This window comes from Entamoeba invadens (assembly GCF_000330505.1).
Source record: "Entamoeba invadens IP1 unplaced genomic scaffold scaff_1105074725223, whole genome shotgun sequence".
In the NCBI taxonomy this organism is placed as follows: domain Eukaryota; phylum Evosea; order Mastigamoebida; family Endamoebidae; genus Entamoeba; species Entamoeba invadens.
In genome coordinates this window covers 40,576-91,393 of record NW_004440453.1, presented here as the reverse complement: position 1 = coordinate 91,393, position 50,818 = coordinate 40,576, and the positions used below count along the sequence as shown (strand labels likewise).

The window sequence follows — 50,818 nt, the reverse complement described above, 5'->3', positions numbered from 1 at the left end:
CTTCTCTACGAGCTGTTTTTTTTGCTGTATATACCAGTTCAGTTTGTGTTGAAAGTTATTTCCATTGTGCCCAAAATGCCAGTTGTGGTGTATTACAAACAGGTCCATTATTTCAGAAACTTTTTGAAACTATTTGTTATCACTTAAAAAATACAAATTAAATTATTTTTAAAAAAATTTATTTGTTATTAGTTTAATATATTAAATTTAATGTTTATATAATAACAAAAATTTAAAAACAATTAATTTATTAATTTATAACAACAAAATAATTTTTATACATTTTATTATAAAATTTATAATTTTCCATAATTCTAAAATTTAAGAGTAATTAAATTGAATAGATAAAAAATTAGTCTTTGTAATTGAATTATTCTAAAGGTGTGTTTGGTTAAAATAATTTTTCAAAACATTAATAAATTATAAAAATATTAATTAGAAATTTAAATGTGAATATTTTAAAATGTTAAAAAAGATTAATTAATTATAATTGTATATTAATAATAATACTCAAAACAATTAAAAAATAAAAATCTCAAAAAATGTATTAATTAGAAATAATAAAATAATATAATATTTTTAATTCTCCCGTTTTTAGCTTCTATCAGAAGTATTTTTAATCCGTTTTTCAATGAATCCATTTTTATAAACTTCATTTTTTACCACAAAAATAAATTCTATTTTTACATTTTTTAAATTTTCATAAAACATTTCGATTTTTTCGTACAAAGTTTTAATTTTTTCAAACTTTTGTATAAATGTTTCAATTTTTGAGAGATCAATTTTTTACCACTTTTTTAATAACCCAAGACCAAAAAATGTTCTGCCATTGTATAATTCAACCACTTTAAATATTCTCGTTTGTTTTTTTTTATTTTTTAATATAATTATGATAAAAATTATAATATCAAATAAACTATAATACTAACATATTTACATTTAAAGTTTTGGGAATTCAAAATTATAATAAATAAATGAAATTATTATTTGATATAAAACAACAATAAAACATTTCAAAAAAGCAAGAGTTTTCTAAAAACAATAATAAATTATAAACAAATAAAACGAATGTATAGAAAAATATTAATAATCAATTCTTGAGAATACAGTAATAAAAACCTTTCCAAAAATCATTCATGGTTGTTTTTTGGGATGTATCAATTGATATTGTTGCGTTTGAAAGATATGATATGATTTACAAGTCAAAAAATAATCAAAAAATAATAAAAATATAAATAAATCCTTAAGTTAATATTTTTAGAATTTATATTTTTTAAAATTTATCAATTTTTTATTTATTTTTAAATTAATTAAATACAAATTCAAAAACACAATATCAATAAAACTATATTATGAGTTATAATATTATTATGAATTTACTATTATAAAATATAATTAATTCCAAAAATAAATAAAAGAGTAGACAAATTTTAAACAACAAGTAATTTCGTTATAAATTAATGGTTTTAATAAAAAATTCAAATTTAATTAGTTTTTCAAAGAAAACTGAATGGTAAAATGAAAAAAATGATAAATTTTTATAAACCAATAATATATAATAAAATTACTTGTTAAATAGTTTTTGTCTTTGAATTAATTTATTTTTGGAAATAATTATATTATTAAAAATAAACTGTTTTTCAAAAGTCGGTACTGTCATATTTATAGAACTTCCTAAAGTCCCGTTTTTTATTTTTGTTTTTTCCTAAAAAAACAAAAAACAAAAAATAGAAAGTACTGACTTCATTTTGAAAAAAATACCAATACCGTTCAATTATTTTCGTACAAATTCGGGAAAATATTGGAATATTAGCCATCTTTTTCCAAAAAACCCGATCCCGTTATTTGATTTGACCACAACTCGATACTTCGCAACATATACACAGCATTGTTGGCCTAAAAGCACAACAATTAACGTTTAAGTGAATTGGGATGGTGTTGTTCGTGTCGAGTTTTAACTGAATATTACTATTGTTAAAAAATATTTTCAATTAAAAACAAACATGTGGTTATCTTCTCTGAATAAAAAATAATGAAATAAAGAGTTCCAAAAACACCAAAAATTACAGCAAATGTTTAATAATTTTGACAGGCATAAGTCAAAATTGTCAAAGGGCAACACAAGAAAAATAATACAAAATAACAATAATGTTTTGTTATTGGATATTTTAAAAAAGATGTTCTCACTGAAATGCTCAAAAAGAATGTCGACTTTTTAAAAAACAACGAAGATAAATTATCAAATCATTTTGTTATTTTTATTGTTTTTGTGACAACACTACTAAGCATACTAATCTTCGAACTAAGCTTTTGTTTTGTGAATATTTCATTAATTAATAAAATGTTTGATAATGAAAAAGATTGACATTAAGTTTATTTGCTTTTGTACTAAAATGCACTTTTGGGATAATTCGTGTGTTTTTCTGAAACAAAAATCCCGTTATTTCAAATTTTATATGGATTTTTTAATGCTTAAAAATTTTTCAAGTAAAAAAATATTTTTTGAAGACCGTTTTTCTCTTTTTTATTTGGAAAAAAATAAGCGAATTTATTACAAAAAACGATTCCCAAAAATAATAAACAAAATAAATCCAAAAAATCGGGACACCCCAGTACCGACTTTTGAAAAACAGTTTATATTTATAATAAAAATATACTTCGTTATATAGTTTCGATAATGAATAAAAAATGCCGAAGACACGAAAATAATAGAAAGGACACAATATACACAGGAGGACGTCCTTTATAGCGGGAGGACGTCCCTAAACCACAAAGGACATCCTTCGGCCTATATTCCCTTCCTTCGTCCCCATGTCCGTCCTTTCTCTCAATTGATACAAAAAGATATTTATTAGAAAAAATTTAATAAATATTTATTTTTTAATGTTTTTTAATTATAATTTATTTATTAATAAATATTAATAATAATTTATAAATAATAACAAATTAAGAAAATAAAGAAATAATATAATAATATATATAAAATCAATTGGTTATTATTGTTTCAATAGATGTAGTAGTTTGAGTAGTGTTACAATACCATCAAGTGTGACATCAATTGGTTATTGATTTTTTAATACAAATATTATATTTCAAATTTTTATTTGTTATTATTTATTAAAAAAAAGGTGAAAAAATTAAATTAAATTATTTAGAGAAATTGATAAAATCAATTACGTTAATAGCGTTAAAAGTATATATGGAGGCTCCTAAAGTCGGCCCCCCTCCCTCACCCACCTCCAGAAAACAGAGATTACTTAAGTGTAAGATTGTGTAAAATGGTGAGTATATACCACGTCATTAAAAAATAATAATATAAGTTAATATAATAGAATTAAATGATATTAAAGAAACAAGTTAGAATTACTAAAAATGATCTTGATAATAAAGTCAAAAATTTAGAGGGCAAAAAGCAAGAACAATTAGTATTATTACTTAATAAAATAGAAGAATTTGAAAGCAATCAAATTAATATGAGAGATGGAATTATTATTAATATTTATAAATAGAAACTTTTATTTTCATAACAATTATTGGTTCTGGTATATCGATATCATAATCTGAGTTTACAGCTTTAATTATTTCATTATGATTTAATATTCTTGTTTTTAGAACCCTAATCATTTTGTTCAAAGCATATTTATCTGTTAAAGGATATGTTTTATTCCAACCTTCATTAGTTTGGTAATTACATTTTCATTACTTTGTATAGTTTTAAGATAATCATTCAAAATTTCTTTAAATCTTTCCATTCTTTTAGTTGAAATTTTATATCCACATCTAAGATCAACAAATAAGGATTTGTTATCTAAATCATATTTAACATAATCAAGTTTATTAATTTGTTCCGTCATTTTAAGGAAGATAAAAAATCATATTAATATAAATTTTCTTTAAAATTTCATTAAATTAAATTTACAGTATTACTAAGCGAGTTTGATAAAACGAAGAACCGTAAAGGAATGTGAAATTCTAGAGACATCACCGATGTCGATATTTTGGGAAAATTCAGATCTACGCGTTGGGGCTTCGCCCCTTCAGGTTTTAAGGTTTCAAAGAAACCTCAGAAACGAAAAGTTTTGTAGAAAACCCTAGAGTTTAGTTAAATTATTTTAAAATATAGATAAAATGGGCGCCCCCCAAATCCACATAATTTATAAACTACTACGAACAAATTGATAATAAATAAGTTCCTTTTTTTAACAAGATTATATCCGATGTTTATTGCTTTATTAAAATATTTACCAAAATGATGAAATGTATTATCAATCAATAATTTGACATATGGTTTAGGTGCTTTTATTATAAACTGGAAACAAAAAATGAACTAGTCATTTTTACTATCTGATATAATTATAAATATAGTTTGAAGTTTTTATTGTTAAAAAACAAATAAAAACCCGCAGTTTTTTTTTCAAGAAGTAGTTTGAATCAGGTCGGTTTCAAATAACTTATCTCTTTCGTTTATTTTATAAGATTAGTGAATTAGAATTCTTTGATTATAAAAATAACCTTAAAGTAGGGGGAGTGAGGGGCTTGAAGAAACTGAGGAGTTTGACCTATTGTTTTATTATATTTTTTACTATACAGTATTTTCCCGGTTCTATTTATAAAATAACAAAAACTATAAATTATTTATAAAAAATGTTAAAAAAATATTTTTACCTTATCTGAAATAAAATAAAACGTTTTTTTTTTGAAAAGAAAAAGTAAACAACCTTAGTGTTATTAAGAAAATTGAATGGCTTATTTTCATTGTTTGAAATAACCAAGATTTAATTCACAAAGCTTCAATTATTTTGTTTCTATAACAGCACAAATACAACTTCTTTCTACAAAGTATTTCCTTTAGCCATAATAGACAAGTTGTTCCTCATACAAGCCAACTCGTCTCACAATTTGTTGTGTATTCGGAGTTGTTAAAATACTAGCTTAAATGAATACTCTGATGATTGAAATCAATTGAAGCCAATTTCGCAGTAACCGAAGACTTGAATTGATTTTTGGGTGAGACAACATAGCGATAGCGATAGCAGATCATTACAAGTTCTAAGAGAACAAAGAGAGCTGAGAGAGCATATTTGTGTTTCCATTGATCGTCATACCAAAAAGGTGTTGGGAGCATTTGAGAGCAAAGCAACAAAAATATCATTTTTGCATCATATAAGCGTTCTGGTGTTGTTGGGGTTAATATTGGCAAAATCAAAAGAATGTTCGTTTCTATAAAAGAGGCTTCCAGATTGTTACAAAAAGCCAATGGTGTTTATAGCAGAGAACACTTGGAATTGTTTGTTCTTCTGTTTAGACCAACATATTTGGTCAAATCCGAAAAGGAAAGTTTGCCTTCCAATATTTAAGAGCTGAACTAACAACGAGAGCCATATCAAACAAGAAGACTGACGCCTACCAATGACTTTATTGAAACAACCCACAAACAAACACCCAAGTCGTTTTTAATACAATTTCAAATTCTGACTTTATGCTAAGGATGAACTAATACTTTTATAATTTATAAACTATAATATATAATTTAAGATTGTGTTTTCAAATAGAACATTAAAAACAGTTTTTATCTAAATGTAGTAAAAAACCATTTAAAGTTTTGGTCAAGCCTTTCACTCCCCCTAATTTATTAATAAAGTCAAAAATATTAATAAAAATACTCAGTAGCCTCTGCATTTACTATTATAAAAAGCCTTCCTATCACTTGGGCATTTGTTTGAGCCAGACACTTATCTTTGTTATATAGGCTTTACTCCTTTGCATTGTAATCAAGTGAAAACACATAATAGTTGTCTGGTCAGATGTCTGTATATATATTTTTGATGTTTTTTGGTTTAATGCATACTTAAGTATTTTATACTTTTTACTGGAATAAGTCAAATAATTTTTTAATTAGACTTAATTTTTTTTATAAAAATGTTTTTATTTTAAACATTTTTATAAAGATCAAATTTATAAACTAAACAATTGTGTTATAAATAGGTATTATTTTAAATTATTAATTTCTATTAATAATATTTATACATTTTGTTTGTTTGCATTAACACTTTAAATAACATTAAACACAATTCAAGTGGTCTAAAAATCGGGAAATATCGAGTTTATTAAATAAATTTCCGTTTTTTTAGAGATTAGATTATGTGCATAAACAATACACAAGCCAAAAAAGAAAAATCATCAAAAATTGGATTAATATCCCTGGAAAAATAGGCCAAAACAAAAATAAGTGTGTTATTTTTAGGGTTAATGAATTTTAATTAAATAAACGAAATTGTATTTGTTTTTGGTGTTTTTACTTATAGTTAATTTACTATACATAGTCATATAAAAGCATGTTTTTATCGTGTTAAAAATCATATTATTTCAAAATATATACTGAATTCATCAAACTTCTAAATTATAATAAATTTAAATAACAATAAATTACAGTCAAAGTCGCTTATTTGTAGGTTTTCGTATTTGTGGGTTTTGCTTATTTGTGGATTAATTGACCAATCAAAATCAAAACATACAAATAGGTTGTAACTTCTCGAAATTGAATAATTAATTGAAATCAAATAAAAATAACTATATTTTTGGAGTTTATAAGAAACAAAATCTAAAATGGAATAAGACTTCTTTTGTATTTTTTAACTTATTTAATCTAATTATTATAAGTTTCTGTTTAAATGGTTTCAATATTTAATAATTGTTTTTATATTTTATTAAAAAAATACTATAATTAAAAAAATTTTTTGATTGATAATACAAATGTGGTACTTAGGTTTCGACTAATAATTGATAATTTTTATACCATTGAATAAATTATTAATAAGAGTTATATTTGGACGTTTTTTTGAAAATAATTAGAAACCTTGTTTATTATTATTTAAATAGTATTCAAATAATAAAACGAAACCTTACTATTCGTCGAAACTTTAGTCTCATACCTGTAATTATATTATCAGTCTTAAAACTATAATAGCAAATTTTTGGACTATTAATACTGGAATATTACGGGAAATTGTTGTAAAATCTATAAACACTATTATTTAATTTTATTTGGTTTCCCAACTTTAAATTAATTTCTATTTTTAAGGCTTATTTTGTGTATTTATTTTGCCAAACAAACAACTATTTACAAACAGACTTTAGTAAAAGACTAAAAACTAAAATTATGGTTATTTTTATTATTTTTTGATAATTAAAATAAATCAAAGAATATTCTTCCAAATTCTAAGCAAAACCTACAAATAGACAGCTTTTTATGCAAGAAAACCCACAAATAAGCGACTTTGACTGTATTTATTTAATGGTGTCAAACTAATAGAATTAATTTAATTTTTGTTGTTTATGTGTAGCAGTATATTCCATTGGATAAATATCATGAGTTGCGTAATCTTCTGTCCAATCATTAAATTCATTCGAACACGCTGCAGCATAGCACCACACCAAATTAAAACCATCTAAATAATCTACTTTTTGATACTTTTTGTCGGGGTCAGTAGAACCAGTTAAGTAACATTTGCCAATTTTGTAAACAACATAATATGTGTTGTTTACAAAATATTCGATTGCAAACATATCTATTTTATCTGTAAGATCCAACGAACCAAGCTTTTCGATCAAAGCTTTTAGTTCATCAGATATTTTGCTAATTTCAACTTCTTTGTGAGAAACATCTTCTTCTGATGCATCAACAATCGCATATTTTTCTTCTTCTGGTTCTATTACTTCTTCTATAATAGTCAATTCTTGTATCAAGTTCATTCTTTTTAATTTAGATATATCTTTGTTCAAATGAGTTTCAATGGTTTCTTCATCGGTTGTGTTGTTTAATGAAACATCATTTGGAACCGAACTTGCAACAAAGCATGGTGATTTGTCATAATTCGGATTGTACAATCTACTTTTTAACCAACACTTTAAAACACTTTCCTTTGTTGTCAAATCCCATGCTGCAAAAATGAGAAGAAATGCTTCAACTATACCGATTGAAACAATCTTTTTGACGTTTACTGAGAGATGTTTATCAACCATGTTTTGGTACTGTTCAATAATTTTACCAATAAACAATTTTTTGTTGTACCTTTTAAACGTGTATATTATTCCCATATCCAGGAGGTAAGAAGATAACGAATATGTGTTTTAAATACAAATCTTTGACGATGGTGCCAGATTTAATTAATAAAGTGTGACTGCTACAGTTATCTATAATCAGAAGAATTTGTTTTTCGGTGTTGATTATTTCAATTTAGTTATCCCAATCTAACAAGTATTTTTTGAATATTACTGTATTCATCCGAGCTTTTTACTCGAAGTGTATTGTATGTTATATTTAGTTTGAAGAGTTTGTTTGTAATTCTTTGGTTTTTCATATTTGCCGATAATAAGTGGTAATTTTTATCAGAACCAGTAATATTTGTCGTAAATAATATCGAAAGGCTCTTTTTATCGTTGATTATTCCAATATTGGAATTCGAAGAAAGCGTCCTTTTCCCCCATATTTCTGATCAACAGAGATGTTTCGTCACAATTATAAACCGACTCAATTCCATACACATTAACAAAGTAATCAACTATAGTTTGAATTGTTTCAATGCTAATCTCACATTTTTCAAATCAACTAAATGTGCACTTTCAAACATGATCTTTGTAAAAAGATTGTGACCTTTTTAAATCCACTTAACCACCCATTTGACAATTTAAAGTTTTCTAACAAATCAAGAGTATCAGCCTGCTTTTCATTTAAAACGTAGCTTTCCTACAATTTGTTTATTGATTCGTTTATAATTTTTTGAAATGTAGTTTTAATTGAAACATCTGTTATAGGCAAGTTGTCTTCAAGCAAGTCGTTAATTCTATTGATTGCCTTTTCTTCTTCTTTTGGAAAAAATGGATTTTTGGTTTTTCTTTTGTCTTCTCGTGGTTTTAGTTTATAAAAATAATCAGTACTTGGTTGTTTTAATTAATTGAAAGTGTTTTTGTCCAGATTTTTAATTCTTCATTTGGAATTTCATCTTTTTTGTTGATAATTTTCCGTTTTTCATCAATTGTCAATTCTTGAATTCCTTTTCCTTGTTTTGGATCAAGCTTTTTTTTCATTCAGTTTGTATTTTAAAAGTCCATATTTTTTTTTCCAAGTAAAAAAAATAATGACAAATCAATTAAGAATTCAATAATATTGGAATTCTTTTATAACTCAATTCAAAATTTATTTTTCATTCTTACTGATTTTTATTTCTGTGATAACAAATATAAATTTTGTCGTTTGTTTTTTTTTTGTTTTTTCTTTTTATTATTTTTTGAGTAAAAAAATTATCAAACAAATTTTATATTTTCTGAAACTAATAACAAAACCATTTTTACTATTATATAATTTTTATATAATTATAAACAATCCAGTTTATAAAATATCCAACATTTAATATCCAGGTTTTACTGTAATAATCTTTTTGAACGAGATTTATAAAAAAGTAAATATAAAAACAAATAAACTCTATTAACATACAATGGAAAACGAGTTAACAGCACTCTCAACACTCTGCACTAACGCAGCAAAGGCGGTGTCAGACCTCCACAAAAATAAAAAGGAATACAACTTTGTTGACGATAAGTCACTTGACATTGATCAACGCATCGAAAATGCAGAGGGACACTTCGACAGACTTGATGAGGTATTTGAGAGAAAAAAGAACATCACAACTTCACTCAACACCATCGTCACTGATTTGGATAACACATCCAACAAAATCAAAAGTGAAATAAGTCTGTATTCAACTGAGAGTGACAACAACAAGTTGTATGAGATATTCAATATCAGAATTGCACTTCTTGAAAAGAAGTGCAAAATTGACACAAAACCACTTGAAGATGAAATTGACAGAATCAAACAAACAAAAAACAATAAAATTGATCAAATTATGAAATCAGAAAAATTCATCAACTCAAAGAAACAACACGATGATGAAAAAGAAATAAGAAGCCGAGAGAATAAAACGTGAACATATCACACTTGAAGAAGAAGCCGGTCTTGAGAAATTGACTGGAATGAAGATTGGGAGTGTTGTGTTTGACTCATACAAAAACGACTGGTCACAAAACAATTCCTCATTTAATACAAAAGTCATCAACAAAATCAATTTATGTTTTTTGATAGAAGACACAAATCACAACAAATTTGGTGGCGTGTTCACTAGTAATATAAATGCAGTTGATAAATGTCTCAACAGTGGCAGTTCTTACATCTTTTCACTTATGAGAAATGGCACTTTGAATCCAAAAAAGTTTGGAAAGAGTGGCAAATATAATAATTTTGAATTTTATATCGATTCTCAAAATATTTCATTTCTTTTTTCATTTGGTTATGGTGATATATTTGTGTACAAGAAAGGTGAAAATGGTAATCATTGCAATCCATACACTTACACCGCCAAAGAAAACGAGTTGACTGACAATTGCAAATTCACACCTAAGAGTGTTGTTGTCTTCCAACTTAACTGACTTTTTGTCATTTTTTTAATCAAATATTTGCAACACATTGACTCCATAAGTGCCATATTTGTAATTTGCCACGTCACCACAACATGAATTAATGTACACAAGTTTCAACAAAATCTGTCCTTTTTGAAGGGCCGGACAGACGGAAAGAAAACAGGTTTTACCCTTCAAACCTAACACTGGAACGAACACTCGATTAGGACATCTTTAATGTTTCTTTTTCAGGCATCTCCTCTTTGTGTCCCGTTGTATCTTTCTGAAGTATGTTAATTGGAAAGTAGTTTGGTATTTTATTTATTATGGGTTTTCTCAAACTACAAACTATAGTAAAATTATTAAAAACATATTAAAGTTGATATTTTTCATCTAAAAACAAATAGCACAAATGTTGATATAATTAATTATAATTTAATAGTTTGGTAACACAATTTATTTTTTGAAACAAAAAACTAAGAAAAGATCAATAGACTTTATCACATAATAAGAATATTACAAATGACAGTATATAGTAAATTGACTATTTTAAATAAATAAAAACATCAGTGATGTTGTTAAGATGAATCGCTACTTTTAAATGTATTTTTGGGTTCTATAGATAAAGTAAATATGACTTTATCAATTTGTATCAATTTGTTATAAAAACTATGGTTCCTTATTAAAAAAAACATCACAATTTTTTTTGTCATCGGAAATATCCATCACTCAATGAAAATTATTTGAAAAGGCATTTTTGGAATTATTAAAGTCTACCCATAGATTCTAAGTTAGACTTTTAATTAGAGTTCATATTTCAAAGGCTCGAGGCATCTAGTCGAAATTAAACTATAAAAAATAATAAAAATATTGTATTTATTAATAACTTGACTCTTGTATTTTAACTGGATTTTAATTAAAAAAACTATAAAACAATGTAATAATAATTTATCCTTGTCTTTTTGTGTTTTACTTGAATCAAATTGTTCGTAGTCTTCAAAAGTAATTGCAATCACCTGATCAATTTCAAGTTGTTTGTTGTTCAGATCTTCACCAGCCTTTCTGACCTGTCTTCCAACTCAACAATTCTCAATTCGCCATCTCTGACTGATTGTTGTGTCTTCTTCAAATCGGCTTGTGTCTTACCAATTTGAGTGTTGAAAGTAGATTCTTTCTGTTCGAATTCTGCAAGCTTTCTCTCAGCCTCTTCAACCTTTCTAGCATACTGTTTAGCTTGTTTCTTAGCTTTAGCAGCTGCGTTTTGTGCTTCTTCCTTTTCTGTTTCGATTCCTTCCAATTCTGTTTCATATTTCGCTTTCAATTTAGCAATAGAAGCTCCAGTAGCACCAGAGTCCGCCAATTTAGCTTCAGCGTCGGTGACTTTAGCTCTGAGTCTTTGAGTTTCTTTGTCAGCCTCTTGTTTCATTGCTCTCTCCTTCTCAAGTTCCTTCTGTTATTCAGCCTTTTGAGCAGTCAACGAGTTAATAAATTCATCAACATGTTACTTATATTCACCAAATTCGTTTTCACTTCTCTGAGTTTGTCTGCATATTTCTTTTTCTGTTCTTTAGTCTGTTGAGCAGTAGTTCTTTCAAAATTAAGTTGCTCATTCAATTCACTCAATTCCTTCTCATAAGTGTTTTTCAACTGTTTATAAGTCTTCGCAGCTTGTTCAAGGGCTTCCAATTCAGTCTTCATCTCAGACATATCGTCTTCAAGTTTGTCGCATTCGTCTTGTTTCTCGTCGAGTTCTGTCTTTGTTTTCATCATTTTTTTAAAAGCTATTTATAATTTTTCATAGTCTTGACTTTGTTCAGCCATCTGGACTTTCTTCTCAAATGTTTTAGCTCTGACTATGATTTCAGCGATATCCTTCTCGTATTTGCCTTTAATCAATTGGGTCTTAGTGTGATCTTTCTTTTCTTGATCAAGTTCAGTTCTAACACTCATCAATTCGTCTTGATATTTCTGTTTCATCGCTTCATTGCCATCTTTGTCATCATTTGCAGTGTCAAGTTGTTTCTGTGCCTTGTCGACTTCAGCATTCAAGTCGTTGATCATTTTGTCCTTTTCCTCCAAATCCTTTCATTCTTATTCTCATCAGTGAGTTGATCAACTTGGACAGTCAAGTCATTCGCCTTTTTAGTCAACTTCTCTTTAGTGTTATTTGCTTCATCTAAGTTGAACTGGACTTCCTGTAATTTGCTCTCAGCAGCCTTTCGAGCAGCATCTGCACTGTCAAGTTTCTGTCTTTCTTCATCTGGTTGGGCTTGAATTCCAGCAATTCTTGCATTCAACATGTTCTTCTCTTCTTCTTGAGCAACTGAAGCTGGTGCACTGACTTGGACTTTAAGTGACGAAACTTGTGCTTTTAGTGCTTTGACTTGGTCTTCCATCTTCTATCAGATTGGTCCGCGGCAGTCTTCTCAGCCTCCGCTTTGTTGTCCAAAGCCATCTTCTTTTGTGCTTCAAGTGCCTTTATATGTGATTCATTATTCTCAATATTCAAAGCGTCTTCGACAGATTGCTTCTTCATATCCTTCTTAGCAGCATCAAGTTGAGTGTTCTGGTCTTTCAACGCAGCAACTGCCTTCTCCAAATCAGCAATTTGGTTGTCTCTCTTGATGACCTCAGTTTGATCAATATTTGAAGTCCCAACTGGTCTATATTCAAGGTCTTGTACTTGTTGTTCCAAATCTGCTATTTTCTTCTTGTCTTTAACTGTTCTGTCTCTTAATTCAGTCAACTCGGTGTGTTTGCTTCTAAGTCTCTTTGTAACTTTTTGATTGAACCATTCAAGTTGTTGGTCTCATCTTCGTGTGCTGAGACCAAGTTAATGAGTTGGTCATATTCGTCTTGAAGCTTCTTCTTTTCAGAAGAAAGTTGGTCTTTGTCATAAGCCAAGTTCTTCATGTTCTCTTTAATTTCCTCGTTTTCCGTTTTCAACTTCTTCGCTTCTATTTCTTTCACAAATTTGTCCTTCTTGACTGTTTCAAGCTCTTCGTTAACTTCAGCAACTTCTTGTTCTTGTGAGTAAGTTCGTCGACTTTGGCACTCAATTCCTCAAGCTTCTTATTGTTCTCATTAACAGTTTCATTGAGTTTCTTCTTATCAGCGGCATCAGTGTCGGCATTCTTCTTGAGGTAGTCAAAGTTTTGTTGGAGTTGGTCAAGTTCGGCTTTAGTTCTTCCCAAGTCATTCTTAGCAATTCTCAACTTCTCAATTGCGGCTTCAACTTCTTCGTTAAGAGCAACTTTTTCTCTTTCAGCGTCTTTCAATTTGGCATCGACAACTGATTTGGCTTTAGTCAAATTGTCATTGTCAGTTTTCAATTAAGTCAGTTGCTTTTCTTGAGCATCTTTCTTTCTGTTCATATTCTCAGCATCAGCTTCAAGCTTGTCTTTCTTATTAATAGTTTAGGCAAATTGTTCATTCAAGTTATTAATTTCAACGTCTTTTTGATGCATATTCGATTTGGCACCAGCCAAGTCTTTTCCAGTCTTCTCCATATCGTCTTTCAACGCTTGGATTTGGGCTTTGTAGTCGGCTTTCTGTGCTTTCAACATATCAGAGTCTATCAGTCCGTCTTCAATTTTCTTAACCAACTCAGCAAGTTTTCTATTTTTATCTTCTAACTCATCTTTCTCTGAGTTCAATAATGAAATCTTTTTATCATCTGCATTCTTGCTGAAGTCAAAGCTACAATCTTGGTCTTCTCAGCTTGCAATTGTTGGTTATACCCATCTTTTTCGTCTGAGACATTCCTGTTCTGAGCAACTTGTTAGTCGAGTTTCTTCTCAGTATTGTCAAGAGCCAATTGAGTCTTTTTCAAATCATTTTTACTCTAATCTCTTCAATTTCAGCAAGAACACCAACTTGAAGAAAACCTTGATTTTACCAAACTTGAAATTCTTCAGTGTAACTTTTGCCATCCTTCTCACAAATTTGTTTCATGAGTTCTTTGACTACTGGCATGGCGTCTGAAGTCACTCCATTTGCTGTCACCTCAAAAATTGAGACTAACAAGAAGTGCCCACTTGCAGATAATTCATTGATTCCATCAGTTACTATCATCGACCCAATGTTTTGTGTCTCGTTAACAAAAAGAGCTTTTGCAGACTGTGGTATCGATGTATTGTCCATGCAGTTGAGGCTTATGTCTCAGTCATGGCAAATGAGTACAAAGATGGTCTTGCCAAAGAAGAAGTCAAATTAGTCTTGACAACTTGGTCATTATTCAACGTGGTTTTTATTGCAAGAGAGAAGAGGCACAATGCAGCTACCATTGATGGTATAACCTTTGTTTTCGCGTTCCTTGGGATTATTCACTCAATTTTTCACAAAATAGGAGCCGCTTTCCATTTTCCATATAATCGATGTGTTGCAGTGTTGTTACCACATGTTATTCGGTACAATGGTGTTATCTCAAGAAAGATGGCGTAGTGTCCAAAGTACAATTTGTATGTTGCAGACCAGTAATATAAGCAATTTGCACAACTAATCGGGTTAAAATCTGAGACTACGGCCGAGGAAGTTGAAGTTCTTGCGAAGGCATTACTTCAACACACATCGTTTTTTTTAAAAAAGTATTTGAGATAATTGAAATCCAAAAAATACAATTGAAACATAAAAATATATACTTTTACAACTCTTTATTTATGGTACATTATAATAAATAAACTGTACGTTATAATTTTTTGTAATAATATCCACTATCTCTGTGTATGAAATGTATTAATTCTTTGCTTAACCGGCCAATGGTATTTTTTTTTCTTTTGCAAAATGCACGAGAGACGTAAAATTGCGTTTTTTTCCCTATAAATATAAAAATGAGAAAAAATTCTAAAAATAATTTAAACTGTTTTTCAAAACTCTGTACTGGGATGCCCCGATTTTTTAGACAAATAATTTCCAAATAATTTTTCCTTTGCTTAACCCTCATTTTTTGTTATAAATATTTACTCAAAAAAAACAAAATAACGAACCTGACTTTTTTAAATATTACTTGACAAATAAATCTTGCACCAAAAATTTACTTGAAAAATATAAAAAACAAACTTGGGATCAAAAATTTGATTACCATAACCCAAAATTTGCCAAAAAAACGTAAACACAACTTTATAATTAAATGCCCATGTTTACAGAATCACCAAGTTGTGTTTTGGATAAAAATGAAAAGTACTAATGAGTAAAACAAGCATTGAGAGAAGATAAATTGGTTAAGGCTATACAATTGAAAAGTTTTTTTAATTTTTGAACTGTTTATTTTATTTTATACTCTTTTGATTAATAACCTTGATTGTTTAAATGTTTGTTTTATGTTATCGATAACTTTTTTAATTGTTGAAATAAACAAAAACTTATTATTTATTAACGTGTTGTATCATTTGATGTAATAATGTCCTTCATCACAACATTTGTTTATTGTTATATTATTGTTTATCTTGTGTTTGTTAGAAATATGTTGTTTTACTTACGTTTAATTACAAAATAAACCACTGACCAAATAACGAACCTGGAAAATCGGAGAAGATTTACCCAATATTTGGGTGATTTCCCGATTTTTTGTTCGATAATTGAAATTGTATTGAATTTTAAGGGTTTTAAACTGTGTACCGTTGTTGGTTCAACAAATAGGAAAATAAAAAATAAAACAAATAAAAAATAGTAAATAACGGGAAATTAGGACAAAGGGTTTATATAAATTTTGGAAACGGTACAGAGTTTTGGAAAACAGTTTACATTTAAATTTGCTATTGTATGAAAAGGCATATTTCAGCAGTTTTCACATAACAGTGAGAGATCAGACACTAGGTTTTACAACTATTCTAATGCGATTTTATCTTTAGGTCTCGTTTATTTTAATCGGTTAACCTTATGAAGGTGATTGTGATAGTAACGTTTTTATTAGGGTGGGCAACAGTTAACAAAATATTTGATGTTTGCACTTTTTTTAACACAAAAACATACTTTGCTTTAATTGTTTTTTTACAACTAATTTCGATCTACAAAATCTAGAGATTTTTTTAAAAGATCTGCCTTAACGACCAAAAAATCAAAGCTAAAAAATTGAACATAAAAAAATATTTTTTGTCACGCCCCTATAATTGAATAATTAATATAATTACATGGTTCAACCAAAAACCGATTGTGAAGGATTGTGTAACTATCGTTATAGTTTTGTTATTGTATTTTAATTGAAGTATAGTTTTAAATTAATTTGTTTATGTTTTCTTGTTTTGATTCATATAAACATATAATTGTTTTATTATAATTATACTATAAACAAAGTCGCACTGACACTTCAAAGTTGCAAGGTTTTCAGAATAACTTTTCTTAAACATAAATTACAAATAATTAACACTTTTGAAAACATTTAAAACAATTCTTCGATTTTAAATGTTTTTTTAAAATATAACATTTATAACAATAGTATATTTTATTTGTTCCTAATTATTTAAATGTTATTTATTTTTTTGTAAACATTTTTAATAATAACAATAAATTAAAAATTTTATATTTATATATCAAAATAATATATTAATAAAATTGTTGTATATTTCAAGTTATTTAAATTTATTATCAAAATTTAAATGATACCCAAAAATATACTAAAAGTTTAAAGACATCAATAATAACATTTCAATATTTTCATTGTATTTTTTAAATATAATATTTTACTCACAAACACAAATTGTTAATTTTTCATTGATAATTATTATTTAAAACTATAGTTTAAAAAATACTGTTAAAATTTAATATAGTCATGGTAAAAAAAGGTTGTTGAGTAAAAATGGTTGTTGATTGAATAAAGGTTCGGTTTATTTTTGTATTTCAAGAAAAGTTACAAATTTCTTCGCATCATTGAAATAATATTGAAAATATGTTTTTGAGCAAATAAAACTATTTATAACAAAGGAGTGTATTTTTAAAACAAATTGTTTTCTTCTCAATCTCAACGTTTTTGTGTGTTGATTTTATAAAATGTATAACATTTTCAATTTTGAATCGAAAATTGTTTTTTTGTAATTCGAAAAACAAGTATAGTTCAATATAGTTAATATAGTTTCTGAAAAAATGAAAGTGCTTTTTTTTCACCATGTTCGAAAAATAGAACACAAACAAGGATAATCATAAAAACGATAATTGACAGTATTACAATTGGTTGTCAATTGTATAACATTAAGAGCTGTTTATTGAACATTATAGATATTACATTATTTATAATCATTGTTGTTTATCAAAAAAAGAAAATGAAAGTGCTTTTTTTCACCCCCTTTCATTTTTTGAGTAAAATAAGAAATGAAATTGAAAAATTATATCATTGTTAAATTTGAGTACTCCTCTTTATTACAAACGACATTTGTATTGGAAGCAAACTATACACAATCATGAGTTTCAAAGTTATGGTCACACAATTGTTTTTTAAATTTATTTTCTTGATAACATGAAAAATAGAAAATAAAGAGTCAATTGCTACATAAAAAAACAGGAAATCACCCAAATTTTATAAAAATATATTGCGATTAGATGTCAAATTGTTGGGAAAGAATAAAGACAATTTTTCGAAACACTTCAAATTATAATTATTAATAAAATTAACCATTAATTATAATAAAATTAACAAATACAGCTGGTTTCAGAACTCAATAATCATGTCCAAACCACAGCGAAAACCCGCTTCAAAAAAATTGGATTTGAGCGTGTTGCGCCACAGTACCAAATCAGGTCGTGGCTGTGATTTTTTGGATTTCTGTGAAACCCATGCAACAGAAATCATGGAATGTCTAACATTCCAACAACAAATGAAATTGTTGAGAAGTGAAAAATGGCTTGAAAAGGTTTCAATTGAAACGAAAGCCAAAGTGTTGGGTGTCTCACCCTCGACGGCCCGCCTCAACAACTTGTATGACGATGTCGAAGGGAAGTCTGGAAGAAAACGAGAAATTAATCAATCGAGGATGCCGTTGTTGTTGGAAACAATTCGAGAAAGACAAAACACCACCAAACCAATCACCACTAAAGAAATGGGAAATGTTGTAGAAGGAGTTGTTGGGAAGAAAGTATCAAAAAGAACCATCGCAAACAGTTTGAGAAGGGAGGGTTTAATTAAGAAGATTGCAAAACCAATGGATAAAGAGAGAGCTGAGCTGAGTAAAGATGAGTTAAGAAGCTATGAAACTAGAGCTGTTGATTTGTTGAACAATGACAAACAATATGCCGGCGAAAGAGTTGTTCACTTGAATGGAGTTAAACCCTCCCTCCTTATCAACATGGACGAAAGTGGTTATTGTCCATTTGTGGACTCAAAAAGGAGCAACTTTTATGTTGACGACAACTATGACTACACCAACTCTTACTCTGTTGATCGCTCTCAAAAACGCATAACATTGATTGCAGGAATATTTGCCAACAACACCACGCTGAAACCAATGATCATACTATCAAACTTGACAATGAAAAATGAAATCGACAGATACATAGACAGAGATGATGTTGAAATTGCATATCAACGCAAATCCTTCATTACGGAAAACATATACACGTTGTGGCTTGAAAGATGTCTTAAACCAGAACTGGAATTAAGAAGAAAAAATTGCCCACAAGAATGGGCGGTTTTAATACAAGACAACTGTGTTAGCCACATTAAAGATGGTGCTAGAAAGTGGCTGTTCGAAAATAAAGTGGCTTTATTATTATTGTGCCCACACAGTAGCCACTTGTCTCAGCCACTGGACGTCGTCATATTTGGCGTTCAAAAAGTTTGTTTTTTATTATGAGAGAAATTACTGAAATAATATTATTATTCAAAGCCGTTATAAGTCTTGTTAACATGTTTACTTTTCTTTTATTGTTATTAACTGATAGAGAGCAATGGGTTCTTCGGTAGTTTCTCGACTTGTTGGTATGAAGTACCCCATTGGTGTTATGTCTCAAAAAGATGATGTTGAAGATGAAGTCAAGAAGGCTACAAAGCGAAGAAAAATAGAAATTTTAGAACTCAAGGATCAAGATGGTGCAATAGATGCTGCTAAGTTGGAAGAGTTGTCTGTTTGTATGGTCACAAAAAGAGTCTTTGAAATCATCCAATCGTTCAAAATTGCCTGCGTAAACAACAACAACACCTCAGCCTTTCACATGTGTGGTTACGTAAAAAAGCCAATTGGAAAAGAAAAAGAGGGTACTTATGATGTCAGAATTTTCTACTGTAGGGAGTATGCCTTCCGAATTCGATAGTTTTTGGGCGAACAGGTTTGCGTAGTTCCTGTTGCCTTTCCTGGAAGAAGAAGCAACTTAAACATTGATAAAAACGAAGGCATTTTAAAATGATTGAAAAAGTCGTGTTATGTTTGATTTATTTTTTGAATATTTCCTGATAATTTCAATGTAAGTTGGGCTGACCTGTAAGATTAATTAAAGTACACAAGTTCAAAAGGAATTTAAAATGATATTTATTTTTATTATTCAATCATTGATAATATTATTTAAGTTTAAAATAATAAAAATATGGTTTTAAAAACGTCTTTTTGATACAATTGTCAAATTATGACATCTTGTAAACTTTAAGTTTTTACAGATCAACTCTGATTTTTACATATTTAACAGATCAATTAAACTGATATTTTTATTATTTAATCGCGTTTAAGTAACAACTGCATTTTCCTTAATTATTATAACATCGACAATCTTTTTTTTCACGACTGCTTATTATTGTTTGTTTTTTATTTCTCTTTATTCAATGTGTTTATCGATAGCTTTATTTGCTTTAGTTGAACCAATACTGGTTGTCAAAAAGGTAGAATTGTGGAGTTTGTTTACGTTTTGTTAATACAGAAGGTGTTGACCGTATAGGTTTAGCGTTTCTTTTGATGATTGGCTTTTTACTTGTTTAAAGCATAAAATACTCTTGCCATTGACTAGAGCATTCATCTAATTGAAACTTTTATCATTTTTTTGTTATTGTTTTTTGTTATTGTTTATAAATGAGAAGAAATCTTCTTTCCCTTCATTTTCTATTTATTTTTTTTTCGTTTTGATTTGAATAATATGTTCTTTTTAGTTCTGTTTGAAGGGAAAACAACTTCAATTAAAGGTACACTATAAGTGTAAATTTTATTGAAATGTAAAAATAAACCGAACCTTTATTCAATCAACAACCATTTTTACTCAACAACCTTTTTTACCATGACTATACATATTTTTTATTATTAAAATATCAAAACACTTAACATTGTTTTATCAAAGAACAATTATTCTGATTTGCAATGAAAGATATTTGTCTGTTTTTTATTATTGCTTTTAAAAGTACTTTAATATATTATTTTAGATTACAATGAAGAATACGTTGTCATACACACATTTTATACTGTTTTTCATGTCTATTGGTTATTCAATTACTTGGTGTGAAGAGAATAATGAAATTAGTTTAAATTCAAATGATAATTTTTGTAATCGATCCGGCTGGACAGTCACATATAATTATGATGATTATTATTTCACATTCAAACATTATTGTTGTTCTTTTCAAACAATGATTTTCCGTGAAAATGAAACAGATAAATACACCATTCGAAATTTTACATTTCAAAATCCATTTAATTTAAAAGCGTTATATATTCAAGAAAAAAATGAAAATGTTAGAATTTATTTTGTAGACAGCGGTCGACCAGAAAATTTTTTTATTTCCTTTGGTTGTTTTAATAATGAAAACTCTTGTCGGACAACAATTGGCGAAAAATGGAGACCAACAATTCAGTTAAAAAGTCAAAGCATTGTATTATTTTCAGATATTGACCAAAGATTCTGGATTAAGATATATCGAACAATAACACAAATCGCTTATTTATTTATTGATGGATACGTGATGCAGTCTGTCAATTTAGAATTTGAAACAGCTCAGTACGTTGGTGATCCATATACAAATGGAAGATATTTATTCACTGGAAAATCAAAAGAAGAAAGTGTAACTTTCAAAAATTCCGAGTTTACTCCTTATGTAAAATCTGTATGTGAACGAAATGGGTATAACAGAATTTTATATTTTGGTAAAACAGAAATTAATGTATACGCAAATTTAATTAATACGACTTGTTATTGTAATGCAGAGAATGAAAATATAACATTGGATAATGTTAATACATTCCCGGATTGTAGATACAACAGTTCATTATTTGATTTAAATTTAACAACTATTGGCGAGAATAAAAGTGAAAGTGAAAATATTAACATTTATGTAAATGTTACTCAATGGTTCTCAATAATATTTAAACCCAATAGAAAATATATATTAAATGGTTTAGAAAACAACGAGAATACAATTAATTTTGACACTTTAGAAATATTAGAAAATGAAAATATTATATTTAATTTAAATTGTAATATATCAACTTTGAAAATCACTTCAATTGGGAAATTTTACTTCAAAAAGAATCTTATAATTAACACACAAATTTTGATATCTGAAACAAATTTAACAAACAAAATATTGTTTGCTTTGGATGGAGATTTTTCTGAAGTTAAGACATCACTTTTGTCTAAATGTGGGAAACGAGTGTATTTAACTAAAAGTGAATATAACATGTGTCTTTGTAATTACACTGAAATGGTGTATGGGAACCCTTAGGGTATGATGGAGTGAATCGAGGGGACTGCTTTAACAACAACACACAAAATACTTTGACTCTTCAAATTCTCTCATCACAAATGAATGAAAATTCAACTCCACAAAATTGGAACAGAATTGAAATTAATGTTAAAGATGTTAATGTCACTTCCACTTCAAATGTTACGACAAAAACACTTTCACTTCACAAATGTGCTACTTTTAATGTACCACTTAAAATCACTTCATCAATTGAGTTTTACACGAATGGGTATATTAAAATGACTTCAAAATATTCTTTAACAATTGGCGAAAGTGTTACAATAAGTCTCAATAACATGACAACAATTGGGGATAAAACGGGTCTTATTCAAATTCATAAAGGTGGTATATTTATATCAGACACAATAAATATTATAGTCGTTTTTAATGATTACAAAGACAATTATATCAACTTGATTTCATTTCAAGAAGTTCAAAATTCATCTTCAACACCTTTGTTTAATAATTTACTTGGTGGGAAATTATATCGAGCTTATCTAAACTCTAACAATGTTGATACATCCGTTACATGTACTTATATTGGAGGACAGTTTGATGATTACAACAGATATGAAAATCAAATTCTTCACTGTCCACTTTCTTCTATTAATTCGACAATTGTGATACAAAACACAAAACTCGAACAGAACATTAATTTTATTGGAGTATTTATGCAAAACACAACGCAACTTGATTTTATTAAACAAAACAATTTTAGTTCGAAATTTGAAGATCAAAATGAAAATCTGATTTATATAAACAACTCTTCAAAAAATGGCGAAAATATTGAAATCTCACAAACAAGTAAGAAGTGGATTTTAGGCTCTAAATTTGGGTTTACAACTTCACAAAAGTTATTAAAAAGGGAAATAATAAAAACAACAGATACTTATAAAACAGTGTCATTTAATGAAACAAACCAATGTTTGCTTTTTTATTCCAATTTAGAAGATGGAAGTTGTCATTTATGTAAAAATGACTCATATCTATTGGGTGGAAATTGCGAAATTATAAATTCAAAATGTACAACATTATACAAAAAACAAACTTCAACTGTTTGTGAAGCTTGTGAGACTGGAAGCGAAGCTTATAAAAATCAATGTTTACCATGTCCAATTAATTGTCTTCATTGTGTTAAAGGAAAATGCGTTTTATGTGATAAAGAGTATATTGTTGACGTCAATGGAAACTGTGAAAATGTATTACTTTATGATGATAATTCGTTACTAATTATATCAGGTAAATAAAGCAAGTGCGCCATTGGATATTTTATAAAATCAAATAAGTGTGAAAAATGTGGTGAAAATTGTATGTTATGTTACAACGAAAGTTCTTGTATAATATGTGATAACAAAAGTTTATTGAAAAATGGAGTTTGCACTCCACCAAATGGAGTTATTCTTTCAAACAACGACAATTTAATTATATGTGAAAATGGTTATTACAATAGAGAAAATACTTGTCAAAATTGTTCAACTAAATATGGTGAAATGTGTTCCCTTTGTGATACACACAATTGTCTTAAATGTACATTAAATGGAGTTATTAATAATGAAAGAAAATGCATTGAACTAACACAAAGTGGTTGTGTTCAAAGCTCAAATACTTTTTGTAGCGGGTGTCAACAAGTCTCCAAATATATAAATGAAAGTGGAGTGTGCACTTCAAATATCAATTGTTCAATTTCAACCAAATTTGATAATTGTTTATTATGTAAAAATAATACTATTTATGATAATACATTTAAATGCGTTCCATTAAAAAATCAAGAAGATAATTGTGATCGAATGAATGTTGAAAAAGACCGATGTATCAGCTGTATAACGGCTATTTCTTATCAAATTATCAATGTGAAATTTGTTCTGAAAATTGTATGGATTGTTACAACAAGATTTTGTGTCTTACTTGCAACAAAAATTACTTTTTGTCGGATGGAAAGTGTTTTTCTAATTCAGAAGTCATCACCAATTGCAAGAAACTTGTCCCTTCACAATCTCTGTGCGCTTTATGTGATATTGGATTTTACAGAGACGAATATGGCCAGTGCAAAAATTGCATTGAAAATTGTAATGAGTGCAACACTGAAAAAACGTGTTTAAGTTGTTTTACAAATTACTTTTTACTCGCAAACAACACGCAGTGCATTTCATATGATTTACTTGTAAATTGCGAGGTAAAAAGTCAAAGTGGATGTTTGAAATGTTTAACTGGTTTTTACCAACAAAATCAGTTTTGTGTCACTTACAATTTGACAACTTTTAATTGTTCCACTTGTGGAACAACTGGAATATGCACTTCATGTGTAGAATATTATATCTTGTTAGACTCCAAATGTTACTCAAAAAGTTCAATTGAAAATTGTGTTGAAGTGACAAACTCTAAATGCACGAAATGCGCATTTTGGCACACGCCAAATTACTCAAACACGTCTTGCCATACAAAGGTAGTGTGGTGGGTGATATTAATAGTTGTGATATTTGTTATTATTATCATAACTCTTATTGTATTCATTGTACTCTTTGTCTCTGTTCAAATTAATCGCCACTATCATATTAAAAAAGTGCAAGAAAAGACGTGCATTTTTGATGTCAGAAAGTCGAACATTCAATTCACCAAAACTTCAATTTCTGATGTTTTTGTGAATAAAAATCAAATTAAATTTGAAGGTGAAAACGACGAGGAAACGATTCCAGTCGACAAAGAGTCGCGCGAGTTATTATGTGTTGGAAATTTCGGAAAGAACACAATTAAAGTGCAATTTTCCTCAAAAGACAACACAGAAAAATATACCATAAGAACAGAACCTCTTGTAATTTCTCTAAAAAAGAACAAAGCAGTCGAATTTGAAATTTTTATTCGACCAAATTGTTCGTGCAAAATTAAAGATAAAATCACATTGTTTTCTGTGAATTTTAAAAGTGGAATAACCAAAGAAACTCAAATTAATTTGGTTGCTATAACTCAGATATCAACAAAATTGGATAATGAAGAATTAAATGAAGACAAAAAGCTTGGTGAAGGTGGTTTTGGTATTGTTTACAAAGGAACTTACAAAGGAAACGAAGTTGCTATTAAAAAATTGAAAGAAATGGTTGGAAACTCGTTATTGTCATTTTTTGAAAAAGAAGTTACAATGTTAGATAAATTCAGAAGTGAGTATATTGTCCATTTCTATGGCGCCGTATTTATTCCAAACAAAGTATGTATGGTGACTGAATTTGCACCATTTGGGTCTTTACAAGACTTAACGAATCATAAACCAAGTTCAGATGTTTGTATTAAACTTCGAATAAAAATGATGATAGATGCAGCAAATGCATAGTGTGGCATTTTGGTACTTTTTTACTCGAAGAAAATAATCGGCAAATATATATATTTATAACTCCCCAGAAGTTCTGTTATTAATAGATATGAAGAAACTATATTTATAAATTGTTACCTCTCCACATTAATAATTATATAAAGTTCGTTATAAATAAATAACATTTATAAAATATTGTTATTTATTAGATATATAATATAAAAATTATATATATTAACAATATTAAACTATTTAAAATAACAACAATTCAATTATTTAATATTTTATCTCGTTTTCTCGTTTTCTCGTTTTCTCGTTTTCTCGTTTTCTCGTTTTCTCGTTTTCTCGTTTTCTCGTTTTCTCGTTTTCTCGTTTTCTCGTTTTCTCGTTTTCTCGTTTTCTCGTTTTCTCGTTTTCTCGTTTTCTCGTTTTCTCGTTTTCTCGTTTTCTCGTTTTCTCGTTTTCTCGTTTTCTCGTTTTCTCGTTTTCTCGTTTTCTCGTTTTCTCGTTTTCTCGTTTTCTCGTTTTCTCGTTTTCTCGTTTTCTCGTTTTCTCGTTTTCTCGTTTTCTCGTTTTCTCGTTTTCTCGTTTTCTCGTTTTCTCGTTTTCTCGTTTTCTCGTTTTCTCGTTTTCTCGTTTTCTCGTTTTCTCGTTTTCTCGTTTTCTCGTTTTCTCGTTTTCTCGTTTTCTCGTTTTCTCGTTTTCTCGTTTTCTCGTTTTCTCGTTTTCTCGTTTTCTCGTTTTCTCGTTTTCTCGTTTTCTCGTTTTCTCGTTTTCTCGTTTTCTCGTTTTCTCGTTTTCTCGTTTTCTCGTTTTCTCGTTTTCTCGTTTTCTCGTTTTCTCGTTTTCTCGTTTTCTCGTTTTCTCGTTTTCTCGTTTTCTCGTTTTCTCGTTTTCTCGTTTTCTCGTTTTCTCGTTTTCTCGTTTTCTCGTTTTCTCGTTTTCTCGTTTTCTCGTTTTCTCGTTTTCTCGTTATACGTATTTACGTTTTTGTTATATTTTGTAACAAAAAAATATAAATCAAATATTTATTTGATTTATATTATCTTTCATTTGTTGTATTCACAATTAAACATTAAATGTGTTAATTTGTATATCAACTAATCAACTTTTACTTATATGTAGTTCACTTTTTTATTGTTAATTGAATAATACCACATATTTTGTTTTCTGTTTATATATATATCATTTTTGAATCACAACACACAAATTGTTCATTTTAGTAAATACACTTTTTTAGAATGTGTTATGTAAGATTACCACTAAATCTATTTAATACTTTTCAATAACTTTAAGTCTAATTGGAATTTGGAACCATATTTGTTTCAATTTGTCACAACTCATATTTTAATACGACACATAGTTCATTTTTCGTATGTATATTTTAATTTTAAATTGTACCATGATATCAATTTTTGACATCCATACATTTAAATACATACATTTTACATTACTGTTATAAGAATTAAATATTGTTTCCAATTTTCGCTTTTTATTGTATTTTATGATTATACAATAATCACATTTATCATAATTTTGTTGTTTTTATTTTTAAAAAACAAGTGTGTTTAAATATCATATCATTAAGTCATAAATAATTATCTGCAGTTGATTGTTTATCATGTTTTTTTATACATTATGACAACTATCAATTTAATATATTTTATAATAATATGATATTTTATTATTTTTCTAGTTTATAATATAATATAATGTACAATATACATACATAGATGTATGTAAATATCATATCATTTCATTTGATAATCGTAACTGTACTTTCAAACAAATTATTGCAACAAAAAACAAACCAATTTGTGTATGTATATATCTCAATAGTCTTCGATAATAATATGATTATCGTGTTCACGTATTTCTATTTATTTTTATCGTTTTTGTGTGTGGAAGGATTCATTTTATAATTATAAAACCAAAATAATATAATATATTAAAAAAATCTATTTAGTATCTATTGAATTTCGTCAACATTAAAACATTAATGTTGTGATAAATAAATATTATATATTGCAATTTAATACATAATAATATAATTATAAAACATTGTAAATAAACAATTACATAACATTTAAATTTCGTGTGTTTTCATTATTTCAATTTCCTTATAAAAATTAACTATCTTGAAAAAAACAAAACACAATGAGCAATCCAAACGATTTGATTTTCGATGTAAATTCTTTTAATTATTTTAAAAAAGGATATTTATTAGCCAAATATCAAGGTGTTGAGTTTTCTTTTTGTTTGCGAGATGAATTGTGGATGCTTTTTTCATCATGTAAAAGTCATGAATCCGATGTTCATAACAAACTCAGAACATGTTTTCAACCATTATATGGTGAAAGTTTCCCAAAAGAACTCAATGAAGAACCGGTTATTCTAAACGAAAATGAAATTATCCAATTGTACTCTACTTTTATTGATGAACAAAATGATTCTGATGTGTGTATTTATTTTATTAAAACTCCAGATCACAAATTACAAAAGAAAAAAATCGTATTTTTATTTTTTAATAAACTTAGTCAAACAAATATTGGTTGTCATTGATTGTCAAAAAAGCAACACAATATAATATACCACCGGCACTTCCTTTGATTTTTAGAAATTCATTAAACTCGAATATTGAAAACGTATCAAGACTAAATCCTATACATATCACGAATACACTAAATATTGAAAACGAATATTCTTATGTCCAAGAAAACAGTGATGTATTATCATCAAATACATCTGAAAGTGATGACTATTCTCTTGAAGAATATTTTGAGGAATCCGAAGAGACATCAGAAAATATATTAATGGATACTACACTTCCTAAAACTACACCACAACATGAAACAATCGATCAAATAAACGAACTTGTTAAAAATAAATTTACCGAAACAATTTCATCGGATATATTAACCAAAGATCCCATAAATATAGCTGAAAAAATAAGGCAATTTTGTTGGGTTAATGACACTTTTTTAGTTGATCGCTTTGTAACTTCTTTTTGGTTTGTATTTGATACTAAACAATCAAGGACTTATAAAGATAGGAATATCAATGAACATAGAATGAATCATGTTACTTCATATATTATCAATTCCCTTGGAATTGAGGCGCATTTTTCGCAAAATCAAACTAAAATGATAAAAACTATAATTGATGTAGCGGTATCTTATATCATCAAAGATAAAAGACGAGACGTTGAATGTTTAAATATAGATTATAGAACAGCTAAAAGGCAAATGACACGCGAAAATACGCATTTCCTTGAAAAATTGAATCAAATAATGGAACATAAAGTTGATTGTGTTGCTATTGGGTTTGACTCATCTTTTAAGAATAAACACAAAGATGTTTATTCAATTGAAATGAGGTATTTATATAATGGTAAAATAAAATTGTGTCCATTGGTTTTAAAAACTTATGACGGTGTTACATCAGGAAAAGATGTTGCAAAATGATTAAAAAATGAGTTGGATATAGCAAATATTCCACATATCAAAGTTGTTGGTGAAACAACCGATGGAAATGCTACCGAAATTGGAGTTGAATCTGGAGTGATCAAAGAATATAATGATTTGGTGAAAGATGTTAAAACAAACCATTTTGATGTTATAGAACAGCCTGTCCATGGTATTTGGTGTTATTTTCACAGGTGTCATCTGTGTGGAGAAGATCTTTCTAGTGACTCTGATGCAGGGCCAATTGTCATTTTTATCAAATGGTTCTGTTCAACGAAAATACTTGACGACTTTTAAAAAAACAAAAAAGATGTTAAATGTTACAATTGATACTTTTGCAAAAACACGTTTTTGTATATTTGTAGAAACATTAATAATGTATTGGAACATTATGAAGAAATTGTGTCATATGTTTCAATACTCAGAGTTAAAACAGAACTTGAGAGTGAATTTAAAAACAAAAAAGTTGGTACATATAGCAAAACAATAACACGTAATACAACTGAGTGCACTTTTCCTTTTTATTTTGGTGATAATTCTTTAAAAACAAAAAATAAATTGAGAGTTTTGTGTCATTTATATAAAATGATGTTTGTTTTATGTTCGACTTTTCAAAACAGCGAAGGATCTCTCCCTGAATATTATGAAAGAACGACAATGTTTAGAAAATACCTTTCTACATGTTTACATCAACTTAGAATGGGAGATTTTAAAGAATTCAGAGACATTAAAGATATTCTAATTGTTGATATCGGTTTTACTGAAAGACTGTTATTGCGTTTGATAATTAACACAGAACTTAGATTTAAATACGCAAACATGTCAGTCAATATGAATTCAATAAATAATATGGTTGATTATTCTACTGGATACATAAACGAAGATGTTTATAAGAATAATGAAACACATAACAATTTGAATCAAATATTATACATACATTATATTCCAGATTTGTTATTAAAAGGAATTAACCCAGATATAAATTGTTACAACAATTATTTATTTCAAAATGATGAATTGTTAATTTTAAAAAACTTGTTATCACGTTTGAACGTTGAAGACAAAAAAGAATTATTAATAACAGTATTAATAATCAACTACAATCAGAATATGACCGAATATTGATCGAAAAGACTAATTATATAACAAAAGTGCGTTTGTTGGACGTCTTTCAAATATTAAAAAACAATCAATTATCACAACTTATTAAAATAGTTGACGTCCTTCTAACCATATTTCCTTCAACAAGTGATGTGGAAAGAACATTCAATCGAATAAACCAAATTAATCATTTAAACAGTCCATTAAAATTTACAGCAGAAAGATTGAATTATTCAATAAAAAGCAAAAAGACAATATACAAAATTAATTGTTAATTATTTTAATTTGCTTTTTATAATTTAATTTGTAATTTTAAATATAATGTATTAACAATATACACAAAAAAATATTTTTTTTACAACAAAATAAATAGATTTCAATTAAAAAGTTTGTATATAACAAAATTTGATTATTTTTATAATTATTTAAAAATATAAATGTGAAATTTAAATTATTTATCTCAATTTTTTTAAAAAATATATAATTCTAATTAATGTTAAATGTTTATGATTATAATATAATAAATTTAAGTTTTTTTTAGTAAAAAACGTGTTAAAAATTTAATAATAAAGTTAAATGAAAACATAAATAATTCAAAAACAAATAATAATTTAAACGACAATTAATTTCCCGAACTTGTGGACGTTGTTTTTATATTACAAACTTTTTAAGCACAAAATGCTTTATATAAATAGTTTTCAGTCTTATATAAATAAAAAGTTTAAAAAGCCACACTATGAGCAAATGGGATAAGTTATTTACACTCAAATGGGATATTACACAGAGACATCAAGCCAGACAACATATTAGTGTTTTCATTGGATTTAAATGATAAAGTGAATGCTAAATTGACTGATTTTGGAAGTGCCAGAAATGTGAATTTGCTGATGACTAACATGACATTCACTAAAGGTATTGGAACACCAGTGTATATGGCACCTGAAGTTCTTTTGAAACAGAAATACACAAAAAGTGCAGACATATTCTCATTTGCAATAACAATGTATGAGTGCTTCAAATGGGGAGAGGCGTATCCAATCAATGAATTCAAGTTTCCATGGAAAATAGCGGAGTTTGTTATGGAAGGCAAAAGACTGAACAGATGTGAAGTAATATCAGAAGGTATTTACAACATTATTCAACTTTCGTGGAAACAAAATCCAAAAGAAAGAATTGATATCAACGAGGTTATTAACAACATGCAAAGTGTTTCTAATACATCAACGTGAATTGTTTTATTAGTTTTATTAGGAAAATTATATATACAGATGGGCAACTAATTTGTCTACAGGAACTAATTTGTCTTATAAACCTTTTAGCATATTAATTTCCCATTTTTAAGTCACAAATTCCCCAATATTTTTTTCAGTTCCATCTCCAAAATCGTAATTTGTCTACTTTCTAATTTTAAACCAAACAACCCAAACTAAAAAACTTTTTATCTAAAACTTAAAAATTAATTTATAAAATACGCTTTACCAACAACAATGGTATATTGTTGCTGTCAGTTGTGTCAACTTTTTGTTTTGTTCGTTAATACAATAACATAAATGTTTAAATCAGTCAAAATATAATGGCTTTTCACGCCATTACCTTTACAACTTGATTTTTTTATTAAAATATGTGAATTATAGTAAATAGTAAATTTAGTAGACATTTGGTTTCGTTCCCAATTTCAAATAATGACGAACAGTCACATTGAGTTAGTGGGTACAAAGTGAGACAGCACCGAAAAAAAAGCTCTGGAAGCCGCGTCAAAACAGTCTATTTGTGCACCCGTTCCACACGTTCCAGTCCTCCCTTGGCGCGGATCTCCTGACCCCCTTCCTTTTTAAACAGGGTGGAATCACATCCACGTCCACGCGGTACGGACAGAAAAGTAGGTGACATAGGGAAGCACAAACGGTTGCGTTGATGTAGACTTTATTAAAAAGTATTGAGGCAAATGCTTTACTCTGAAAATTGGGATGAGGGTGGGAATGAAAGGTCATAGTAGAAACACTTGTTATGTGCTATAATTAATTTAATTGTTATCATACTTTTTTTAACGCATTTTTCTGACTGTTGTTTATTATCATTCAAATCAATGCTTGGTGTTTTTTCCTTGTATTCTTGAATGTGGTTTTTTAATTTTTTATTTTTCATCCACAACACAGTAATGTCCCGTTTTATTCGATAAAAATGTGTCACAAACAAAAAATGTTTTTTTTATAGATATATTCCAAGTAATTTTTTACAAAAATATTACTAAAAAAGACAAATCTGAATAAATCTAATAAATATTTTGAGTATAATAAAATATAGTAAATTTTAATATTTAAGGGTGTAGACAAATTAGTTCCAGCAAGACAAATTATTCTCCATACTGTAATATTATATATTTTATTAAATATTGTTTAATACAGTCAAAGGCGTTTATTTGTCGGTTTTACGACACAAAAACGAGCCTATTTGTCAGTTTTTATAGAATTTTGTGGAATATTCCATTAAAAATATTGGTTGTTTAAAAAATATTTTTTTGGTTTTTAAATATTGATTATATAATAAGTGAAATAAAAATGATAAAATTGTTTTCTTTTACCAATTATTATCAATCATAAAACAAAATTTTGACATAAATTACCATATATAAAATAGTGCCGTTTTACTGAAAAGATTTATGTAAAAAATGTTTATATTAAACTGATACATACCATCTTGTATATTGTAATGTCTATTAACGATAAAAAACCCAGAAAGGTTTACCAAAATATCACACCAGAAGCACATGCCACAATAAAGAAACTTTATTCGAAATATAGTGGCCTCGAAAAGAAGAATTTTTGGTGTAAGGTGAGAGATGAATTCTCAACTTTATACCCCAAGTACAACTTTAGTTTGGATCAATTGCAGGCTTATCAAAAACATGAAATAAAAGAAACGAAGCATCAGAGAACGTCACCCAATGCCGAAGTTGTTTTGCATTTGGAACGATATGTAAACACTTCAATTCTTGCGGGAAACTATTTGGATGATTATGTACTCCAAATTGAAGTTGCCAAATACATCGAAAACAAAGAATTTACAATTAAAGACATACATTCGTTTGTTAAAAGATTTAAAGAAAAAATCAACTTGAAATACCACATATCTTCTGGACACGAGGACGTTATAGATTTAACTCTTTACGCGACAGAACTTGATAACATAAAAGAAATATTGTCAAGATACTCATTTTCTGACATTTATAACGCAGACGAAACTGGTCTATTTTACAGACAGTTGCCAATGCGTTCACTGACAACAAGAAAATTTCTCAAAACCACAAACATTCAAAAAGAGCGAATAACTCTATTGTTCTGTTGTAACATGGATGGAAGTGATAAAAGACCACCAATTGTAATACACACTGCTCACATGCCAAGAGGTGGATCAAACAAATTATTTCAACAACTGAACATTGTTTATAAAACAGATAGTAGTAGCTGGATGTCAGTATTAATCTGGAATGAGTTTTTGCAGTTGTGGGATGATGATTTAAGAAGAATTGGTCGATTTATTGTTTTGATTATTGATAATGCACCCGTCCATAAAGTGACTGTTGTTTTAACCAATATCAATTTGATCAACTTGCTTCCAAACACAACAGCAAAAACTCAACCATTGGATCAGGGAATAATTGCTTCGTTTAAAAAACATTACAAAAAACATTTCATCACTTATTATCTTAATTCAATTCAACAACAAAAAATTCAAGAAAAAAAGAAAAAGAAAGATTTGCTCGAAACAATTTTTAACGAAGTTGGAGAATCAACAATAACAACATTGATGAATGAGATGAAAATCACAACAATTAATTAGCTCGTTGAATCTTTATCAGAAGCAAGTTACGATGTTATCAAATCTAAATTACCAGTAAATGAACATTTTTAAAAAGAAGTGTGATGTGTCCATTCAAACAACTGAGTGTTGTTGAAGCTATAACAATTATTTTAAAATCTTGGAGTGAAATTACGAAAGAAACAATATGCAACTGTTTTAAACACACAAATTTGTTTGCGCAACAAAGCATTGCTGCAATACAAGAAGTTGAATTGGATATCAACATTTACAATTTGTATTGCAGCGTACCTATGAACGAAGAAGATAGAGTTCAAACAATCGAAGAGTTTACTTCAACTCAGTATGAAAATATCAATCCATTTTGCCATATTCAAGAAATAACAGAAACAGAAAACTTTCATGATCAAGAAACCGAGTCTTTCATGGTGCAATTAGAAACATTGTTGTATTATTCATCCCGCTTTGTTGACTCAAACAAAAAAGATGACTTTCATAATTATATACTCAATGTTTTAAGAACAGTTAGAAACTTTTTTAATTAATTATTCATTAAAAGTTCAAGTTTCCAGAATAAAAAACCTATTTGTCGGTTTTGAATTTTGATTGGTTAGTTAACCAACAAATAGAGAAACCGACAAATTAGCGCCTTTGACTGTATATAAATCAACAAATTTAAACATACAGTCAGTCTGGAAACTTTATTTATCTTTTTCCCTTTGAAAAAAATGCGAATTTGGGATGTTTAATTAATATTACTATTATTTAAACTATTTTCCAATAACACAACCAAAAACACAAATGGGGTTAAAGTCATTTAGCCAATCATTTCATTTTTTCTGTTTGTCAATAAATGGTGATAATAGTGGCGTTATTACCCCAAATTAACAGGAAATTACATAAAACAAACCGAGTTTTTTGGATCATTTTTTGAAGAATTTCGCTTTTAGGCGTGGGTAAACTTATTAAATGTATTCTTACAAAGAGCGAAATGACGTCCACGCAGCCAAAACAATTTATTATAAACAACTTTTACTCGACTGCAGAACAACCATTCAATGTTCGAGTCTGCCAAGCGTGGTGTTCTGTTTGATTATGATTTGTCTCAATGTTTTTTTATTTTTGTTTGATGAAATAACAGTTGGTTATTGTCGAATTCTTTTGTTGCATTTGTCATTTTACACAAAAAATCCGCCCAACAACGACACCACTCTCTGGTGTTATACGCGATATTTGAGCGTAAAAAATCGAATTGGTCAATTTGTTTAAGTTCGTTTTGATTGAAAAAACAAAGATTTCAAACGAAAAAAAATAAAATTGAAAAACCAAACCAAATAACAAAAAAATAACCTATTTTTGTAGATAAATAAGGTTTTTGCAATAAATAATGTTTCCAGCATGATTAATCAAAAGCCTGTTTACTAAATCATCCAGTCCCAAAACTGCAGCTTATTTTTGGATTAAACTTATTTTTTTGATCATAATTATATTGTTTTTTGTAATTTTAATTATATTTATTTAATATATATAGTCAAATTCAAAAATCTGAATAAAAAAGCGTCCGATTATCTTATCTTATTTTCAATTTTTAAAAACATTAAAAAACTTGGTTTATAAACAACTATAAAATGTTTTATTTAATTTAATTGTTGTACACAAAAACTAAACTACAGTTATAGTTAAAAAATCAATTTGAATGTATAGATAATTATTTATTTTCTAACATTCCAACAAATGTGATTCGAAAGAATCCACGAAGTTGTTTACAAAGTAAATTAGTATTGAGTTTAACGCCTTTTGTGCTTCATAGAATAAGTCTTTTTGTTTTATCAAAAGGGTTAATATTAAACACTGTTTTTTTTTCACAATCCTTACATGTTTTCATTGGGATTTAAATCTGGACTGCTGACTGGCCAGTCGTGAAGAAATTAAAAATATATTTTTTTGAAGAACTTACGAGTTGATTTGGCATTAAGACAAAAAGCATAATCTCGAACAAATTGATAAATTTGCATTCTTTTTTACTTGATCCATCAGAAGATTGTCAATAACTATTTTGATAATTATTTGAGTTCATGTTAGTAGGACATTTTATTAACCAACCCTTATAATTGTTACCATTTATCTCAAAAGCTATCACGCTTGCGAATTTCTTCAGATAAAAAGAAATGTATTTCTTTGTTTACACCCCCTTTTTCATATTGAACTGATTTTTATCTGTTAAATATTTTTTTTTCACAAATCATATCATTGTTAATTTTAAATTTATTAATTTTAATATTCTATTAAATAATAAAAGATGCGGTTTTATTACAATTACATTTAATGATTTTAATAATTCGACTTTTAAATTACTATGTTATTTTTAGTTTCAAAATTTAACAAGTTAATTTATCAGTGTTTTTGTTGTATATTTACTTATTTTTATTATATCAATTTTGTTTTGAAAATAAGAAATAATAATCAGGTTTTTTGTCTTCAAAAAACCTTTCGAATTATAAATAAGCTCGGGAAAAAAAATATTCTTTGATAAATAATTTTTATTTAAGACTAAATAAGTAATATCTTCGTCTTATTTTTGGATCCAAAAATCGGATTATTTAAAAACTTGGGTATTTTATGTTTAATTAATAGTGGAACATTCACCGATCAGTTTTTTGAATTTGACTATATATATATTATTAAAAAAATAATTCTTATTTTTTATATTATATTAAAATAAAAAATATGTTCTATTAAAAATTTTTCAAAAAACAAATTAAATTAACACTTTTCTAACCGAAAACCATATTTTTAAAAAAAGGTTAAGTAAAATATTATTTGTCTTAAAACTTGTTTTTTTTATTATTTTTAAGAAACCCCTTCAAAACCTAAACTTGCCAACAGACAGTTTTATTTTATTTAAATAAAGTATGAATTAAGACCAAATTACCTAAGAATTCGAAAAAAACGTCTTGAATAACAACACAAAGAACAATAATAGTTTTAAACCTATATATTTTAACTACAAAATAGGTTTGTCGTAACACATTTCTTGTGATAAAATTTTTCATCTTTTGTAATCGATTGCCAATAATTGTTTCAATCATCTCTTTTTCTAGTCCTTTGTTTAAAAAACTAAAAAAACAATAAAACAAAACAATGATTTATCTAATTATTCACTTGGAGTTTTTTAGCTTGGATTTTTTTCTTTTCGTCGTTTTTGTTCCCAACACACTCTACACATGATGATAGAGTAAGACAAGCATACGTTTTGATCACAAAAAGAACACAATTCTTTTATCCGACTGGCTTTCGCTCCGATTCAGAGATGACACTTTTCCCTCTCCCGACTGAATTTTCTTGTGTATTTTATTTGTTCGGGTGATTTTGACTCAATCCACCAATTTGAAAGACCGCACGCGTAAAACATTCTTTTTTTCTCTTTTGTTTTTTCATCCTATTTCTGAGTCGACGTTTGATGTAATTTTCAGAAAGCTGTTTTGACAAATTAACAAGAAAGTCGAAATGGTTGTTTTGTTTACATTTTTTAAACATTCCATAGGCATTGGTTGTGGCACAATCCAAAATATTTTGAAAAACGACCATATTGTATCGACGTGTTTTCGTTTTTGTCGTATATTGTTGACAAAGAAAATCAAAAGTGTTCACATGGAGTTTTACTATAATTATAAAAAACGTTTATTTCTGATTTAGACTTTGAAGAGTCTATAATCGGGACATTAAGGGCATTTTTTGCAATGATGACAGTTTTTGTTTTTGGGGGTTGAATGAAGTTAAAAGAATGCCGTCTTTTTTCCAAAATCGGATATCTTGTGGATTGGCTTCTTTATCTTTATAAAATTGGGTTTTTTGCGTTTCAATATTATCCATCTCAATTTTAATTTCATCAATTTTTTGTTGTTTTCATCATCTTGTTTTTCTAATTTTTCCAAACTTTCCCGATTTGGAGATTCTTTTGAAAATAACATTGCAACTTTTTGAAAAAGTTTTTCTTCTTTTTTCTTCAATAATTCCATTTTTTTCAAAATATTTTTTTCAGACTTGAATATTTCTTTTTCTTTTTCTGCCATTGAATTTTGTTTGGCCTCTTTTGGGATATTAGTACTTCGTCTGTTCAGAGTGCCAATATACCCAATTTTTTCCTTTTCAAGCTTGTCAATTACATTTATTGTTGTAAAGTAATTGTCGCTTTGAAGTAAAAATTCCAAAGATTGAGAATTTTTTGGAAGCAAATTTTCTATTAATTCCATAACAACAGACTCTCCATGGTGATATTCTTCTTTTGGAGTAACTTTCCCCATCAATTGGTCTTTCTTTCCCTCATACATTGTCATCCCAACACGCAATTTTTTATCGTATGTACAAATACAATAAAATTTCAACCCCCTTTTTATTGGTTTTTGTGGGCAGTATTGGATTGCCTTGCAACGACCTTTGAACCCAAAAATTCTTTCATCTACACAAAAAAATTGACCGGGAGTACAAATGTTGGTAATATTACGGGAAAAAATCCCAAATAATTCTTTGACTGCTGGAAAAACTGTTGTTGTTGTTGTTCTTCTTTCTTTACTTGTGGCTTTAAGATCACAACGGAAACTTCTATACAGTTCACAGAATCTATTTCTTTCCATTACAATTCCGAAAAATGGACGGCCAAATTCTTGATTCCAAAATCGGGAAATTGGACCTTTCCTTTGCATTGCCCCTATGTAAATCAACACCCCCATAAAACAACGAATTTCATCAGTGTCAGTGTTTTTCCAATTACTAATCAGTGTTTTTCCTTTTTCGTTGGTGCCAGCAACAATTAAGTCCACAAATTCAGGAGAAACAATTTTTTCAAAACACTCTATTTCGGTAGAAAATGTCCCCAAAATTATCGTCTTTCTATAGTTTTGATTCATTTTTGAAAAATCTTCCTCCCCGAAAACAGGGTCTAATATTTCCCAATTTTGAATATTTTTGGTTTTTTCTTCTGGAAGTTGGGTTGAAAAAATAAAATCTTTTTCTGAATTTTTTTTTTCTGGAACAATAATATTTTCACCAAAATTGATTTCTTGTGATATTTCATTTTCATCGTCACTAGAATAATAGACTGGTTCTTCAGGTAATTCAATTTCCATTTGAATAAAAACGATTTAAAATAAAAGAAAAAATATCCCAAAATCAATTATTTCATGTAAAAAAATCAAATAAAAAAGCACATTTGGTCAAAATAAATATAAATATTCAGTCTAAAAATGTTGTCCACTCTCCAATGTTGTCCAAACATTTTTGGACCATCAAAACTGGAATATTTTGGGAAACTGTTCGAAACATTTCAAAAACACTGTTTCATAATTTTTTCATATTATTTTGTGTAAAATTTTGTCAAATGGACAACTTTTGGTAAACTGTATAACTTTTTATTTTTGTCAGCAAATGGATTCTTTTGGTAAAAAAAGAAAAATAAATATTCGTTGGATAGATTAGGATACGAAGGTGTTAAATAAAGTCTGTTTTCTATATAACGATATTCTAAAAATATAACAAAAAAAAGAACAAGACCGAAAATATTAAACCATTATTTACTATACTCAATATCGCTAATTAAAAACCTATAACTATTAATAAAATTGTCATTAATTAAAACCAATGATAAACAAATTCTGAGCATTGACTTTTTTCCAAATCACTTGTTGTCGTCTTCAATTGACCCAAATGATAATTTGACATGTCTGCTCCATCTAACATGACATTTTATTCATTTCGAATAACCTGGTTGACATAGTCTATTTCGTCATATTCACATTTCAACACCAACTTATAATTCGTTTTGGCTTTATAAATTTTTCAGTTGTTTAGCCATTTTGTTTTTTATTTTTAACACATATTTATAAAAAAAGAACAAAAAAATAAAATACAAACCATTTTTTTAAAAACAACTATATTTTTATTATAAATTATAATACTGTTATTATAAATAATGGTAAAAAACTCAATATCGTTAAATAAAAAACAGACTCAATATAATCAAGTTTTAATAAAGTGAGTAAAATTGTTTTGTAATAAATAAATTATGACTTTGGTTCAGTCAAACTTATTGTTTCCGAAAAAACTCCGATTTTCTGAAATAATTATAATTGGGAGCTTTTACTGTAATTCAAAATGAATAATTAAATCTTTGTTTTTTTACCAAATATGTGACAATTTTGAAATGAACAAATGATTGATAAACATTAAAATAATTTAATTAATAAACAAAACAAAACAATAAAATTTTAACACTTTTATAACCCAAAACTTTTTTTAAGAAGAAAAATAAGTAAAAAAGAAATTGTCCAAATCATTTTTTTCTTTTATTTTATTCCAAAACCCCTTTCTAACCCAAACCGGCCAATAGTCAGTTTTATTTTACTTAAAATAATTAACAAATGAGAACTCAATTACCTAAGATTGATCAAAAATAATCTTTTTGGATGAAATTTCATATCGTTTTATTGTGTTTCAACAATTAATATAAAAACGCTTCATCGTTAATCCACTTTATGACAAACAATGTCAAATAGTCACATTAACAAATATAACTACTATACAAACACCAATATCGTTATAATCAAATGACAATATACTTTTTATATATAAAAAACAACCAAAAATATCAAACCATCATTAAACCCCATCTTTCTTTTTTAAGCTTTGCTCTTGTTTAACACAAAAAACTCAGTGTAGCATCAAAAACAGATGAAGTTGTTACTTCACATAATACTTAACACTTCATGTTAAGTGTGACCAAAAAATAAACAATTCAAATTTTAGTTGATTAAAAAATAAATAAAAAATTACAAAAATTCGTTTTGTGTATGAAGGCAAAAAAGGGTTTAGGTAAAAGAAAAAAATAAAAACTTATTATTACAACGTTTCTGTTTTGAACGTGTTAAGTAATTATTTTTATTATAACGTCAGAGTACCCCAAAATAAAAATAGATGGCAAGGGTTTTAAACTTTTTGAAAGAAACAAAAATTGAAACAATTATGAGCACTTTTCTTCTTTAACATATAAAAATTCCAAAATTTGTTTTTTTAACCTAAAATTTGTTTTTAGATATATTTTTTTATTTAAAAGAATCTGGTAATAAATATGAAAAGGCCATACACAATTGATTGGGGTAAAGAAAGAAATATGGAGGTTTTAGTTGATAGAAAATATTTCTGTAGAGTTTGCGGCATTATTATCAATAAAACAATTGCCTTAGATCATTACCTAACACACGAAGAAAATAATGATGAAGTAACCAAATGCAAAGTTGCTCAATATTTTTTCAATGGTTTAAAATATGCTTCAAAAAAAGAAAATATGGAATTCATTCAATACGAAAATGTTGAGACAGAATCTGCTGTAAATAGAGATAAAAGACTAATCGAAAGTGGAAGAGAATTGACAACAGAAATTTCATTGTTATTTGCAGACAATAATATAGTATGTAAAGCTGAAGTTCTTGAAAAACTTTTGGTGATGATTAAAAGATACATAAAAATGGAAGGAATAGGAATTCTAGACAAAATAAGATCAAGCCATCAAACCATGACATCAAGAATTAATATAAAAGCTACCAAAATCGAAAAGAACATACAAGAAACATGTGAAAAGCACAACATGTTGCTATAATGACCGATGAATGTACAGTACACCACAAACATTGGTATAATTATTACACCAGAATTGTTATGCCTGATTTAAAAGTACTCACTCGTTTGGTTGAAGTGAAAACGTATTCTGGCAAGGCTACTGGTGAGAACATGAAAGAAAACTTAATCGAAGTTTTAAAATGTGTTAAATGTGACAAAAATAAAGTATCTGCAATAGTAACGGATGGGGCAGGAAACATGCAAGGGGTGGAAAATGGTATGGGTCCTCTTGTTGTTCGAGAATTTAGTTTTATACCCAAACGACAATTTGAAATTATGTCAGTTTGGTGTTTCTGTCACCGTTTAGATCTATGCGCAGAAGAATGTTTAAGTGTTGATGGAGCCAATGAATGTGTTGAAATCATATCTGAAATAAGTTATTTTTTGAGAGTTGAAAAGTCTTTTTATTTAAAATACTCTATGTTGCCTCCAACTTATTGTCCAACTCGTTGGTTATCACTTGAATCTGTATTTGATTGGTGTCACAAACATTATGATAATGTGGTCGAGTTTTTAGAAGGTTTTGAGGACAAAGATAAAGAATGTGGTGAATATACAGTTAATCAATTGTGTTTGTTGTTCAGTGGAAGTGTAATAAAAAACCACATTTCATTTATTTTGGATACAATTGGAAAACTCCAAATGTTAAACAAAGAACTTCAAAAAAGGATGCATGCATATTCAGAGCGTATGAAAAAATTTAATTATTTAAAACGAAAATAAGTGATATGAAAATAGATATTATTAATAAACAATTTGTGTTGTTTCCTAATTTAAAAGAAACCACAGATTTTTTCGATATTGAATGGATGATAGATCTCATTCAGATCCTCGAAACAACACTTGATGTTCGTTTTTACAGTGTTTGCACATCTCCAAAATTCAAAGGAACTTGTTCAAAATACATTAAAAATGTCAAATAAATCCTCTCAAACAAAAAGAAAGAGAATCGCACTGCAATTTGTTGGACGAAATGTGTCATTTTGCAATTCATTTTGATAAAATAATCAATGGTGATGATCAACCAACAAAAAATATGATAATCTATATGGAAGAAGTAAATTAAATAAAGAATATGGATAATTATGTACACTTGAGAAATGGTATTATTTTACAAAAAAGAGAACATCTTCATAAATTCAAAGAAACATGGGTCGTTGATAAAATTGATCTTCTAAATTATTTACCCCTTTTAAGGAAAAATTCAAATTTGTACAACCTTCTTCGTTATTTGATGAGCATACCACCTTCAACTGCAACATGTAAATCTGGTTTTTCTATATTAAAAAGTGTTTGTGAACCCAACTCAAAAGAAAAAACGACCAAAAACAGATTACTTATCAAAGATTGTGCTATTAACAAAGAACTACATCAAACAAAATATCAATTATTATGTCAATGATCGTAACTTTAATTAAATGTTTTAATTATTTTTGTATAATTATTTTTTGTTACCATAATTATTTTTTTGCCATATAATTCGAAAATAACATAATTTGAAAAAAAAATACGAAAAAATATTTTTTAACACGTCTACAAAACGTGGTGGCAAGGTTTTGATTTTTTAAGGACTCTGATAACGTTTCTATTTTGAACGTGTTAATCAAAACAATTAAAAACAATTGTTGAGACTAATATTTACAAATTAACTTTTTTAATAATTCCATTCAATTTTAGTTTTAATAATTATATTGTTGTCAAATATACATGGATATCAAGTATTATTAAAAAAGTGGTTATATTAATAAAAATAATAACTATATTTTTAATCCTTCTGGTACTAAAAATTTCCAAAAAATGTAATCTTATTTTTATCTTATTCATTTAAAGTGTATATTAGAAAGAAATAATGCAAAAAACGCTTTAAACTTTTTACAACCATGGGGAATACCAGGAAACAAAATTAAAAGTAAAAAACAGTTTAATTTACAACAAATTAATTGTAAATTTTAACCTAAAAACGTTTTTTGTTGAAAAATGTTCACTTTTTTTGTAAGGAAAACTTGACGACTTTTCCTGTAATTATTTTATTTTCAAGTTTAATATTTTTTTTCTTTTTATATCAAAAATTTGTATATAGTATAATAAACTATACATTATAAGTTTTTTTAAAAACAGGGTTTTAAAATAAATAACATATCAAATAAAATTCTGATAAAAATTCTTTCATTGAAAAACAAGGGATACGTCATACTTTGAAAATTCCAAAAGGAATTATTTTAATTTAGTTTGTATTGTAAATGTTTTGTTGTTTTGTAACTATTTTGTAAAAAAGTTGACATTTTATTGAATTATAATATATGTAACAAATAATCAAATATTTTGATATTAGTTGTGCAACCACACTGATGTTTAGCGTTCTCACTTTATGAACTTTTGTTGAGAATCATATGTATACGAGATATATTTACGATTTTTTTCTTCTTAACTATCGTTTTAAAAAAAATCGTTTTCATTACACAAAATTAAATGTATATGAATAACATTACTACCTTTTCAAATTTTTTAAAAAAGAACCCATATATAAATTACTCTACAGTATTATTAAATCAATATAATAACTAATATGTATGACACGACTGTGTTAGACTTTTAATTTATATAACATACAAAAAATAAAACGTGCAAACTTTTTATATATTATAAATGTTACATCAAACCAGAACTGAAAACTATAATATTAAAAATAAATACTGTTTAATTTAGAATAACTTTTAGTTTACAAATTTAAGTTTATATTCATCCGTATATGTGTTATAACAATAATATTTCTAGTATTGGAAGGGTTAACCATGTATAATTTTTAGTTATGAACCACAACAATTACCACAATAAAAATATCAAAACCTGCAACACTGTAAATGATTACATATTTTTGTTTAAAATACTTTATCAATGAACAATTTCCATTTTTATTATGTGATAAATTTGGACCCCAAACAAAAAATGAAAAGTTGTTTTAAACTACATTTATAATTACAAATTAGTTTCAAAAAACATGTATTATTAATGATTTGAATTATTTTTTGTTGAGTCTTTTAAATAAAAAAAGATGACATAAAAAACTTAAGTTGATTAACAAAAAAAATTATTATACTAATAATAGCGCAAATAAAATTCGTTTCTATTGACAAAATATGAAACTGAATTAAACAAATGCTTTTAACCTTTTGGCAAACTCAGATCCTTTTTTGAAACTTGAAGACAAAGAACCGAGAACAACTTATCCCAACTGCAAAAAGTTCAAAAGAATACTCGATCATAATGGAAATCCGACTGATACTATCAATTGTATTGAGTGTGAAAATAGTTACTTTAAACTCGAGAATGGAAAGTGTGTTTATGATACAATAAATTGTAAAGATAATGATCCTTATGTATATATAAGTGGTGCTGAATGCAAATTTTGTGATTATGGATGTAATAAATGTAGTTCAACAGGTGCTTGTACTTGTTCTTTTAAAGACACTTTTGACACTTGCAAACAATGTGTGAGTACTTTTGATTCAGTAAATGTAACAAAAGTAAATTTAGATGAGTGTGAAGATGCTCCAAATGAAGAAGAAATTTTTGATAAAACGTCTTGTGCTCTTTCTGGATTTAAAAGATGGCAAACAAGTATGTTTGAAATGCTTTAGTAACAAGACTATGGATACTGTAAATCTCCATTGTCAACTTGAACAAAAAGAACTTGAAAGTTGTTTAAGACAAAATGGGGACAACTGTTTGAAGTGTGATGTTGGGTACATTCTATTATCTAAAGAATGTGTTAAAAAAGAAGCAAATTGAGCACAATGTGCCGATGATGGCGTGACTTGTTACAAATGCGGTTTTAACAATGGCAACCCTAATGGTGTTTTGTTGAATGGAAAATGCATATTAACTCCAATTGACAATATTATAGCAATTGTTGATACTTATGATACAACATATAAGTTCTGTAAGTACAAAGGAGTCAACTCTTTTTTTGAAGAGCTGGTACCTGCATATAACGAGACCACCAATCCTGGAAGTAAATGCAATCCAATACTGAGAAGAAGTTACATGTACGGAACACAAACTACTGATAAAACTGAAATAAAGTGCGCGAAAAACAACAGAGACGTGACTAAAAATTGTATGTGTAAAAGTGGATATTATCGACCGAATGCTTCAACAGTTACCAATTGTAAAAAGATGACTAACCTTGAAAAATATCGAGAATATTTTGCAATGGGTGTCAAATTAAAGATGGAAATATAGAATGTTTGGGTTGTAAGAACGGTAAACGAATACCAAACTGTGAATGTGATAATGGTGTTTACCTTGATCCAAATACCAATACATGTGTTGCTTGCCCCAATGATCGAAAGGTTTGCAAAGGCAATTGTGACTATGACAACTGCATTTACGTCCATTGTACCGAGTGTGTTGATAAATTAAAGAACCAACAACAAATTGTACCACATGTAAAGACACTAACATGTTTTTGGACTCCAATGGCAAATGTGAACCTTGCGCTGATAATTGTAATGTTTGCACTGATAAAGAGCATTGCATTGTTTGTGATCCATCAACTTTTAGAACTGGTTTTACATGTGAAAAGTGTATCAAAGTGTATTACTTGGACACCAAAGAAAATAAATGTTAACAATGTGACAATAAATGTGAGAATTGTACAAGTGAAATGGACTGTGAAAAATGCATTGATGTAAACCGCAAGCCAGTTCAAGGGAAGAAGTGCGAAGGATGTAATGATGGGTATTATTTAAGTTGAGAAAGCTGTTTGATGTGTTCGAAAAATTGCAAAGCATGTGAAGACTAAACTAAGTGTGTTAAATGTGCTGTTGAAAATTTCTTTAAGGAAACTCCTGTTGATGGAATATGTGTGTGCATTGAAGGATATGTTTACTACACAAAAATTCAGACTTGAGATCCATGCAAAGACAAATCGAACGAATTCTGTTCTTCGTGTAGTACAGAGAAATGCTCTGTGTGTAATGCGGAGTATTTTGAAGCTAAGGGAGGTAAATGTGTTTCCAAAGAAGGTTATTACACGACATCATGGGGAGCTTGTGTGCATTGTGAGAGACATATTAGTGGATGTGGACTTTGTGATGGAAAAGATTCATGCAGTAAATGCAAAGATGCGTTAACGCTTAATAAAACTTCGGCAAAGTGCAACGGAGCTATGAAGATGGTTATACTTTTGTTTTAATAACGGGGTTTTCTTTTTTAATTTTATTTTAACAAAAGATCATTATGAATTAAAATAAAGATTTATTTTTTAACAGTAAAATTTATAGTCAATTATAATACAAGATTATGGTAATTTATAACACTTTACATTTATTAAACGTGTAAATTGTGACGAAACAACACCCTTTATCAAATGCAAACATGTTGATTCGTCATCGAACAAAACGTTTTAATACTCGATGTACATGTATCAACTATTGAATATTCACTAGTTTTCAGGTAAACACAGAAAGTGTGTTTTTCTTAATAAAGAGTTTTCTATAACAAAATCATTGGTTATGTTGACACTTTTATTGTATATTTAAACGTAAAAGTATTTAAAAATGAACAAAAATGGGGTGACTGATTAAAATAATTCTAAAAATAAAAGAATAACGTTATTTTCAAAATGTTTTAAAAAGATTTGGAAAAAAGATTCAAAAATTTAATTTATTATGTTGTTTCTTTTTTTTATTTATTATAAAAGAAAAATAAAAATTTAAAGTAGATTAACAACACAATTCATTTACAGTATGCAACAATAACGCATATTGTTGCATATTCGATATTTTTTAAAGTCTCCTCATAAAAAAACTCATTATTTCTTTTATCTCATGCCTTATTCGTAACAGTTACATCTTCCATTTCTCTCCCACTTCTCTTCAACCACTTTTTGATATTAAATTGTTCCTCAAGTTTAATTTTTATACCTTTATCATAAACATCATCTTCTTCGACTTCTTGAATCATATACTCACAGAACCATCTTGGTTGATTTTTACACAAACCAAAGACTCCGATGTCATATCCATGGTGACACAACGCAAAATTTACCGTCTTGTTCATATTTCAATTTTTTAGTTTGAACTCATACTATTTTAGTAGAAATTTTGTTAAAACACAAAAATGGAGGGAAAGTGGAAAAAACGGTTTCGTTTACAAAAAGTATATTTTAGAGCAATCGATCGTCTTCTTTGTCCATTTATTTGTTTTGAAAATGAATCAACTTTAAAGGCTAACTTTTATTTTATTTTAACTAAAAAAACTAAAGAGTGGGGAAAAAGTCACACCATAATTCTTTTTGATTCTTTTTACTAAAAAGAACTTTTTTTCATTTATAAAATAAATTTAATAAAAACAGTGTTTTTGTTTAATTTTGAAATTGCCTTGATTTAAGTTTTACTTTTCTTCTTTATGTAGTAGTATATAAATTGTGCCGATTTTGGACACCCTTCGGGAACACTCAATCCTCACAATTTCGTCGCTTCGCTCCGTTGTTTAGGTTTAATTATTTTAAAGTTATTTTTTAGCTATTATTTTAAAGTAATAATTCAATTTTTTGTAAGTCTAAAATGACAACTACTATTGAACGTATTATTAAAGCTATTAAAAAGAAACTTGTTCATATTACAGATATAAATAATCAAGAAGTTGATTTATACTATAGAGTTGAATTCAAAGAGTTATTTCAAATTAAGAACGACACTTTCAAATTAATCAAACCTAGAGGTAGTAAATATAGTGACGATTGGGTTAGATATAGTATCAAAGATAATAATCATAAAGGAATGACATTTAGTAATAAACCACTAAGGAAATATCATGAAAATAATAATTCTACCAAACATGTTGACGAGAAACTCATGCAGAATCTGATTAATTTTTAATCAGAATCTGAATGTAAAAATATAGATAAATTTTTAGAACAATTCATATAAACTCTCATATTATTTTATATATTTTTAGTATTTCTCAGAGGTTATCAGATGTTGTCATACTTTATAAGATTATTTCAAATTAATTATTTTTAATTTTATTTTTATAAAATAATCTCAAATGATTTCAAATGATTTCAAATCAAAAAATAAGACTAATATATGCTGGGAACATATAAAAGTCTAGTAAATAATTGGTTAAGTATAAGTTGTCTTCATTCAGAATTAAATTTTTCTAGTAAAGTTCTCTCTTGTTTTAATATCAAATGTCTTACCAAATTCGAAACTAGGTTTTAATTCTAGTAAGTTAAATGTATAAGATTCTCCTGTGTAGAGTTTCTTATATAATTCAATTGGATTTTCATTATTTTCCAATAAATTGTTTGGAATACCTTTCATTCTCATATGTAAAGCATGTTTTTGTTTATCGTTTGTTAATACATCTATATAAGCTTTCTTACCTAAGAAGTAAGATTCTTTTGAATATACATTCCCAGATAATTCATCAAAATCTGGATGGAATTGTTCTAATTCACCTCCTCTTAATGTTTTACCATATATTTCTTTATATTTTTGTTCTAACGATTCAATCTTATTTTTGTCTATATGCACTGAATCAGTATCTTGATAATATATATCTATATTTAAATCTTCTGCTAAACACATAACTTCATTCATTATTCTCTTACTCATACTTAATATTTGTACACCAATGAGATTTGGAACATAGAAGTCATCAAATGATTTATTTGTTTCAAAACATCTGATATTATTTGATATGTCATACATAGATCTAACTAATGTAAAGTTCTTTTTAAGATATCTATCTGAATCACATTTTCCTTTATTATTGATATATTTGTAAACCAAGTCATTTTTAATTGGTTTTTGAATCGTTTTACCATATGATGAATTCATCAATAATTTATTATTATTTTGTAACGGATTACCTTCTTTTTTAAGTTTGGATCTTAAATTGTATATCTTTTCAATCTCGTTACTAAACACATTAGATTTACATCCAGTCCAATAATATCTTCTAATAATATTAAACTCTATTTGTTGAAATTTAATCATATCTTCAAGCATAATATTATCTACTCCCATTGTACAACATTCATTAACATTACGATTACCTTTTTTATCTTTCTTAGTTATAATTGGGAAGTGTAAATGTTTGTTACCCTTGGTTATTTCAATATCTACAATAAATGCTGAAATATAACGTTCATTTGTTGGTTCTAATTGTTGTTCTAACATTAAGTGGTTTAATATAGTTTTATTACATGATTCTTGAGCGATTAATATAGGTTTTCCAGTTGCTAGTTTTAACCTATGTATAGCACTAGGATATAACGAACATGTGTTATAATCATATAAATCTTTAGTAACACGTTGGTTTGTATTATCTCTACACATATTTCTACCTCCATATATTTCACCCTGTATAAATTCTCTAACTTTCCCAGAATATTGCATTAAGTTTGGAATTTGTGTGTAAACATGTAATTTGAAATAGTGATTAGCTAAAGCAGATATACTAATAAAGTTGTCAACATCTATATTTAAACTTTTCAAATTATTATTTCTGAATTTAATATGACCTTCTTTTAATATTCTAACGTCTTGACAACAGTAGAATTTACAATATAATCTCATATCGAACTTGTCTTCATCAACTAAACAATTATTGATTATAGATTTATTCTCTTTAAATAAATTATATTGTTTTTTATTCCATTTTTGAGATTCATATTCACCAGCTTCTGAAATTATTCCAACGTTATTTTGAATTAATTCTATGGTGTAATAATTATAAGGGTATAATTCTTTTTGAATATTAGATAAATCAAACATTTTAGGAAAATCTGATAACTTATTTGAAATCATTGAATAACTATCTTTCAAAACAATTCTTTTTCCATTATAATATAATTTCATTTTCATAGTTTTACCGTATTTCTTAATACATGTCTCAATTCCATATTTTGCCAAGAAACACGAATCATATTTCGAATTATGAAAGTAAACAACGGAATTATTAACTTTATCAAATAAAAAGTCTTCTACACACTCGCCACCATATTTACATGAAATTTGAGATGAATTTCGTTAGAATATACAACACAATATGCTTTATGAATTACTTGTGTGCTATCTTCGAAATCTGCATCATAGTAAATATAGTTTTTGGACTTAATTTTTTATTGATTTTTTCCATTGTTATTGGTTTAACTTCAAAATCTAGATAATCCAATGATTCAATTGATTGTTTAACATAATCAGATAAATCAGATGGTAAATGAAGAACGTCACTAAGTGGATATGGTTTAAAATCATTATTATCTCTAATATATAAAATAAGTTCTGATAATTTTATAGTAGATTTAGCTCCTGGTTTAGTTAAATATGAATTTCCTTTCTTTCTTTG

At 27.5% G+C, this 50,818-nt stretch overlaps 9 protein-coding genes across 9 annotated transcripts; 4 read left to right on the top strand and 5 right to left on the bottom strand.

Moving 5' to 3' along the window:
* Positions 1 to 7,314: 7,314 nt before the first annotated feature.
* EIN_451450 (hypothetical protein) lies at positions 7,315 to 8,022 on the bottom strand (the record flags this gene model as incomplete). Its single annotated transcript, XM_004258257.1, has 1 exon — positions 7,315 to 8,022. One exon carries the CDS (start codon positions 8,020 to 8,022, stop codon positions 7,315 to 7,317), a length of 708 nt encoding a protein of 235 aa, XP_004258305.1.
* Positions 8,023 to 11,497: 3,475 nt separating this feature from the next.
* Positions 11,498 to 11,881, bottom strand: EIN_451440 (hypothetical protein; the record flags this gene model as incomplete). Its single annotated transcript, XM_004258256.1, has 1 exon — positions 11,498 to 11,881. The coding sequence occupies one exon, from the start codon at positions 11,879 to 11,881 to the stop codon at positions 11,498 to 11,500; it is 384 nt and encodes a 127-aa protein (XP_004258304.1).
* A 359-nt stretch (positions 11,882 to 12,240) lies between these two features.
* EIN_451430 (paramyosin, long form, putative) lies at positions 12,241 to 14,529 on the bottom strand (the record flags this gene model as incomplete). The annotated part of the gene is made up of 7 exons (XM_004258255.1): positions 12,241 to 12,537; positions 12,579 to 12,792; positions 12,840 to 13,187; positions 13,235 to 13,463; positions 13,511 to 13,747; positions 13,937 to 14,120; positions 14,359 to 14,529. The coding sequence occupies 7 exons, from the start codon at positions 14,527 to 14,529 to the stop codon at positions 12,241 to 12,243; spliced, it is 1,680 nt and encodes a 559-aa protein (XP_004258303.1).
* Positions 14,530 to 20,788: 6,259 nt separating this feature from the next.
* On the top strand, positions 20,789 to 22,078 carry EIN_451420 (hypothetical protein; the record flags this gene model as incomplete). The annotated part of the gene is made up of 1 exon (XM_004258254.1): positions 20,789 to 22,078. The coding sequence occupies one exon, from the start codon at positions 20,789 to 20,791 to the stop codon at positions 22,076 to 22,078; it is 1,290 nt and encodes a 429-aa protein (XP_004258302.1).
* Positions 22,079 to 22,158: 80 nt separating this feature from the next.
* Positions 22,159 to 23,346, top strand: EIN_451410 (hypothetical protein; the record flags this gene model as incomplete). Its single annotated transcript, XM_004258253.1, has 1 exon — positions 22,159 to 23,346. The coding sequence occupies one exon, from the start codon at positions 22,159 to 22,161 to the stop codon at positions 23,344 to 23,346; it is 1,188 nt and encodes a 395-aa protein (XP_004258301.1).
* A 560-nt stretch (positions 23,347 to 23,906) lies between these two features.
* Positions 23,907 to 25,421, top strand: EIN_451400 (protein serine/threonine kinase, putative; the record flags this gene model as incomplete). Its single annotated transcript, XM_004258252.1, has 1 exon — positions 23,907 to 25,421. The coding sequence occupies one exon, from the start codon at positions 23,907 to 23,909 to the stop codon at positions 25,419 to 25,421; it is 1,515 nt and encodes a 504-aa protein (XP_004258300.1).
* Positions 25,422 to 25,676: 255 nt separating this feature from the next.
* EIN_451390 (hypothetical protein) lies at positions 25,677 to 26,744 on the bottom strand (the record flags this gene model as incomplete). Its single annotated transcript, XM_004258251.1, has 2 exons — positions 25,677 to 26,360; positions 26,691 to 26,744. 2 exons carry the CDS (start codon positions 26,742 to 26,744, stop codon positions 25,677 to 25,679), a joined length of 738 nt encoding a protein of 245 aa, XP_004258299.1.
* A 3,957-nt stretch (positions 26,745 to 30,701) lies between these two features.
* EIN_451380 (protein serine/threonine kinase, putative) lies at positions 30,702 to 31,306 on the top strand (the record flags this gene model as incomplete). Its single annotated transcript, XM_004258250.1, has 3 exons — positions 30,702 to 30,718; positions 30,750 to 31,173; positions 31,217 to 31,306. The coding sequence occupies 3 exons, from the start codon at positions 30,702 to 30,704 to the stop codon at positions 31,304 to 31,306; spliced, it is 531 nt and encodes a 176-aa protein (XP_004258298.1).
* A 17,306-nt stretch (positions 31,307 to 48,612) lies between these two features.
* EIN_451370 (hypothetical protein) lies at positions 48,613 to 50,277 on the bottom strand (the record flags this gene model as incomplete). The annotated part of the gene is made up of 1 exon (XM_004258249.1): positions 48,613 to 50,277. One exon carries the CDS (start codon positions 50,275 to 50,277, stop codon positions 48,613 to 48,615), a length of 1,665 nt encoding a protein of 554 aa, XP_004258297.1.
* Positions 50,278 to 50,818: the final 541 nt, after the last annotated feature.